General features: G+C 44.9%; 1 protein-coding gene across 1 annotated transcript; it reads left to right on the forward strand.

The window, feature by feature from the left end:
- The first annotated feature begins 12,659 nt into the window (after nt 1-12,659).
- Nucleotides 12,660-44,468, forward strand: ATP1A1 (ATPase Na+/K+ transporting subunit alpha 1). The gene is made up of 23 exons (XM_077822757.1): nt 12,660-12,838; nt 21,485-21,598; nt 22,754-22,813; nt 24,336-24,539; nt 24,935-25,048; nt 25,645-25,779; nt 26,109-26,226; nt 27,433-27,701; nt 28,841-29,039; nt 30,333-30,442; nt 31,584-31,718; nt 32,248-32,440; nt 32,993-33,168; nt 34,031-34,167; nt 36,913-37,063; nt 37,837-38,005; nt 38,960-39,114; nt 40,142-40,265; nt 41,083-41,228; nt 41,365-41,495; nt 41,949-42,050; nt 43,228-43,319; nt 44,149-44,468. Exons 1-23 carry the CDS (start codon nt 12,827-12,829, stop codon nt 44,175-44,177), a joined length of 3,075 nt encoding a protein of 1,024 aa, XP_077678883.1. The 5' UTR covers nt 12,660-12,826; the 3' UTR covers nt 44,178-44,468.
- Nucleotides 44,469-72,089: the final 27,621 nt, after the last annotated feature.

Genomic DNA, 72,089 nt, shown 5'->3' on the forward strand with positions numbered 1-72,089 from the left:
GTGTAACTGAGAACACATTTTTACTCTCAGACTGACTACAGTGAATGAGGCAGGGGCTCATTTACTGAACGAGGATAAAATATAAATATTGAACATTTCCTAGCCTCATTCACTGGGCACCATTCAGACTGAAAGAAGCAGGTGTTTTATGCCAATATTTGTTTGAAATCATGGAAATGAAGACTATATCATAACGCATACCCACAAAGGGGAGAGTTAAGGTTGCATTTTGCCACTTTCTGACTTCTTCACTTTGCAAGTTTAATGTTCTTGTAATGTAGTTTTTATATGGAATACTCTTATAAATGTAAGATTATTTTAGTAAAATGTAGATACCAAGCTGTTCTACAAGCTATACATTACTGGTAGCTAGGAAAAAAAATGCAAAAATTTCAACCAGCTCTAATATAACGAACCACTCTCACAATCAAAATGCTGTCACCATAGTCATGTTAAGAACATGTAGAAGATATATTTTTGGCTGAGGATGATGGGGGTCAATCCCTACACATACAAAGGGTGCCTTGGCAGTTAATGTACATAGAGGACCATGGGCTTAGGGTCTGGTTCAAAAGAAGCATGTACACAGTATAAACTACATAGAATTCAGCTTATCTGCTTTGGAATGTTGATGGGCTCAGACAACCCTGGAGCAATTTGAAGCTGTGGTTCCAGGGAGTCTAGGGATTTCAAAGCTGCTTATCTTTCAGATAACTAATTGGCAAAGAGAGAGGCATCAGAGTTTGTCTGCAGCTAGAGAATGGGATCCTATAGTACAGGTTTTCCAAATGTCTCAAACATAGCTGTGGAAAGTGTGTCTAGTGGTTAGATCAGGGACTGCGAGTCAGGACTTCTGGGTTCCAGTCTTAGCTCTGATTTACTGTGCATCCCTTAAGTCACTCAGGCCACTTTTTAAAAATTTGTATTGGAAGTGTCTGTTTTTGAGAGCTCAGTTTGAGACACCTTGAACTTGATATTTAGAAGTGCTGGGAAATTGCCACTCCCATGTCCTTCAGTTGGAGGTGGTTTGCTTAAGCCCCAAGACTGAGACACCCCAAAACCACTGACCACTTTTGAAGTGTTTGTCTGTCACCTTGTGTGCCTCAGATGCCCCAAATTGAAAGCAAGAATACTTACAAGCACAGCAGGAGGGAGGAGCAGCAAGGAGGGAGTGGCACAAGGCTTCATTGTTAATGTTTTGAAGGGGATTTGAAGGCCTTAGATGAAAGGCACTAGAAAAATGCAAAGTATTATCAACAATGCAAAATGTTTAGATTCCTCGGGGCGGGGGGGGGGGGGGGAAGCATATGAAGAAAATTAGCAAAGAATGGCATCCGATGAAGTGAGCTGTAGCTCACAAGCTTATGCGCTAATAAATGTATTAGTCTCTAAGGTGCCACAAATCCTCCTTTTTCTTTTTACAGTGTTTGTATGTTTGTCTTTGGTATCCTTGATGCTTACCTGTATGAAATGGCCTGGGTTAGTTTTCTGTTAATGGAATCAGGACCTTATCTTCCAAAATGATCTCATTAAAACTAAAAGACAAGCCAGTAGGGGGTGCGAGAGCTGTAATTACAGCCTGGGAGGTCGATGGAAATGTAGTTACACACAATCACCTTGTGTTCTGTGTCCTCGGTAAGTGAATTACCCTTTTAAAAAACACAAATCCCTTTTGCTTGCCTTTTTAACCTCCTTCATAGATGTTTGACCAGTAGCTCTCTCTCATTTTATCTCTGCCGCTGCTGCCTGGTTTGTGGGCTATAAGTAATGCCATTCTTTGAAGACTTCACCTTCAGAGATAAGGGGAGGGGTGGATGAAGAGAGACAGCTTCTTAATGGGAGCTGCAGGTGCGTGGCTGTTGGATCTGAAGGTCATTCTACTGTCTACAGGCCAAAGATTACCCCTACATATGTATGTGCAACAACTCCCAGTGAAGTCAAGAGAAGCTGTGTTTATGTACTTGAGGGCCCCTATTGCAACACCACACACACTGCTTGTAGGTTTATTGGCACCACAATAAAAAAGGATCAGGCAGATAATGGGACACTTGTATACTCTTTAACTCTTTCTCACACACACAACCCCCAGCTTCTGAGTTCAGGCTCTGTCAGATGAGTAAAAAGCTTGGCTTCCCTGTTATGCCAATATATAGTACATTGTAAAAGCAGGTGTATGTATGTGTGGAAGGCTTAGGCAGCATGTCTAGCAGTAAGAACAGGAGACTGGGAGTCAGGGGTCCTGGATTCTTATCCTGACTTTGCTATAGACATGCTGCATGGCCTTGGGCAAGTCTGTCCTCTCTGCCCCTCGATTTAATAAAATTCACCTTTGTTAAGCACTATGATAAAAAGTGATATGTAGTGATATGCATTTATATAATATGCTGAATCTCAATGTGATTTACCTTGTAAACTCCATCCGAGGTTCACTTCATCTGCCATTGAAATGTATCCACTTACAGGGTGGAACTTGGCAGCTAAAATGTGGTTATGACATTGGAGTCCCTGAGAAGTTGCCAGATAGAACTTTCAGCCCAATAAACCTGGGCTAAATGTAATCCACTAATCTAGAGGTGAAAGTCTGTGTGCCATTACTGACCCTCTGAGCCACCCAATTCCCCTACCAAATGTGCTTTTTTTTTTTTTTTTTTAAACTTAGAATATCAGGGTTGGAAGAGACCTCAGGAGGTCATCTAGTCCAACCCCCTGCTCAAAGCAGGACCAATCCCCCATTTTTGCCCCAGATCCCAAATGGCCCCCTCAAGGATTGAACTCACAATCCTGGGTTTAGCAGGCCAATGCTCAAACCACTGAGCTATCCCTTCCCCCCCCACCTGCACAGCTAGATGCTGAAAACACAGACTTGCTGATTTTCTTATACTGCTATACCACTTTCCACACAAAACATAGGCAGAGAGCATGTTTTCTATTTTTGCCCTTAGCAACTAAACACTTGTACACAGAAGTACTCCAGAGCAATCAATGGAGTTAACTCCTAATCTACACCAGCAGAAGTAGAATTAGCCTGTTTTCACCCAAGACTCTGTGGTGGTGAATTTGCAGTGGTGTACCATACTGTTTAGCTGCATATCACATTTGCAATCACAACATGTGAGGCATATGCCCCAGTGGATTAAGGGCATGGCTACACTGGAAACTTCAAAGCGCTGTTGTGGGAGCGCTCCTGCGGCAGCGCTTTGAAGTCGAGTGTGGTCACATGCAAGTGCTGAGAGAGAGCTCTCCCAGTGCTCCTGGTAATCCACCTCCACGAGGGGATTAGCTCTGAACGCTGGGAGCACAGCTCCCAGCACTCGGAGCCTGTCCACACTAGTGCTTTAAAGCCTTCAAACTTGCTGCGCTGAGGGGGGTGATTTTTCACACCCTGAGCCAGCAAGTTAGAGCACTACGAAATGTAAGTGTTGACAAGCCCTAAATGTATAAAGTGGCAGAACTGCTGCATTGCACAGGGCTGAATGGCTCTTGGAGTCTGGAAAAAGGGTCTGGTGTTTTTCACCTCCAAGTCGTAACTGAAAGTTGATATTTTTGACAGCTCTTTAGAGATAAGTGGGGGGAAAAAAGTGTGTCATTTCAGTCCAATTCCTAGGAGGCAAGTCTCCACAACAGGCAATAACTATCCCCTTTGCAGGCAGTTTTTAGCAGAGAGGTCAAGGCTGAGTCAAACTCATGAAGACTTTGTTTTCCCTAGAGGAGACGCTTCTGTCCAGGCCAGGGGTAAAGTATCTGGGCAGCACAACCTGGGGGAACATGCTGCACAGGCAGTATCTGTTTTCTGGATTGATAGAGGGACTGCAGTCTCAGGGACTGTTGATCCAGACCCTTTTATCGGTACTTGAAAAGAATGGACACATTACATGCGGAGGGGGCCCTCAGAACTCAAAGCTAAAGTAAATGCTGGTAACACACCCTTGCCCTGAAAACAATTCAGTTTATCATTCTATAAATCAAATCTTAACCGTGTCCTGCATTGAGAGCCTTTGCGATGACAGGCACAGTGCTTTGTGTGGACTGTGGCAGTACATATAGGAATCACTTACGGCAACACAGCCTCCCCTGCTGTAGAACATGTTAGCTGGTTCAGGAGCTTGTGGCAACACCACACAACGGTTTAGGACAGTACGGGAGGGAAAAAGTCTGTATCCAATTGAATTTTGGTAGGTAGAATGTAATGATGGTGACTGGCATTTGAGGGTTAACACACCAACTGAAAAGTGCCACAGAAGCATCTTTGAAAGTCGGCACCTCCAGCAGCACAGTGATTTCAGGCACTGGTTCACTCTTGAATCAAGGACCTTGTCTAGACCAGTGGCTCTCAACCTTTCCAAATTACTGTACCCCTTTCAAGAGTCTGATTTGTCTTGCGTACCCCCAAGTTACACTTCACTTAAAAAATTACTTGCTTACACAATCAGTCTAAAATTTTAAAAAGTGTCAGAGCACACTATTACTGAAAAATTGCTCACTTTCTCATTTTTACCATATAATTTCAAAAATAAATCGATTGAAATTTAAATACTGTACTTACATTTCAGTGTACAGTGTATATAAAGTAGTATAAACAAGTCATTGGATGAAACTTTAGTTTGTACTGACTTCACTTGTGCTTTTTATGTAGCCTGTTGTAAAACTGGGCAAATATCTAGATGAGGTGACGTATCTCCTGGAAAACCTCTGCGTACCTCAGGGGTACATGTACCCTGGTTGAGAAACACTGGTCTAGACTAGGATTTAAGATATATTAGCATGTGTTTACTAGATATTTTTTTTTTTTTTTTTTTTAATGTTAGCTTAGGCAAGGCACGCAGACTTTAATGCATGCTAAACTGGTTGAGCTGACACCTAGAGGGGAAGATGGGCTTTAACGGGACCAGCGTAGAACATGTTCAGGTATGCACTGCCGTGTCTACACTAAACTTTTGATACATGTTCCTTAGCATGTATTAGCGAACATCACCCCCTTTTAAATCCTAGTCTGGGACAGAGTGCTGCTTAATGAATCATCAACACCTGGGTTTGCCTTGAAGCTCTCCTATCCTAGTTCAGCAGAACCTTTTTCATTCAGATTGAATTGGAACCATGAAATGTATTCTGATCAATAAAATGTTGAATCGTGCTTTTCCTTGTCAAGGCACCTCACAAATTGGGGAGGGAGCAGTCTTTCACGCAAGTGATGCAAAGCGAGTAACATAACTGAAATGGAGAGGGGCCGATAAGAGGAGTTTCACTGTACCGGTTTGACATGACCCGACTTATATAGTTGTTTGGAGTTTTGTAGCTGTGTTGATCCAAGGATGTTAGAGAGACAAGGTGGGTGAGGTAATAGCTTTAGTTGGCCCAACTTCTCATGGTTAGAAAGGACAAGTTTGCAAACTTTGCAGAGAGTTGTAGAAGAGCTCCGTCACTTCCACCAACTGAAGTTGATCCAATAAAACATCGCCTCGCCCACCTTGTCTCTCCCAGTTCTATAGTGAGAGATCAAAATGACAGCTGCAGGTCAGTTTCTTAACAGGGGACTCAAATGGATTTAGGAAGGATAAGAGTGTGATGCAAGGACACTTGTGTTTAAGGTATAGGACTGGGAGTCAGGAGAGCTGGCCTCCATTCCCAGCTCCACCCCATTTTCTGCATGATGTTGGGCAAGTCACTGCCCTTCTCTGGGCTGGCTTCCCCATTTGTAAAATGAGACCATGATGCTTGCCTAGCACATGGGGAGAAAGGGGGTGTTGTGTGGAGCTAAAATAATGTCTGTAAATTGCTTTGAGATCTCTGGCAGTATGATGACTAAGAAATACAAAAGGATTTTTTTTCCTCTCCTGCTGGTAATAGCTCACCTTACCTGATCACTCATTACAGTGTGTATGGTAATACCCATTGTTTCATGTTCTCTGTGTATATAAATCTCCCCACTGTATTTTCCACTGAATGCATCCGATGAAGTGAGCTGTAGTTCACAAAAGCTTATGCTCAAATAAATTTGTTAGTCTCTAAGATGCCACAAGTACTCCTTTTCTTTTTACAAAGTGTTCTGAACATCATAAACAATGCTTGTTTAACAATAGAGTTGGTTCCCTTCCCCCGGATGAAGTGTCTAAAAAGAAATGTTTATCTAATCAATTATTCCATTAAAACCTGGGTTAGCATGGTAACACCCTGTTAAAGAGAGACCCAATGATTCTATTACTGTGTAATGTTTCCCTAAACAAAAACTCACTGCTGTAGTGACTATTGTATTGTCTCTGATATTCATATAGCTATAGTTTGTAAACCTGTTAAAATTTCCTAAATAAGACATAGTTCAAAAAAAAAAAAAAAAACTGGGTTAGCACAGGTAATAAATGTATCTCCCACAACACAGAAACCTTCTTTAAAATTGAAAAATAAATCAGACATACCCATCTGAACAGTAATAATAAAATTAAGAACTTGTATAGTGCTTTCCATCTTCAAAGCACTTTACAAACATAACTAATTTAATCTAGGCCCTACACATAAACAAAGGTGCGTAACCAAATAACCCGGAGCAATACAAAGATTTTAGCTTTGTTTCTGTTAGGAGGTCCAAGGATATGTTTGCACTTAAGGGCACTGCAGCTGTGCCGCTGTAGAGCCTATAGTGCAGGCCCTTCCTACATGAGTGGAAGAGGTTTTTTCCATCAAAGTAGATAATCCACCTTCCCAAGCGATGGTAGTGAAGTTGATGGAAGCATACTTCATTGACCCAGCTGCATCTACACCCAGGGCTTAGGTTGGTTTAACAATGGTACTCAGGATGTGAATTTTTCCTCACACCTTAGCAATGTAGCTAGGTCGAGCTAAATTTTAACTGTAGGCCTGCAACAAGAGACATTTCTTTGACTACCGTGATTTGGCAAAAATCAATTTTGAAAACAGCCTTGTCCAGGCAGATCCCCCTCATAGAGAACATTGACATTTTAAATCATTCTATTTAGAAACTCTTTTTTGCCTCAGACATGACAGGCATTCTCTTACACCTCATCTGCACTAGCATTGTTCAGGAAATCTCCGACCATGGCAGCTACGCTGGAAGTTTTAGTGTAGATTGGCTTCTTTAAAATTTTTTTAAAAAATCAATCGTTATAAAATGAACACACCCATCTAAACAGTAATAATCTTAAGAACTCATATAGTGCTTTCCATCTTCTCACCCTGCTCTGAGGTCAGGATCAGGCCCAGAATTTTTATTTCTTTAAATTTCACATGCTGCTAATTCCCCTATCTAAAGGCAGAGTGCTCTGCCTAAAACATCACCATTTGATGCTGTGGAAATGATTTTAATAAAAATAACAGTGATGCTTCCTACATACACTGCATCTTTCATTCAAGGCTTGCAAAATGGCTTACAATTATTTGAATAGGATTGATCCCCGTTTTACAGAGGGAATGTGAGCTGGAGGCAACTTAAGTGATTCACCACAAAGACTACACTGAGTCAGGGCAGAGCAGAGAATGGAACCCAGGAGGTCTAATGCCTTCTCCGATGCTCTACCAACTAGGTCAGTGGTTTTCAAACTTTTGTACTGGTGACTCCTTTCATGCAGCAAGCCTCTGAGTGTGACACCCGCCCTCCTTATAAATTAAAAACACTTTTAAATATATTTAACACCATTATAAATGCCGGGGGCAAAGCAGGGTTTGGGGTGGAGGCTGACACCTCATGACCCCCATGTAATAACCTCATGATCCCCTGAGGGGTCTTGACCCCCAGTTTGAGAACCCCTGAACCAGATGCACTAATCAGGAGGATGCTGACCATATAGGGCTCTAAACCAGGGCTAACTTAAGAGGATTTGAAACAAGAAACTGCCCAGGATGATGAAGTGACAAAATCTTACATGCTCCCATCGTCCCCTTTTTAATGATCTCTAGTCTATTCTGGTTTGGGGAATTTAAAGTCTCCTCATTAAAGGACTGGATAGCCGTCCTTAATAAAATGAAGGTTCATCCACTTTGACAGCTACGTCAAATCCAGGAGGCACTCTAGTTTTTCCACTCCATTGAAAACAAGGCTTCATTCTCTCTTCGGCTAGCACCATTTCCTGCAATTGAGCTATTTAAGGATCCACATTTCTGTAATACTACCAAGCTTACTACTTGAAGAAAAGCTACCTCTGTACAGGCAGGTCTCCCTTTAAATTTAAATTAAACCTTTCATTAGGGCTCAGCTCTGAAATGCGACTAGAGAGACAGAATAGTGGGTCTTCCTGTGTGTCCCTAACTCTCGCTGCCAGGGCTGAATGGGGTCTACTGGGCTAATGAATTTATTTGATTGGCTAAAATAGGATTTGTAAGCATAGGAAGCAAACCTGCTGACTAAGGAGAATTTGTACATAGTCACTTTTCATAGGTTTTTAAGGCCACAAGGAACCCCTGTGATCTGACTTCCTGCTTAGCACAGGTCATGGAATCTTCCACAGTAATGTTTGTGTCAAGTTCAGTGTTGCCAACTCCTGTGATTGATTTTTTTTTTTTTTTTTGTCATGAGTGTTTTCCTTAAAGCTCCAGCTCCTGGAGCCAAGTGGATATACGATGATTTGAGCCTTAATTCTTAAAGACAAAGTAAGTTTCCAGCCCCCTGGCTGCAGAGACAGCTTCAAAATGTGACCTTAGTGCACCCTAAAGCAGAGGTTCTCACAACAAATTTTTAGGTGGCCTCAGAGTACAACCACCAACTCTTGCTGGTGGCCACTCTCACAATTTTTCCTAAAATACTTAATTAACTTTAGGAAAAACAAACACATGTGCACATCTACATGTCCAAATCATTGTAATTTATTTATGTAGGACTTTTTTTTGCAGACTCAATATTAAAAATGTACAGTTGCCTCTATTCTTTACTGGACCTAAACAGAATAGAAACACAAATAAGGTGCTTTGCACATTCTTGTCTTTTTTACTTGTTGCTTCTTTTGCGGTTTTTTTGGTTGCTTTTTTTAAAGACTTGCTAGAGAGTAAGTCTCTTGTGAAAAGTGCTAACAACGAACACACAAATATCACTTTTCACAGCAGAGATGGTATGGAGGCAGTGGAGCCAGTGACAATGGGGCACTAGGGGAGGCAGTGGGGGCCAGGGTGATATGCGGGGGTGAGCTTGGGGCCAAATCCCATCACCACACAGTCAGGGAACACAGCCTGGAGCCTGCCACCTAAGGGCTGAAGCCCGACCCCACTGCCCCCCGGGGAAGGTGAGGAACTCACTGGCTGCCTGCTCCTCCAGCTTTTGCCTCCAGAGAGGGACATGGCCCAACCACTACTGACAGCTTTGGAGGAGGGGCTGATGCTTTGCCGCACTTGAGAAACACTGCCCTAAAGGCTCAAAAAGCAGAAGGCAAATAAAAACACCAGATCTATTATTTTTTTCATAAACTCATGATTTTAAAGCCAATCTCATGATTTTTGGTGAGCCTGACTCAGGATTTTTGAACAGTTCTGGCTGGCAATACTGCACTAGTCATAACTTTCTGGTCATAACTATGCTTGAAAGCACTGAAGTTGGCATGCTAAAGTCTAGTGCAATCTCTCAGCTGATTGCGATTCAGAAGCTATTTTTTGCCACCAAAAATATCTATATATATTTACTGGCCTTGAGAACAGGCTTTATCAAGGCTTTAATCCTGGACTAAGAGGGCCACTGGAATTTCAAGTACCATGTCACCCACCCCGGCTCAGGGCGGGTCTAATCAACATGGTGCCAGCAGCTATTGGCCCATCTCTAATGGAGTCCAGTATTGCAAACACCAGTGGAGCTGACGTAATGCTAGTGCTGAGAAGACTTGGGTGTAGAATGGTACTAGTTACCATCTTTTTAAAGGTTTCAGAGTAACAGCCGTGTTAGTCTGTATTCACAAAAAGAAAAGGAGTGCTTGTGGCACCTTAGAGACTAACCAATTTATCTGAGCGTAAGCTTTCGTGAGCTACAGCTCACTTCATCGGCTCTTTTTAAAAACTGTCACTGCTTAACGAGGGACTTTTCTTCACTGAGGATGGTGACATTTCCAGTTGTGTTCTCATAGGGAGCTCTTTGGTCTACATTTACTTGGATTCTCTTAATGGCAAGCAAACTAAAGGGTAGGTTTCACTCCTAAATGTAAAAAGAAAAGGAGTACTTGTGGCACCTTAGAGACTAACACATTTGTTTGAGCATAAGCTTTCGTGAGCTACAGCTCATTTCATCGGATGCATGCAGTGGAAAATACAGTGGGGAGATTTTATATACACAGAGAACATGAAACAATGGGTGTTACCATACACACTATAACGAGAGTGATCAGGTAAGGTGAGCTGTTACCAGCAGAGGAGAGAAAAATCTTTTGTAGTGTAATCAAGGTGGTCCATTTCCAGCAGTTGACAAGAATGTGTGGGGAACAGTGGGGGGAAAGGGGGGATAAACCTGGGAAATTTTTTTACTTTGTGTATTGACACATCCACTCCCAGTCTTTATTCAAGCCTAATGTAATGTAATCCAGTTTTCAAATTAATTCCAATTCAGCAGTCTCTCATTGGAGTCTGTTTTTTAAGTTTTTTTGCTGAAGAATTGCAACTTTTGGATCTATAATCGAGTGACCAGAGAGACTGAAGTGTTCTCTGACTGGTTTTTGAATGTTATAATTCTTGATGTCTGATTTGTGTCCATTTAGTCTTTTATGTAGAGACTGTCCAGTTTGGCCAATGTACATGGCAGAGGGGTATTACTGGCACATGATGGCATATATCACATTGGTAGATGTGCAGGTGACTGAGCCTCTGATAGTGTGGCTGATGTAATTAGGCCCTATGATGGTGTCCCCTAAATAGATATGCGGACACAGTTGGCAACGAGCTTTGTTGCAAGGATAGGTTCCTGGGTTAGTGGTTTTTGTTGTGTGGTTGCTGGTATTTGCTTTAGGTTGTGGAGCTGTCTGTAAGCGAGGACTGGTCTGTCTCCCAAGATCTGAGAGTGATGGGTCGTCCTTCAGGAGAGGTTGTAGATCCTTGATGTGTAGGAGAGGTTTTAGTTGTGGTGTAAAGGTGATGGCTAGTGGTGTTCTGTTATTTTCTGGCTTTTTTTCCCTCTCCTGCTGATAACAGCTCACCTTACCTGATCACTCTCGTTATAGTGTATATGGTAACACCCATTGTTTCATGTTCTCTGTGTATATCAAATCTCCCCACTGTATTTTCCACCACATGCATCCGATGAAATGAGCTGTAGCTCATGAAAGTTTATGCTCAAATTTGTTAGTCTGTATCCACAAAAAGAAAAGGAGTACTAACACGGCTGCTACTCTGAACTCCTACATGTGAGGAGTTGATACCTATATCTGCAAAGGTATGGTTTGACTCAATATTTATGCAATGTAGCTGATATGGTACAGGTGGGTCCCATTGTGCACTTGAAGACTGTTCCCACAGACAAGTTTGAATGAATGCAAATAATGATTACTAGTGATAAATTGTGCAAATCTGGCAAAGCTTCAGATCCTAAAGTCTTGAAACAGTGAGCAGGGGTAAGGCGGAAAAGGTATGCTGCTATTTACAAATGGTTACAGCTCCTGGAAATTATTTGATTATAGGACTGGCATATGGTCTGTCACTCTCTCAGGAGAATAATTCTTAAAAAAAACAAAAACAAAAAAACCTAGTCCATAGTCAGCTTAAAGGTAACTTAGTAGGTCAAGCCCCCCAAAAGCTTGAAAAGATACTACATAGATATGATAGCAACAAGAAGGTTTTGTGTGTTAGAGTGAGGAGGTCTTGACATGCATGGAATGTGGATGTATGTCTATTGCATGCATGCATTCGGTGCACATCCATGGTGGCCATGCATGCAAGGCTTGATTCTCCAATCCATTGCACCTGCTGATTTGGTAAAAATTCTACCACATCACAAATTATTCACTTATGCGGTTCATTAAGAGTGTTTTACACTCCCTTTGCACAAGTATAAATGATGGCACAACGTGTGTAAGACGGTTGGTAGAGACTGACCTCCTCAAACTTCTTTCTTGCATGAAACCTTCTTGTTCCTGTGGTATCTGTTGTGCATCTACTTTGAAAGTGTGTGGGTGGATGGGTGTGTGATATCAGACCCTTCTTCCTAACACTATACTCACTGGAAAGGAGCACTGGGTGTCTGTATCACTTCTTCCTAACACTGTACTGAGGGGGGTGGGAGTGTATGTGAGGAAGAAGTCCTACCAGGAAGTGTTCCCTGAGACACGTTTACGTAAGTGTCTGTTAGGTGTGGACCCTGAAAACCTGTGGATATCCGCGGACCACGGTTGCAGATGGACGCGGCTCTAAACTTTATGGAGTTTTTGCCTCTGAAGCACCTGGTAGTGCCCGCTCCCCAGGCCCGGGGCCGAGCGCGAACAGCCTCCAGGTCTGGGACGGCGGGGGCAGGCGGACGACGGATGCAGTGGCGACGCCTCTGCCGATGCCGGCTGGGTTTCCCTCCCCAGAGGGAGCCGCCCCCCCCCCGCGCGCGGGCTGCCTGGGAGCGCGCAGGGCGGAGCCGGGGCCGGCGCTCACACACCAGGCCGCTGGCGCGCGCCCGCTCTCACGAGCGAAGCCGGCGAGGCGGGGGGCGGGGCTTCGCTCCCTTCTTTAGGCGGCGGGAAGCGGCGCCCGCAGTCGCAGCTCTGCGGGGGCGGCAGCAGCAGCAGCGGGCCGGGAGTCGCTCGGGAGGGCGGGGAAGCCGCGGAGTCGCCGGTGCAGCCGCCGCCGCAGCAGCAGCAGCAGGAGGAGTCCCCGCCGCGGCGCAGGACACGTGGCAGCCCCGAGTGAGACCGCGCGCCCCGGCACCGCCACCATGGGCAAGGGGGTGAGTGTGCGGGAAGCCCGGCGGGGCGGGCCCTTTGGCGCGCGGGCCCGGCCCGGCTCCGGGCGGGCGTGGCCCGGGGGCGCCTCGTGGCTTTGCCGAGGCCCGGCGGCGGCGGCGGCCCGGAAGGAGGGAGGCGCCCCCAACGGGCGCCACACGCCGGGGCCGCCGCTGTTCCGCCAGGCGCCCGCCCGCCCTCGGGGCCCGGAGCTACGCGCCGGGGCGCAGTGCCCGTTGTGCGGCCGGGGCGGGGGCGCGACGTCGGAAGGGGCCGGTGGGCTCGGCCCTGGGTGCCGGGGAGGCTGCGGGACCCTAGGCAGGCAATGAACAGCCGGCGTTGGAGGGGCGGTCACGCCAGGGGTCCGGCCGCGTTGATGCCGGGCTCTAACTTTACGCGATGAATAAGCCGCTAGGGGGTGGGGTGTGTGTGACACACACACACACACACACACACGCATCCGATCGCTTTAGGCATACAGGGGAAGGTTTCGGTTTTTGAAACTGATCTTAGTTTAAATCCTAACACTTAAAAGAATGAAATTTGCTCTAACATGAGTAAAAGCTGCATAGGAAAAAAATGGGGGTGGGGGGGAGGGAGTAAAGACCTTAATCTAATGTTTAAGCTATTGTAGAAACCTGGTGAGCAGACCAGTCTGTTAAAATGGAGAGTGCCCCATCTGAAAAAGTTCTGTGTAACATTTCTGATAACTTTACTTTTTTTTTTTCCTCTTTTTCCCCTTCATTGGGTCTGTGGCTAACAAATTGGCCAAGTTTTTCAGGTTGTTATAAAGGGCCTTTGCCTGTGGATGGTGTGGGTGAATGCATGTTCCAGGTTGAAGGTTATACTAGCAGTCCCCAGGTCAACATGGAAAAGAAATCTTAGTTGTATGGTAACCTTATCAGATGCCCTTCTGGAGCTAAACTTGAAAGTATGGTCATTTAAATATCTTCTGGCTATTATAAAAGTACTTTAAGGAGTGTAAAGTACAAGGCCCAGAGGGGAAAGTTTGCATGGTAATAGGTACTGCTTGTTTAGCAATAGTAACCAGAGCCAGTGATAAAAAGGGGAGGGAAGGAAGGTGTTCAGGATTGAGAAACTCATTGCATCGCACCAAACCTGTTAACTGTTGGCATGGTATAACACAATGCTTTATGTAGTTTTCCCCTCTTGGGTAAGGGACTGGATCGGCATTTTTGATTCCTTTCAGATTGCCAGGTTGTAACTGGCAATGAAAAGAGCTTCTTATGGCTGATTAGTCATAATAATAAAAATCCCTTAATAATAAATAATAATAAAAATAGTAAGGTTGAGTGAAGCCAAGAAAGCAAAAGCCAAGACTTTTGGAACAGACAGAGAAGAACTTTGTGTCTTAAAGCTAGCATAAAGGAAAAACCCTCCCTAGTTGATCATTTAGACTCAGTTTTAAAAATAAAAAGCATTGTCTGTTTTTAATCTGAATATTTTAGATGGTGTACAGGTAACTATGTGGAGGGAAACTTTTTTTTTTTCTATTAAGGTTCTTAAAACATTTTCTGAAAGGTTCTAAAATGACTCTGCTTATTTAGTAATAATATTTAGCAGCTACAGTGGTCTGTTTCCAAAGTGCTGTACAAATATTGACTGACCTAACATTGGATTGATCAGTGCCATTTAGCAGTCACGATGTTGACGTAAATACTTGAATGGTAGGAGAGCCATGACAACACAAGACTGTGCAGACGCTAATTAAAAAAGAAAAAAAACAGCAAAGTCCTGTTATTTAGTAGCCCAGAAAAAACACTGGAGCGTATAATGTATCTCAGTCTGTTAGGTTGTTTAATTATTTACAGTTGTCCAAAAGGGTAATTGGCACTACAAACTTCGTGGCCACTGTAACTAGGTACAGTTAATCTACTGTATTATGTAAATTGGTTTTGTAAAGCTCCTGACTCAAACACATTGTCAGAACATCCTGTAGAAACTGTTCACTGCAGTTATAGCCCAAAGGCCAGGGTGGGGGTGGATTAAGGTGTTCTGAGTGGTGGGGGTTGTGTTGGATATTTTAATGTTTTGTATTCTATATAAGAACTTAAAAATGTAAAGTGACACAGGTTATGCATATTAAGACTGTTTTTGACCTAGTATTGAAACTTAAAACGAAGGAGCAAGGAGGGGTACTAATGGAAAATCTGTGACAGAGTAGTTAGTTTGTGTGTATGTGTGTGTGTTCTTAGTCAGAATGTGTGTACTATCTTGTGACTTTGCAACACTGTTCTATTGAATGTGTCAAATCAGAGCCTGTTAAAGCAAGGGATGTGAAATGGAACTGAGTGAGGAAAGACTGTGGTTTAACCACAAATATTGTTCACCCATCTTTGCTTGGTTTATCCAAACAGGAAAAAGGTTTCCCCCCCCCCCCCTTTTTTCTTTTAACCAAGTGTCAGTTCATGGGAAGGGAGAACTGTGCTCCTTATAACTGCTATATATGGGGAAGGTAGGGGGTATGAAAAGAAGCTGATGGAAACAGCCACTCTACTTACATGGTAGTGAGGGAGGAGGAATCTGATGACTGGCTGCTTTGCTGGGTTTTCAGCCAAATAGTACAGCTGTCAGGAGCTCAGCTCTTGTCCCCTCAAGACACACAGGATTGTGAGGAACAGAGGTAGCCAAGAGACTGTCTCATTCTCTGTATTATCCCGAACTGCTTTTTATACCATCTTGCCTGAAAATTGCCTAAGGAGGAGCAGCAGCTTACTCTGTTACTTTTCCCCTCCGCTTCCTTTTTTTAAACTGGTTGTAGGATACACTCACTGAAGCATACAGTTTCACCTCTGGAAGTGAGACTCAAAATTGAAGCCTGCTCAGCCCTGGCTAGGCTTCTTTTCTTGCCAGAAACTAGCAAAATTTGGGGGGAACAGACCAGCTGAGAAAAGGGATCTTTCAAAAGCAGTTACTGATTTGTGGGTGCCCAAATTGACCCCTTAAAAAGGCGCTGACTTTCAGAAGGTGCTCTGTACTTCCAGAAAATCAGGCCCCTGTAAAGTGTTGAGTTGGGCACCTAAAATCACTTCGTACTTTTGAAAAAGTTGGCCACATGATGATCTCCCTTTTGCTGTATCTGTTTGTTTGACTCTACATGGCAAGTAGTGTGCTCTATATTGTCTTGAATATTGGAGCCTATTTGTGCTGTCCTACAGCAAGAACAAATCATGCTTCACATTAGGACAGCCCCACAAATCAGGAAGGACTGCTCAATCATGAGTTTTCTGGGTTTCAGAAGCCAGCTCTACTTATGATTCTGATGAAAATAGTTCCATGGAACACAGAGGGTTATCTAGCATTTGCTGTCTTTTTATTCCATGAATGGCCCAGCTTTTGAACATAGCTAGTTTTAAGTGTGGCTTCCACATACTTCTTTCCATAAAGGGGGAGGGAGAAGTTGAGTATAGAACTGAAAACAGCAAGTCTGCTCATTGTGTCTAAGTGGGGTGTAATGAGGTCTCCCTAGCCATTCCGTAAAACTTCTGTGGCAATGTGCTAGTCATTCATAGCAGTGGCTCTCAATCTTTCCAGACTACTCTACTCCTTTCAGGAGCCTGATTTGTCTTGAGTACCACCAAGTTTCACCTCACTTAAACTACTTGCTTACAAAATCAGACATAAAAATGTCACATCACACTATTATGAAAAATGTGCTTATTTTCTCATTTTTACTATATAATTATAAATAAATCAATTGGAATATAAATTTTGTACTTACATTTCAGTGTATAGTATAGAGAACAGTATAAACAAGTCATTGTATGAAATTGTAGTTTGTACTGACTTCGCTAGTGCTTTTTATGTAGCCTGTTTGTTTGTAAAACTAGACAAATATCTAGATGAGTTGATGTACCCCCTGGAAGACGTTTGAGTACTCCCAGGGGTACTGTACCCGCTGATTCAGAGTAACCATGTTGTACTGTAAAATCAGAAGCCGGAAGCTGAACATTCAAAGTTGGCTTTTTTTGAGAGGGCAGAAGGGGAAAGGCTAGCTATAGCATTTCCTAAATTTGATGAGGGGCAGTTTTGCTGTCTATCACTGGGAAAGTGGTCCTTGCCCATGACTGGAGAATACAATTACTGGAAACTGTCTTTGAGGCAGCAGGACAGTAACTCATTCTGCCTTGTGCCATACTGTTCATAATGTAAATATCAAGAGGAGGTCTCCAATCCTTTTTTTTTTTTTTTTTTTTTTTTTAAAAACTCTGGCTCGCATCATGCATCACTTCAATCAGCATAGATTGAGACCTTATAGAATGGTACATCTGAATGTCTCTTCTGCTGCCCTTCTCCCCCGCCAAGAATCATTGCTTTTGTTGTTTACAGTGTCTACCATAACCTGCTCTGTTAGGCTTCCTGCTCTCCTTTATTTGGGACCCAACATAGTCACAGATCTGGGCTGTGTAAAGCCTGTAAAGCTCTGGCTAAGAAGCTCTGACTGGACCAGTGGAAAACAGGGACATTTCCCAACCTCTTGCAGGGATAGTTTCCTTGTGGATCACTGTCATTTGGCAAAATCAGGGGTAGTCAATTCCTTTTTGTCAAGGTCCAAATTTCTTGATCAAAGTATAGTCAAGGTCCAGACTCCAGAAAAACATTTTTCACACCGCAGTAACAAAAAGTAAATAAGATTTCACGGTCTAGTCAAATGCAACTGGCAGTCTGCATTTGGCCCGCTGTCTGCCTATTGGCTACCCCTGGGCTAAGTGAAACACCTGAAGTGTGGGTGCTTTGCAACCATAAGGGCTTGGAACTTTTCACTTGTGAAAATTGAAAACCTAAGTACCTGCAATTCTCGCTGAATTTTGTAGGTGCTCAAGTACATCTGAAAATTAGGCCAACTTCAGTGCAGTCTTAATTTATGTAGAAACTGCTGATTTAGGCCTCCCCTCCCCACCCTGGCTAGGGGGTAAATCCATTTTCAATCCCTAACCAGATTATCACACTCAAATATAACTGTGTTTAAGACCACTTGCAGAAACTGTGCCTAGCTGCTGTAGCTTTAGGTTCAGGGTGAGAGCAGAATGAGATTTATGATTAATAACAAGAATTTTTGTTAAACTGGGGACGCATTGCTGGGAAGTAACAGAGGAGGAGAAGGACCTTGGAGTATTGGTTGATCACAGGATGACTATTAGCTGCCAATGTTATATGGCCATGAAAAAAGCGAATGTGGTCTTGGGATGCATCAGGCGAGGTATTTTCCAGTAGAGATAAGTAGTTGTTAGTACCATTATACAAGGCACTTGTGAGACCTCATCTGGAATATTGTGTGCAGTTCTGGTCTCCCATGTTTAAGAAAGATGAATTCAAACTGGAACAGGTACAGAGAAGGGCTACTAGGATGATCCAAGGAATGGAAAACCTGCCTTATGAAAGGGGACTCAAAGAGCTTGGCTTCTTTAGCCTAACCAAAAGAAGGCTATGAGGAGATATGATTGCTCTCTGTAAATATATCCGAGGGATAAATACCGGAGAGGGAGAGGAATTATTTAAGCTCAGTACCAATGTGGACACAAGAACAAATGGATATAAACTGGCCATCAGGAAGTTTAGATTTGAAATTAGATGAAGGTTTCTAACCATCAGGAGTGAAGTTCTGGAACAGCCTTCCAATGGAAGCAGTGGGGGCAAAAGACATATCTGGCTTCAAGACTAAGCTTGATAAATTTATGGAAGCGATGAGATGGGGTAGCCTAATTTTGGCAATTAATTGATCTTCAACTATTAGCGGTAGATATGCCCAATGACCTGTGTTGGGATGTTAGATGGTGTGGGGTCTGAGTTACTACAGAGAATTCTTTCCTGGGTGTCTGGCTGGTGAGTCTTGCCAACATGCTCGGGGTTCAGCTGATCACCATATTTGGGGTCGGGAAGGAATTTTCCTCCAGGGCAGATTGGCAGAGGTCCTGGGGGTTTTTCGCCTTCCTCTGCACAGGTCACTTGCTGGAGGATTCTCTGCACCTTGAAGTCTTTAAACCAGGATATGAGGACTTCAGTAGCTCAGACATAGGTTAGAGGTTTGTTACAGGAGTGGGTGGGTGAGATTTTGTGGCCTGCGTTGTGCAGGAGGTCAGACTATATGATCATAATGGTCCCTTCTGATCTTAAAGTCCATGAATGGTGTCCATGTTTAGATTGGAAAATCTCCATACTTAAAAACGAACATTCAATAAATGAGTAGAAATGGGAATTGTGAGTCAGAGCAGTATATGAGATCTGAATTATGCTTTCAGTTTAAACTGCTAGATTGAATTGGCTTTTTGATGTGTAGGCCTTGCAAGGACCACTCAGTATATTTTACTCATTCAAACAGGATTCTGGGCAGCATGGTTGGGTCAGAGTGCCCTCAGGATGTGGCTTGGATTGGGGTGGGGGTGGGGGGTGGAATACAGGGCTGAAATGAGCAAGTTAACCTACAGCTACTTTCTGAATAGGCAGAATTACAAAAGTATTAGGGAAAGTAATGTGAAGCAGACAGATTTTACACAGTACTGTGCACCCCGCCCTGTATGTACATTTGGAAATCACACTTGCCTTTTAAGCTTCAGGAAGATCATGAAATGTACATTGTGTACAGCAGAGGGTAAACGCCTAGTATCAATTCATAATTTAAAGTCAAATTTGTGTCAGACTGGAGGATGTGGATTGAAATTATGGCAACTTTTTCTGTACTCTGAAAATATCTTTCAAGTTGCCTTGTAGCAGATTCTTGTGATCTTGGAATGTCAGTACTTACAAGTTCAGTGCTGTTCTAAGCATGTAACACTGCTTCCACCTTTTTTAAAAAATGTGGTTTTAGTATGATGAAGACAATGTCAAGAATGCTGACAATCTTTAGCTGTACTTCATTCTTTACAGATAAAAGAGGAGGTAAAAGACAAGTTCCACTCTATTCGTTAAAAATAACCTGCAGTGTTCTTTTGACTGTTGCACAGCTCTCCTATGGCTGCATGCAGAAGTATGAACATAAATTCTCACCTCTAGTAAAGAAGGGAATATGGTTCCTTATGGAATCTTTTCTGTCAGTGTCGGCAATGAAAATAGACTGCTTGGTTTCACTTGTTTAGTTTATGGTCAGTTTTACGTTCAGATGTACAGTGTAACTTAATGGTTTTCAACCTTTTTTTTCATTTGCAGACTCCTAAAAAAAAAAAAAAAATTTTCAGATGGAGTTGCAGATCCCTTTGGAAATTTTAGACATAGTCTGCAGACCCCCAAGGCCTGTGGGCCATAGTTTGAAACCACTGGTGTAATTAAATATTTCTCTTTATCCTAGATTTTGTGAAAGGTCATTCCTAATGCTTGAATATTAGACCCTGTTAACAGGTTCTTGGCATGCATTACTCTGACTTGCCAGTAATCCAATTTCTGATCAGAGGTGCATGCACAACATAGTGAGTAGGTTATTGTATTAGTTTTATTATCATCCATTTCTCATAATAGCCATTATAGCTTAAGGTTTAATCAGAGCCTGTCATTTTAACTGTGGTGGAAAAAGTGCCAAAGGAAAATGTTAGTAATTGTTAAATGTTACGCAAAATGGAAGGGGGAAGAGTTGTCACGAGAGGTTTGTGCAAGTATGGAAATCTACCTTGCGATGGGTGGAGCAGAGGGAGATTGTATTTGCATTTCATGGTCCCACTGCAATAGGCAGGGACACAAAGTGCCTAGGGCTACTAGTGCCTCATAGGGAAATTCCATTTGTTTTTCGATTTAGAGAGGTTTCTGCTGCTTAATTGTCCTATACTTCTCCTCTTCCCGTGTCTCTTGATTGCCACAGACATCTGTATGAAAACCATCTCTATTGCTTTGGTGCTTGTCTGCTGCTGCTTATTACCCTCCACAGCCTGAATTAAGCATCAAAGATCACAATTTCATGCAAACACCCTATGTAATTAAGGGGAATAAGTCTATTTTCAGGCATCTCTTATGTAAGCATAGTCAGTTTGTTCCATGAGGCATACACAGCTCTAAGTGGGTGGATTATTTGTTTTTGTGATAACACACATCCTGCTTATATGCCAAAATATTTATAGGAGGATCTGCTCTATAAAATAAAACCAGTCTTCAAAAATAATTTGCACTGTTTGTTTCAGAGACTGTCAGAGCAAGTATGGAAGTATCTTGAAATGAACTCTTGCCAAGTTTTTGGGATGCATGAAATGTCAAATCTGTTTTCAAATTGATTAAACTATTGACGCTCTTCTCTTCCTGCCCCATTATCACCCCACTCACCCCCTTAGATTAACATGAGAAAACAAAGAGTTAATACACATCTGAAGGAATTTTGTATGTAGTCTGGAGCTGGTTTCTTGTGATGTGGATCACTTCTGGTTGGACTGAGGCTCAGACCTCAAAACTTATCTGTGAATAGGGTGCAGCTTGCTATTTGTCTAGTAACTTCAGCCAGCACTTGTGCAATCCCTGGCAGTAATCCGTGCAGTATAGGGATGTTATTGAGCAGACTAGTCTTTTTAGCAGCTTGTTTATAAGAAAGTAGCATAATTTAAATGTAAGTAGTTGTCTGACATAAAATTCTGTGCATGGGGAATATAGAAACCATACACATTACTGAAGTAGTTAAACGTCAGCCATTTCTCAAAACGCCTTTTTTTTTTTCTCAGACTGGACATGACAAGTATGAGCCTACTGCTACATCAGAACATGGTGCTGGGAAGAAAAAGGGGAAGAAAGAGAAAAAGAAGGATATGGATGAACTGAAAAAGGAAGTCTCATTGGTAAGAAAGTGAGGAAGGGGAAGAATTGGTGGCTCTTCAACAACATGCACTGCCTTGAAAACACTGTCTTCAGGTGCCTACCTTTTAAAAATCTGACATTGGTACAGAAACTAAAGGCATCTAGTAAGTTTTCAGTGCAGCCATATTATAAATGTATACCCCCCAGAGTAAGCGCAGCTCCGGCAGTGGAAGTGCAGTCTTCCCCACATTGTCCTACCTGTGTGACTGGCCTGCTGTGGAGCAGCTGCCTTTTTAGCCAGTGAGTTCAATCTCTCTGGCTAGACTTGAACACTGACCCCTGCAGAGACTGTCAGCAGTAGTGTGCATTAGTGCTAATCAGTTTTAATGTTGTGGACATCTGTCGACAATGAGTGAATTGTGCATTACATTTGGCTAGTATCCAGATTTCACCAGGTTCTAGTTTAGATCGTGTTTCCTTGCTGTGATGTATGATGTGGAAACAAAGGTGTATAAGCTCTTAACCAGTTTCAAGTTTGCTGTGCATGTTAGGAAGGGGAGGTTGGCTTGCTTAGCAAGTCTTCTGTATGCCTCTTCCCTTCCATTTAAAAATAAATAAAAAAACCCACCAAAAAAACCTCTTGGGATGCAGACCACTTTCAGGGTAGTCTACGTCATTAGAAATGCAACCACCTCTTGGATGGAGCACAACATCTTTTAACAAAAAGAAAAGGAGTACTAGTGGCACCTTAGAGACTAACCAATTTATTTGAGCATATGCTTTCGTGAGCTACAACTCACTTCATCGGATGCATTCAGTGAAGTGAGCTGTAGCTCACGAAAGCTTATGCTCAAATAAATTGGTTAGTCTCTAAGGTGCCACAAGCACTCCTTTTTGCGAATACAGACTAACACGGCTGTTACTCTGAAACATCTTTTAACAACACTCAGCAATGCTACCTAGAATAAATCCACTCTGAACAGTAGTAAGCAGGGTGAGAGGAATGAAATGGTGAGGTTACAACTTTGGAACCATCTCGGCTTTAACTCTCTTCCTTGCCATGAAAACCTCCATCTTATGAAGCTATTATTGGCAAGGGAATGAAGAGTAGAAAGCCAGTAAGTAGCCTCTGCTCACTGTTATGCATGAACTGTTATTACATATTCCCACTCCAATCTCTTCTCTCTTTCCTTCAGGATGATCATAAACTCAGCCTTGATGAACTTCATCGTAAATATGGAACAGACTTGAGTCGGGTAGGTAGATTTTTTTGCGTGTCCCTTTTGTCAACTTCTAAAAAGGAACAGGTGCACCGATATGATAAGCCTGCTGTGGAAGGAGATCTGGGTGCTGTCAAATTTGTTTACCACCACTCTTTCAGTTAGAGCTCACAAATATTTGTATCCTTCCTCCCTTTATATTGATTGGCTCAAATATTTTAGTGACTGTTCATTAACAAAGTTGGGATTTATTCATTGACTCTTAAGTATTCGAAGGTCAAATTGATTCTTAGGTTTTGCATTGAGTGTTCTTGCTTGTGTTCTCTTGCACGTGTATTTGTGTGGTAATCCTCTGCTGTAAACCAGGACATGGCCACAAACCTAACACTGACCATCAGTAGTTAAAATGTTACTTTTATAACAAAGGGTGCTGGAATCTCAGACAAGAAGCAACCTCCCACTGAGTTATTTTACTTGATAACTAAAGAGCATTTTGAAATAGTCTTTTTTTTAAAGAGGAACTTAATGTCCTGATTGTTTTGTACAAGTATATTTCTACTCTCCTAATAAAGGGACCCTCAGCAAGAGAGAAACTGACTGTACAGGATGCACACAACCTGGAAAATTTTTTCCCCAGTTTTCAGGCAAAAAAATTCTTGTAGGTAGATGGTGTAACTAGTTGGTTTAAAAAAAAAAAAATCTTCAGACAAACTTTAAAAAAAAAAAAATTCTACATCACTTATCTCCCACTTGACTTTTTTCTGAGGATTGTAGAAACATGTAAAATGTGCTAGCTTGCTAAGATTAATATCACATACATGAATTGGTCAGCACTTTGAGCAGGGTACAATGCTGGTTTTACACCTTGTTTGGTACTGTTTAGTTGACTGCTGTTTCCTACAAGGTTTGATGCAGCAAGACATCTTTTATTTTGGGTCTTTTATAGCACAGTAGGGCGAGAAACTTAATTCTTCTCATACAAGTCAAGCTTTTTGAAAACTTGAGAGACTTTTTTGGGAAGACTAAAATCAAAATAGCCACATAAAAGGCCATTTTGATTTTTGCTTGTACCATAACTTCTGAGCCTCTGACAGTCTGTTGTGGACTGTTCGGGGGGGTCATAACTTCCACAATTGTGGTCCCATCACACCTTTGACATAGAAGGCCCATCATCATTGTGAACTCCTGTACTATTCCTTTCACCTGGCCAGCTTGTACTTTCATCTGAGAGCTGGAAATAGAAGTTACTTGTGAGGCTTTTTTTATTATGCGGATTTGTAGTACAAATACTTACCTGGAGACACTAAAAGGCTACACAAGCTCTCATTGTCTTTGCCCTTTTATTGTAAGGAAAGTGTTCTCTCCTTTAGCTTGCAGGAGCAGAAGGGGAAGCAAAGCAGAGGCAGGCCTTCGTTTTCATTCTTGCGTAAGAGCAGGAATGAACTCAGAATGGCTTGCTCAATCCACATTTGACCAGTGCCTCAAACTGAGGAAGAGCATGGTGGTCTGACCTTACTGCAGCGCTATAACTAAACTACCTTCCCAACCTGCATTCTAGGGTTTGACAGCCGCTCGTGCTGCCGAGATTTTGGCTCGGGATGGCCCAAATGCCCTCACACCTCCCCCTACCACTCCTGAATGGGTAAAGTTCTGCCGGCAGCTGTTTGGAGGATTCTCCCTCCTGTTATGGATTGGAGCTGTTCTTTGTTTTCTGGCTTATGGCATCCAGGCTGTAATGGAGGAGGAGCCCAATAATGATAACGTGAGTACTTGTGTACTAGGCTTATTTGCATGGAGCTAGACATGTTGTTTGTCTTGCATCTAAACCTTCAGTCCAGGAACTTTTTTTCCTAAGGTTTTTAGTGAATGGTAGTATTTTCATAACTATAGTCTCAGTCTGGTTTAATTCCTGTGCTTCTACATATATGGTTTTCAATCCATGCCTTCAGCAGCTGAATTCCAGCTCACATCAGATCTCATTAATGGAAGTTTCAGCTGTTTCCTGGAACATAAAATTGACTGTAGCTCTTGATTAACTTGTGCACATGCACTATGCAAAGACTGCAAGTAGCTTTGCAATTTAGTGTAAGCATTAGAAATTGAAAAATAAACCCTTCAGTCAGAATCTGCTCTCAGTTAACTCTTTGTTCATTGCAGTTGTATCTGGGTGTTGTGTTGGCTGCTGTCGTTATCATAACTGGCTGCTTCTCGTACTACCAAGAAGCAAAGAGTTCTAAGATCATGGAATCCTTCAAAAACATGGTGCCTCAGGTATGTAATGTCTGATCACCCAGTGGTCGATCAGGCTTTAGCTAGCTCAGGATTGTTAACCAGATTAGAATCTTTCTGTCACTGCAAAATACGTGACTGGATTTAGGGAGTATTTTATTAGTTTTTAAGCAGATTTTACTTCTTTAATGCCAACCTGTCAGTATGGGTCTCCATCTGTTAAAAGTGGAAGTTTCATATTTCTCTTGGCATTAGCAAAGTTACTTAGTGCACAATAGCAAACGCTAGTTATACTCCCCGCTGGATGAGTATCACCAGTTATTGGTGTCCAGTAAAGCACTTGTCTGCAGCTTCTTAGTATATTGGACTTCTGTTGGCCTGATTATAAAGCACTTAAAGAAATTTAGCTCTGATTTGGATTAAATAGCCCATGTCACACATAACCGCCATAGGGCCTTATTAGCATGGCATAAGGAGCTTTTAATGACGGGAAAACTAAACCCATTAGTTTTCTTCAACCACATTCCTGTCTGTGATAAATAAGTTGACTTACCACCATGAGAGGAAAGACCCTCTGGCCCCTTTAAGCCTTTTCTGAATTATATTTAAAGTAGTGTATTCCTTGACTTTTTTTATAGCAAGCCCTTGTGATCAGAAATGGTGAGAAGTTGAGCATAAATGCTGAAGGTGTTGTAGTTGGAGATCTAGTGGAGGTGAAAGGAGGAGACAGAATTCCGGCTGATCTTCGTATCATAAGTGCTCATGGCTGTAAGGTGGGTGCATTTTCTAATGTCTCTGAAAACCCCATTCCATACTAAGGGAGTCACTTTTCTAACTAGCTAAATTCAATGCTGAATTTATGGGATGTTAGTTTTTTGATGATGATATAGAAGTGCCCTAGAATTCCAATGTTTTCCCCTTAAATTCAGGGCTTTGGAGCAGAGCCTGGAGCTGGAGCAGCTCCGGAGCAGTGGAGCAGCAGGTTTTTGCCTGGAGCTGGAGCGGAGCCGGAGCACAGCTCCAAAGCCCTGCTTAAATTTCTTCTCCTTCCTGGGTATTTATCCGCTTGCGCAAGAAACATTGTGATATATCTTCTATGCAGGTGGATAACTCCTCACTCACTGGTGAGTCAGAGCCTCAGACCAGGTCTCCAGATTTCACGAACGAGAACCCACTGGAGACCAGGAACATTGCTTTCTTTTCCACCAACTGTGTGGAAGGTACATGGCTTTAATACTCCATAAAATGTGCACTAATGTAACACCGGGGGGTTAAAATATTAAATCAAGAAACTATGGCAGTATAAATGTTTAATGTGTAACTTTATGTAGTTGGAAGCACATGGACTCCACTTCCAAATCCCCTGCAAACAACCAGGGTATAGGCTCTTGGAGAGAGGCTGTATCTGATAGGAAATTGACTGTGTGTAATTGGACAGTAAGCTTCTGCAGCAACACTAGCTTTGAGTTTCCTGTTTCCTTCAAGATGTTGCTTTATTCTACTTCTATTAATTTAACTAATTCAAACCTTTAGAAAGGACAAGGAACATGGGTTTTTATAGTTCCCCTGGCATCGTTCTCACCCAAAGACCCAACTGAGGTCAGACAGAGGTGTTTGAAAATAACACAGCTGCTTTAGAGAATTCCAGTGCCCATCAAACAGAACTAGTATTCCACCTTCAGAATTCTTCAGTAGACTCAGTGGCTATTGTATGAATTAGCCCCTCCCTTTGTCATTTGTGACCCAACACTGTGTGACATGATGTGTCCCAGTGTAACCAGATAGAGTACAATGAGGATTTACAAATAAAAAGTAGTGTCTTTTTTGGTAAACATGTGGGGCTCAGTTCTGCCCTCAGATATGCACGTATATATCTTTATGGCAACACACATAATATGCCTAGATCACATTGTCAATCCAGTGTTGGAGGAGAAATGTTGTACTGCATAGCTGGTTGACACTTGTCATGTTGTACCAGAGGGATAGGCCCCAAAATAGGGACTGGCATTTAGAAGGGATTCCCTTCTCCTTCTGCTGTAATAAGCAAGCAAAAGTCTGTGCCTGCTTATGTCATTACGTCATCCATTTAGCAGAAAGCTATCTGCCCTCTTAAAAATCTTGTGGATGCACTGCCATGCAGCAGGTCCTTATTCACTAATTGGAATCCAAGGGAGGAGGTGTGCAGGAACTTTACATGGCAATGGTGATGGTATGTACACAAGAATTCCTGCTCTGGGGCTGGGTTAGAGATTCGTCCTCACATATGCTTGATGTGGATGAGGGTGTAAAGGCTATTGTGTGAACAAACATGGTTGTTTTAAATGAATCTATGGAGATCTGATTAAGCACCTCCAAACTCAAACCAGAGCTTTCTGTGTTTGGCATCAGTGAGTACTCTATTAAAGCCTGTTGGCTCTCACTTCCAGGCACTGCCCGTGGTGTTGTCATTAACATCGGCGATAATACTGTGATGGGCCGTATTGCCACTCTCGCATCTGGACTGGAAGGGGGGAAAACTCCCATTGCAACTGAGATTGAGCATTTTATTCACATCATCACTGGAGTGGCTGTGTTCCTGGGAGTCACCTTCTTCATCCTCTCATTGATCCTTGAGTACACCTGGCTGGAGGCTGTCATCTTCCTCATTGGAATCATTGTCGCCAACGTTCCTGAGGGTCTGCTTGCTACTGTCACGGTGAGCTGGTGGGGAATATCAAGATAGTTTGAAATCAGTTGCACTTAATCTTAGATCGTACTTGAAGGCAAACTATAGTGTAGCAAGGGGTATTCTCATCGCTGAGCAGTCTTCTTGGCCTGTGTGGGTAGGGCCAACCTGTGATAGTGATTAATTTAGTCTGAGAAACAGTCACGTTATTCTGCCTAGTACCAACTCATCCAAACTACATTGGAACCCTTCTGCAAAATTAACCACAGTTTTGACACTCTTCAGCTAGTGTACATGGGCCCCAAATTACTAAATCATAAAAAAGTTTCATATTGCAAGACTGTTAACTCTTTAGTCAGGTTTCAGAGTAGCAGCCGTGTTAGTCTGTATTCGCAAAAAGAAAAGGAGTACTTGTGGCACCTTAGAGACTAACAAATTTATTTGAGCATAAGCTTTCATGAGCTTCAGCTCACTTCATCGGATGCATTCAGTGGACTCACTTCATCGGATGCATTCTGCATCCGATGAAGTGAGCTGTAGCTCATGAAAGCTTATGCTCAAATTAAATTTGTTAGTCTCTGAGGTGCCACAAGTACTCCTTTTCTCCTTAGTCAAAAAGTCAGGACTATATAAATGCAGTTCCCTTTCTGATACAGTGAAAAGAAGGAGACTATCCAGTGTGGTGACATTTAACCTCTTTTTAAAAAAAAAAAAACACACAAACAAAAAAACCCCACTATTTTGAAGTAAAGTAACAAAGGTACCTTCCACCTGCAGAGTCTCATGCCTTTGAGTTCCCAACTGAATGGCTGGGAAAGGCCATTCCCACTTACTTTAGATGGTAAATCAGGGCCATGTCTGGCTAAACTGTTTCAAAAACTTCTCATGTTCTTGAATAGTTTCTGTACTCTTTATTGGCATTTCATTTTAAGGCCTTCTGACCCAAAATGTGATATGATATAGAAGATGTTTAAATTTTAGACCAGACTGTGTTTTCGCCTTCATAAACAAGTCTAAGAATCAGTGCTTTCTGTTCTTGTGGGGGCGTGGTAACGACAGTTTCTAAACGCAAAATTACTGCACTCTAGTGCCAGTTGTGGGCTATGTAGAACTAAATCAGTGTACAAGCACCTGTCTGATTCTTCCATCTTTCTCACTTCCTCTCCCAGGTGTGTCTGACACTAACAGCCAAGCGCATGGCTCGTAAGAACTGTCTGGTGAAGAACTTGGAAGCTGTGGAAACCCTGGGCTCCACATCTACCATCTGCTCTGACAAAACTGGTACCCTGACTCAGAACCGCATGACAGTTGCCCACATGTGGTTTGACAATCAGATTCATGAGGCCGACACCACAGAGAACCAGAGCGGTAAGAAAAGCGCTCTCAATTCGAGTTTCTGATTAGCATGTTGTGCTAGAGGTGTCTTGACTTACAGATAGCGTAAAAAGACTTTGGTGTCTGGAGGGCAGAGTTGGGAGGATTTAGAACTTGTCTGCTACCGTTCCTGGTTAATCAATATAAACCTCATTATGGCCCCGTGCTCTAACTTCCTTTCCTCTTTATCTTGAATGTACAACTCACTGGACTGGTGATTCCTAGACAGTGAGCATTAGAAAGATCACTTTCCCTAGTTCAGATTCACGTTTTGGATTTGATCTCAGACCTTGATGTTACCTACCACTTGGCAAAATATCCAAGTCTTATCACCGCTCAAAGTGCCTGTAAATCATGCGTTTCAATGCTAGCTCTGCCACTCTCTAATTTTTTCTAAACTAGAAAATGTTGTTTTGGTTACCAGGTGCACTTGCACTGGTGAGGAAGACTTGATTTTTTTTTCCATAGGTCTGATCGTGCTTGTCTGATCCAGTTTTGAAAGTGGCTGTGTCTGGTCTACACTAGTACTTCAGCCATGTTTAATACAATGCAAAGTATCAAGCTATATAAATACAAAGCATTATTAGAAGCCGTATAAACACTTGGGCTGGCGACAGTAGGAATAAACCAGTGTTTATTCCGTGAAGAAGAATCTTCAAGGCTTAATAGTTTTGTCCCTCCCAACTAGCAAATGCCTTTTAAAAAGGCTTTTGCCTGGTTTACTGTTTCCAGGGAAACCATGTTCAATTCATGTCATTTGAAGCTCCTCAACAATAAACATGGGGTAAATGGAGTGGAGGAGTCCTTTAATTGTCATCCCTGTGATAAACTTTCACATTTAACCTTTCACATTCATTTTGCAGACTTGTCATAGTGAGGCCAGGACTTCCCTAACAGTGAGTGGGAGAGCTGGAGTGGAACCCAAGAATTTTGATTCCTAGTGTCCCAGTCTATGAAAGGAAGTCAGTCTGACCCTTGCCACTACTGAAAGCATAACTACTAGTATATAGAATCTAAACTAAAAAAGCCTATTCTTAAAATGCTTAGCTACTCTGTTAATCCCCAGGCCTTTCCCTACTCACCACCTGCTCCCCAGAGTAACTTGTGAGTAGATGAGTGGCTAAAATTTAGGGAAGAAGAAGCAGATGCAAAACTCCCAGTAGGACAAATAATCAGCTTTTTTTATAGCCTGAGGTAGAAAAGACCGAGACTTTACACTAAGCTGAATGAAGCCTTTTCCCTGATCTATTTGGCACCTTAACATTTCCCTTCTCCCCCTGCTTCCAGGTGCCTCCTTTGACAAGAGTTCTCTTACCTGGGGTGCTCTGTCCAGAGTTGCAGGTCTCTGCAACCGTGCTGTGTTCCAGGCTAACCAAGAAAATGTACCTATTCTGAAGGTGAGTTCAATAAATGCATCCTAAACTATCCTGACAACAATTTTTGCTCTGATTTGTTGGTGTTACAATCCAGTTGTCTAGACTGGTGAAGGCAGTGCAGTAACAATTTATGTCCAGTCTCTGTGACATGCCCGCCAGGCCCAGGATTGCAGTGGACATGTAGGGCGGGAAGGCCAGCTACTACTACCTACTGCTCCTGGCTTTTCCTGCAAACAGACCCATAGAGGAAAGCTGGGGAAGCAATCTCCCTTTCTGTGCTTCTGGCAGGGGTGGGAGGTGGTTCTGATGGTGATTGATGTATGACTCCTGCAGCATGATCTCTGCCTTCTGCTGACCCCAGATATCTGCAGGTTAAGGGAGTAGAACACAACAGGAACTGAAAATGTTCCAGAGCAAGGTTTCATGCACAGCTTGGTGCATTTTCTCCCCTCTTTTGGTTATTCCCACATAGTATGTGAGGAGTGGGTTCCATGACAGTATATTTTGCTTTAAAGAAACTGGCAGTTGTGGGCATAGGAGCAGAGTGAGCCGCTGTCATAGGATCTTTCATTAACTTCACAGTACACTTGTGCCTAATCTTGTCTGACCTTCTGACATAATTATATGTCACTAAAGCAAATGCCACATGGCAATAATCATGGAGGAGAGATGCTAAGCTAAGATCCAGCCTAGTCTAATGTCTGCAAAAGTGAAGCATTGTTCTTGTGTCCAGCGTTTGACATGTTAATTATGTCACTTAATGCATTACTGGAAGGTGCTTGTATACTATGCTTCATAGCAGCAATGTAGGAGATCCCATGCAGAACACAATAACTGTCTTGATTATTCATCAATACTGGTTCTGTGACTATATTAAAAACAGAGGATTTATAATCTGCTACCATAAAATCTTATACCTATTGTAATCCTGCTTCTTCCATCTCTTCGTTCATAACTTGAAGCTGTTAAAAATAATTTATTACTGTAATACGTGACTGCCACAACTCTTCTTCTTATAATGTCCTGTTGGTTACATAACTTTCTCCACGTTCTAGAGGTCTGCTTGACTTTGGCTTCAGCCTTCTTTGAAATGCTTGGTCCCTTTTCTGAAAGGAGTGAGCGCATGCAAGTTTACAATGTGAAACTTTTTTTATTTTAACAGAGGGCAGTTGCAGGTGATGCATCTGAATCTGCACTTCTAAAATGTATTGAAGTGTGCTGTGGATCTGTCAAAGAGATGAGAGAAAGGAATGCCAAAGTAGTGGAAATACCATTCAACTCTACCAACAAATACCAGGTAAAAGGGAACGAGAACCTCCTGAGGAAGAAGGGTTCCTAGTCCCTGAGGCACTGTATAAATTAACCTATGGGGGCTGGATCAGCCCTGAATAACACACACCAGTGTCTGCAGTGGGATTGCATTGGCTGCAAATAGGTTTTTTTTTGTTTTGTTTTGTTACATATCTGAGTGTTGTGATGGGAGACTAGGAGAGGTTGAATCTGGGGAACTAACTGAAGTGCAAATGTTATCTTTTAAAATAAATGACACGCACACTAGAGCGTTCTCGACACTCGCATATAACCAAGGTTGTGGGAGAGAACTCGCCGGAATTCCTGTGTTTCCAGAGTACCTTAAATGGATCTGCCTTAATTCTCCAATTCACTGCTGTATGCTTGGAGTGAGTGTTAAGCACTTTCTGTCTATACAACTCTTCCAAATCACTGTGGAAACTAACCATTCTGTGTGGCATTTTTAATGGGAACAGTCCCATTAATCTCATGCTATACAACTATAAAGCAGTGAAAGCTCTTCTCTTACAACCCAGCTGTCTATCCATAAGAATGCCAATCCATCAGAGTCTCGCTATCTGCTGGTGATGAAGGGAGCCCCAGAGAGAATCCTGGACCGCTGCAGCTCCATTTTGATCCATGGAAAAGAAAAGCCGCTGGATGAGGAGGCAAAAGATGCTTTTCAAAATGCCTACCTTGAACTGGGAGGCCTTGGGGAGAGAGTACTAGGTAAGGAAATGCAGTCATCATGCAGTGGTTTTGGCTCCACACAGAATGCCACAGAAGCAATGGGTTAAGTACAGGGGGTTGTGTTCTGTTCTGGCAATGCAACTGTCTCTAACCTACCGGGCACGTCGGCATTGATCTGGAAAGACCCTCTCCCTTGGGAGGGATATGCACTTGTTCTAATATTGGGTGCAGCCTACATGGACGTTTTGGGGTCCCATCGTACAGGGTAGCCAGACTGCTTGGATCAAAATGAATCAATGCATGCTGGAACCTATCACTTTCCATGGGCTGCATTATATTAAAAATTGCTCCATTTAAAGTAAATTAAGTAGTTCTTGGTCACTTGGCATTGGCAACTAGCCACTAGTGTAGGAGAAACTTTTAAGCCATCAGGAGCTATGCTTGCTTTGAATAACATTGACTGGGCTCCTGAGCAGAAGACCTGGCACTAACCAGAGCTCATCACCACTGTTGTTCACAATAAGTGAATTCACCACTAAACCTGTCTGCTTAGGGGCACAAACTAATCATAGTTTTTGACTTTCTCTGCAGGCTTTTGCCACTTGGCTCTGCCAGATGATCAGTTCCCGGAAGGCTTCCAGTTTGACACCGATGACATCAACTTTCCTGTGGAAAAACTCTGCTTTGTTGGGTTGATTTCAATGATTGACCCTCCTCGTGCTGCTGTGCCAGATGCTGTTGGCAAGTGCAGAAGTGCTGGAATCAAGGTATCTCTTTTTGAGTGTGCGATGACAGGAGCTAAAATACAAATGAACTGAGTGAGCCCAATATTCAGACCTGGAAGAAACTAGGTTCTCCTTCAAATGCTGATCCTTATGTGTGTTCCACATATGTGTACTGCATGTGCCTGAGACTGGAGATTTGTAGCTAGTAGTGAATACTTCCCTGGGCCCAGTTCACTCTGATGCTGTTCTTAAAGGCTAAGACACTTAATGCTTTGGAAGTTTGCCATTTAACTTAACGGAGTAATGCAGGGTCCACGGTAATCAAATAGCAGACTGAAAAAAAGTTTTTGATGGAGAGTCCAGATTCCTAATATCCAGGGGCTGAACTTGTCTGAGTCAGACAAAGTTGGGCCTAATATTCTGTTGGTTAGCTCCTGTCTCTTAACACAGTGCTGGTCTAAAAGTATTGATGACAGTCCTGTAGATGGAAGTAATCTTCCTGACCAGGAAATGCAAGCTTCCCTGCACTGCTCTCTTTTCCCTTCCTCGGGGAACCACCTGGGCATGGGGAGCTCTATTTCTATGTTCTGTTAATTTCTTCTTGGCCTCCTGAGATCCCCAGCAAATGGGCCTGTTGTAACGCCATGCCTATTAAATATCTGGCTGAGCTCAGATTTGCTTCCCAGATGTCACCTTGCTGACTCTCTCGCAGTCTGAATTGACGTGGCAGGGTTCAACAAGAACAGAGCAACTCTGGAAATAAGACTTAATCCTTACCACAATTTACTTGTGACAACAAAAGGAAGCGTTAACACTCCTTCAGTATGCACTCTGTCTCTGTTCTACAGAGTGCTGCTCAACAGAAGGGGTTAGGCTTTCACAATGTCTGATGTTTGCATTGCAGGTTATCATGGTTACGGGAGACCATCCAATCACAGCCAAAGCTATTGCCAAGGGTGTCGGCATCATCTCTGAGGGCAATGAAACAGTAGAGGATATTGCTGCTCGTCTGAATATCCCTGTCAGCCAGGTCAACCCCAGGTACTGAACAGAAAAAACTTTGCAGATAGAAAGGAAAAGGCTGTCTTAGAATAAAGACTGCCTCTCATGTCTCCCCTGCACAATCCCCTCTTAGCTTTACTTTATCTGAGACTAGAAGTTAACATGTCTAACGCTGCACACTGTATTTCTTTGGCACTTGTCACACATCCAGTGAAATGTTCACTTGACCCCAAAATGTTCTAGTAACTACTAGATTTTTACATAAGGGTAAATAACTTTGAAGCAAAACTCAAAAAGCTTGTTTGCATCATGTTAGTGTGCATAAACCAAAAGCAGGACACACCTTCCTGATTTCATAGCTGCCAGCACTGGTAACTGTGTCCTGAGTGGAGATTGTGGAATTATTAACAGGGAATTTAGCAGATGCACAACTGACTAAATTGCCATTGAAGATGTATTTAATGTTAAGATTAATAAATGTTTCAGTACTTAAGTACTTGAAGTACTTAAAGTAAGGCATGAGTACTTAAAGGTCCAATTTTAGTCCAGTTTTCACCCAAAACTTATTTAAGCTTGTTTATAATAGAACAATATTGTTATGCTTGGAAGGACTAGATTGTTTTATTGGTAAATGTCAGAAAATATTTTCACTGTATACACACAAACTGATGAAAAAATCCATCAGTAATTGAAATTTTGAGATAAGCAAAGTAAGGAAAGCACTGCTTGAGAACGAAGTTTGGCTTAACGGTATTTACTTCATAAATTTTTATACGTGATGTTTGTGTCTTACTATTATAGTTTTAACTTTTTTGAATCTCAATACCTACTGTCATTAAATTGTCGGACCCCCCCATAATTTCCCACAACTGTGAAAATTTAAGTAGATAAATGTTTTAAGTGCATAAAAAAAGTCCGATACAAGTTGAAATTTAAAAAAAAAAAATTGAATTCGGCCAAGCTTAATTAAAGAAAAGCTTAACTATTAATAAACTACATGTCAAAACTGGACTAAAAGCCCCCTTTGAGTGCCGAAGACGCTGAAACATTGATTAAAGGTTTGTGGAAGAACTCAAATGAAAAGTGATAATGGCTAGGCTGTTTTAACTGTCTAATCTGAGTGGCCTGCAAAAATTCAAACAAGATAGTTTATACTGAGTGTAAGATTCCTTACTTGTAATGTAAGGAAATGTAACTGGAACTCTCTTAAAAGTTGACCTCCCATTCAACTCCAAAGAGAAATATTTTAAATTTTAAAATCAAACCAGGTGGTTAAGACTCTCAAAAGTCAAAACAAGGCCCTGTTCCCTCAAGAGTTTCAGATCTGAATTTTTTGGGTGGGCAGAGGAACTGAGGAGCGCTGGGGATAGCATTCAAAACTGATCTTAAGGTCCATAGCGCCAAAGTAGGGTAGATAGGACCTATGGACAAATACTTGAGTTCCCTTCAGGACTTCAGTTCCCCTCACTGGTTAATACAGGGTGCCTTCACTACCTGAGAGCACAGCATTTGAAATAGTTATCTGGGAAATTCACCCTATTCATAAGCTGGCTGCTTATATGGTTACTGGGCTGCCTGCATTGTTTAGCCTGACCAAGCCTTTGTTTTGCTTGGAGGATCTCTGCAGAGCACTTGTGAAGTGTGAATAGACAGCTTGTGGAATGAATTGCTGACGAAGATGAAATATTGTGGTTAGATTTTTTGACAGGGTAACTTCATAACACTCATTATGTGATAATGCAGGCTAAGGAGGATAAATGGACCACATGTTTGAGGGTAGGGTGACCAGATGTCCCTGATTTTTGGGTCTTTATCTTATATAGGCTCCTTTTAACACCCCCCCCGGGTCCCGATTTTTCACATTTGCTGTCTGGTCACCCTATATGAGGGTCTTGGTGTGGCTGGCTGTGAGGTCAGAAAGGAATTTCCCCTTATGTACAATGTTGCATCATTAGCTACATGTATTATCCTTTTGGCCAGTAATGGGTTGGATGCTGGACTAGATAAGAGCTGGTGGTCTGATGTAGTCTGGCATGGATATACACCCTATGTGGGTAAGAAAATAAAAAATACTAGAGCATAACATGAGCTGTGTGTGTTAGAATATTTTGTAACTGTAGACTAAGCTCCCTGTAAGCTGCGCAGCCAACGCCTTAGTGCCATGCAGGCGCTCAGGGAACACGCCTTGGGACCTGCCAGGGTAGAGGTGCCCCTAGCCTGGCCCCCAACTCTGCTGTGGCACCCCTATCCCGGCCTGGACCTGCCAGGGGAAGGGTGCCTTTCCTATGACCCCAGCCCCAGGGCTACTGTGGTGGGGAGAGGTGCCTCTTCCTTCCCCCCACCCCCACAGCCCAGGTGCTGCTGCAGGGGAGAGAGAGCTGGGGGGAGTCCTCTCTCTCCCCGCCATAGCCCCAGAGCACCCTCCTGCACCTCCGAACTCCTCAGCCCACCCTTACCATATTAATTTTTGTTATGTGCACTAATATGAAGATGTGTGACACATCACCTCCATATTGGTGCACATAACAAAATTCATTCCACACATCGGTGGGAAACATTAGAGGGAACACTGACCGTAGAACACAGGAACAGTCTTTCTTCCCTCTCCTACGGTAAGAGTAGGTCACACAAGATATGACATCCCAAACATTATAAAATGTGGAATCTCCTCCTCCTCTGAAGGCAGTACTTTTTAAGTATATTAAAAGCTGAGGCTTCCCTTTTGTAGTGTACATAAGAGTTGTGGGTTAATGGAAGGTGTGTGTGCTTTTTGTTAAATCCCAGGGATGCCAAGGCCTGTGTTGTCCATGGCACAGATCTGAAGGACATGACCAGTGAACAACTAGATGACATTCTGACTCATCATACGGAAATTGTGTTTGCCAGGACATCTCCTCAGCAGAAGCTTATAATTGTGGAAGGTTGCCAGCGACAGGTAAGGAGAAAGTGCTAAGCTATTTGATCATCCATAAAAGTATTCGCTTTAAGCTACCAGCTCAAGTATGCAGCATGTTCAAGAGCAACAGCACGGCCTAGACATCTCTCACCACTCTGCAGTATGTCTGCCTAGTTGTTCAGGGTTTTCTTTATAGTAACAGCAACAGCTGCAGAAGCACTTTGTGATACTGGTCTGAGCCATAGCTAGGTATTCTGTATAGACGTCATATATGAATATGGACACTATGAGGAAAGGTGTATGATACACATTTTCAAATCAGTGCCATGCATCACTGCAGGCCTCATAAGTGACCTGCAAGGGGAAAAGTTGTTGCTGAAGTTAGGTTTAAGGTCTGAACACTTACGGAGAGAGGGGCTTAAACTTTCAACATTATTACCACCCCACCCTAAGACCAGAGACATCCAATGTGTTCTCCAAAGAAAGCAGCAAGTCCAGATATGAAATTCCTGACTGACTGCAGGCTTCAGAGAAGCGTACCAGGTCTCTGTACTTCAAAGAAGACACAGGGTCTCTTTCAAAAATCCTTCACTGATCACCTACAAGACCTTGATCGGGTCCCAAACATAGCACTAAAAGAGCCGTTTCCAGCTACAGGTCCTGTTCAGAAAAATTGCTATTCAGGATTGTGACAGACCCTTGGGGAGGGGTTAATGGTAATACCCTTGGAAGACTCGTACGTTGCCTCGAGGGCATCCAAGTTTGCACATTCCTATTGTGGGAACTGAACTCTTCTCTTTCCCTGTACATAGGGAGCCATTGTAGCTGTTACTGGAGATGGTGTGAATGACTCCCCAGCTCTGAAGAAAGCAGACATTGGTGTTGCCATGGGTATTGCTGGCTCTGACGTCTCTAAACAGGCAGCTGACATGATTCTCCTGGATGACAACTTTGCCTCCATTGTAACTGGTGTAGAGGAAGGTGAATTTCCAAGCCCCTGTTGAACTTCAATTAGCACACTAAGTGTAGGCAATTCTAGTTTATCTCACAGGGTATCACCAAGTATCTCTGAAAGACTTCTCTTAACTTGGGTTTATAATTCACTTTCACAGTAAAGTCTTACCAAACCTACCCAAGCAGGAAATTCTATCCCCAAAAAAGTCATTGGGATCTGTACTTAATCTAGGTTAAGGGTTTCCCCTGGCTACTAAGTGAAGGGATTCCAAGGCTAGGGCTAGGCCTGAAGCCTGTTGTAAGGTAGGGGGCTCCCCGAGCTAGATTAGGGTTACTAAGGGTATGCCTGCTCAGCAAAGAAAAACCTATTGCTGGCCTATGCCAGCTAGCTGGGGATTGCGGGCCTCCAGATCTTTTTACTGCTGTGTAGACTTCCGTGCCTGGGCTGGAGTAAGTTAACTCGTTATCTCCCTTCTGTTCTCTAATATCAGTGTTGGTAGCTGTGGAAGTAAGGATCCTGAATTTTATCTGGCTGTTCACCTCCAGCAGAAGTGAAATGGAAGGCAGTCCAGCCATAGGGCTTTCCTCTCCCATGCCTGCTGTTGAATCCCCAGCCACAGCTACTTGCGATGCCTAAAAGGTGTTGGGTTTTGAGAGGGCAGTTGGAAGTGGGGGCTCACAGGAACAGTTATGTCTGATTCCCCCCAGTGAACTCGAAAATGAGGTGGTTTCCTTTCTCCATATTCAGTGGAACCTGCTGGTGGTGAACTGAGATAGTGATACTGCCTTCATGATGACTTGAATAGAATACCTGAACTTCCACTGCACTGCAGTTCTGCTTGTGATAGAAGCTCTGCCTGGAGGGAAAACTAGTGTGTCTAGGCTTTCAAGCACTAGTGTGTTTAGCTTTAGGAATAAAGCCTTCTGTAAACCACCTGGCTGCCATGTGGTAGTAAAGAATCTGTATTTCTTCCTTCCTAGGTCGTCTGATCTTTGATAACCTGAAGAAATCCATTGCTTACACCTTGACCAGTAACATCCCTGAGATCACACCTTTCCTAATCTTCATCATTGCTAACATCCCCCTGCCCCTAGGAACAGTCACGATTCTCTGCATCGACTTGGGCACTGACATGGTAAATACCTTAGAATACCAGGGGTACATATGGGTTCTACATAGCCCTAAAGAACTTCACATTCAAGAGAATATGGAACCAGCTTGTTTCTTAGCCCTGTAACATAGCTGGTCACTAGATACTCTTTTTCCATAGCCCAGTTTACCTGTCTCCTGAGAATCAAAGCTTGATGGCTTACAGAGTGTTTTTTGATCCTCTCTAAGGACCAATAGAAGGGCAAGGTACTACATATAGGCCCTCAATCTAACTTCATTATTTGGCAACAGGCCTGTATGTTTCTTGGTCACTATAATGCAGAGGTGGGCAAACTACAGCCCGCGGGCCACATCCGGCCCACAGGACCATCCTGCCCTGCCCCTGAGCTCTCAGCTGGGGAGGCTAGTCCCCAGCCCCTCCCTTGCTGTCCCCACTACCCCCACAGCATCAGGTCATCACCACACCGCCAGCACTCTGGTCCACCGCTCCCGCTGGGGAGCGCGGCAGCGTGACTGCGAGATCCTGCCGCTCTGAGCGGCATGGTAAGGGAGCAGGGGTTGGATAAGGGGCAGGGAGTTCTGGGGGGCAGTCAGGACAGGGAGCAGGGGGCGGTTGGATGGGGCAGAGGTTTGGGATGGGGGTCAGTCAGGAGACAGAGCAGGGGGGTTGGATTAGGGAATGGGAGTCCCAGGGGGCCTGTCAGGGGGCGGGAGGATGGATAGGAGTTAGGGGACAGGGAGCCAGGCGTGCAGTTAGGGGTGGGTGGTCAGGGGACAAGGAGCAGGGGGGGTGGGTGGGTTGGGGGGTCTGAGGGGGGCAGTCGGGGGTGGAAAGTGGTAGGGGGCGGGGGCCAGGCTGTTTGGGGAGGCACAGCCTTCCGTACCCAGCCCTCCATACAGTTTCGCTACCTGGATGTGGCCCTCGGGCCAAAAGTTTGCCCACCCCTGCTATAATGGGACAGAGGGGAAGCCGTCCACTCCTTTTTGAAAATAGAAAAGCTTGTTGTTTTCAAAGCTCCCTAGAATGCCAACTCTTATCCTCCACCCCAAAGGTTCCTGCTATCTCCTTGGCATATGAGCAAGCTGAGAGTGATATCATGAAGAGACAGCCCAGAAACCCCAAAACGGACAAGCTAGTGAACGAGAGACTGATCAGTATGGCCTATGGGCAGATTGGTAAGATGCTGCTTCGTTTCATTCATTGGGACTGTGCTCGGCACTGAGGCTGGCTTGGCCTCAAGGAGGATTGTGCAATCAGTCTAGGGCTGTAGCTGCTACCATGTTTTTGTAGCGTACAGGCTTTTGGCCATGTAGGCCATATTGTATTTGGGAAGCTGGAAATTCAAGCTTTTTAAGAGACCTCCAGGCAATTGCACATGGTGGCTTGTGCAGCTTACTTCATCCACTGAATCACTTTCACAGTAATTTTATTTAATTACACAGCACTGCTAAGTAGCTGGCAGCCAACTAGTTCTCCTTGGGTTCAGACTTGTTTGGAGGAACATAGAACCCATTGTTAGTTTAATTAGAAGTAAAAGATTCTCTCCAGTATACCCCTGTACACATATCATTAGAGGCTGGATGAAAGGAAGTACAAAGATGTGCTACAGTTCACAGGGTGGTTAATTGCAGCAGACCTTGAAGCTTCATAAATGTAGCTGTTTGTGGGGAACATGGGATGAGGCTTAAAATGGGTGTTTTTATCCTGTGTCCCTGATCCAGAGTTTCGGGCCTTTACAGTAAAGTATGGAACATGGGTAACAATACAAAATTGGAGACATTTTCCTTGGGGAGGGGGAAGGAACAGATGTTGGATGGTGGTCAAAGGAACAAAATCTTCTAACTACAGAAATGCAAATTTCCCGTAGTGAGGGGTCAGGTAAATGAGGAAATTAATGTCCATGTAAGAGACAACTCATGTCTAGCAAATCACTTCTCATGACCATGTTTCACAGATTGCATAGCTTTATTTGTCACTTTCTAATCCAATCAGGTATGATCCAGGCCCTTGGAGGCTTCTTCACGTACTTTGTAATCCTAGCAGAGAATGGGTTCTTGCCCTCCTCCTTGTTAGGGATCAGAGTGAAATGGGATGACCGGTGGGTGAATGATCTGGAAGACAGCTATGGGCAGCAGTGGGTAAGTTTGAGCACAGCAAGGGGGCTGCAAGCCAAATTACTAATGTTCATATCCTGCATTGGGATACAGGTAGATCTGCACATGGAATGGATAAGGTGAATGTATAAGAACTAACGCTCTTCCTTCTCATTTCCAGACCTACGAACAGAGGAAAATTGTGGAGTTCACTTGCCACACAGCCTTCTTTGTCAGCATTGTGGTAGTGCAGTGGGCAGACTTGGTCATCTGTAAGACCAGAAGGAATTCAGTCTTTCAGCAGGGGATGAAGTAAGTTGTGTGGGATGGAAAGGTTTTAAGGAGGAGTCCGTATGCCGCTATAGCAGAGCGGCCCAGCATTATATGGAAGTGTATCTCAACAAGCACCAGACAATTTAAATTAGGTGCATTAATAGTGGCGTAGTGCTGATTAGGTGCATTAATGGGTCAAGTAGAGAAGCTTATGGCTTGTGAGCAATCCACAGTTCTCTGTGATCAGACAAGATGTGATTAGGTGGACAACTGATTTTCTCTGATCCTTGGCTGTAAGAACATCTGAAAATAACCCAGTCTCAAATATTATCTGCGTTGTGAAGGCCATGTGAAGAGAAGGGTGAAATAAAGAGGGTATAATTCCATAACTGTTTTGTACAAAGAATGTCCTAGCAAATCAGATTTCCCCAGTGAAAATCTGCATGTTTGGTGAGGAAGATGCCTTGGCACTAACTTTTCTGTCTTTCCTAGGAACAAGATCTTAATATTTGGTCTCTTTGAGGAGACTGCCCTGGCTGCCTTCCTCTCTTATTGTCCTGGCATGGATGTCGCCTTAAGGATGTTTCCACTGAAGTAAGTCATGTCTTGATATTTCAGCTCACGGTTACTCCCCAACAGTTGCAAGAGAACAAACTTATTGCTAAGATGTGATTGCATAAATGGACTCTCTCCCAAGAGTTTGAGTAGCTTGTAAAATGTAGCTTTGGAACTCTCCACTGGGTCGAGATTGGAGAATGACCTCTTAAGTCACCCACCAGAAGTCTCTCTGCTTAGCTTGCCTTGCCCATGAGAAATCAATCAATCTCTCTCTTCCTCCCTCCCCACCCCCTTGGCAGGTGACCATGATGAAGGAATCTCTTCAAGGCACAGGGCTTGCCTACACACAAGTTGTACCAATTCACCTATGCCAGCGTAGTTAAGCAGCACAACTCCCTAGGGTGCCTGCAGTTACACTAGTAGAGTTTATTCATGTGCAGGAAGGGGAATAGCTCCTCTATCCAAAATAGTTAGTGCTTTGAGATCCTCAGATGAAAGGTACTATGGGTGACTTGTCAGTCTGTAGAACTCCCTTCCCCAGTTGCTGAAGTGCCGCCCTCTGCTGCGGTGGGTTGTGGCATCAAGGCAGGAAGTGGAAAATATATCCTGTATCTGACTGAAACCAGAATGGGGAATTTAGCAGCAGAATGAAGTTGAATTTCTCCAAAACTAAACCACCACTTACAATTACCCCATGTAGTCTCAATGAGAAAATAACTGGGACTTTTAAATCTACAAAAGCTGGCATTCCCAGCAGTACGGTGTCACCCAGTGTGATGCTGAGGCACTGGTATCACTTCTGCAGCTCCTAGATGTGATAGTCTCCCATGTGATTTGGCTTGTGCAGTGATAGCTTGGATTCAGAAGGTTATAGGTTCAAAGGTTACCTGTGCTTGGAAGGAAATCTTCCTAGATCAGTGTGGTGGGGTGGGAGGAGCTAGTACTAAATGGGACAAAGGTGCAGCAGAATCTTTCGTTGGCATCTTTTATCTGGGATCAGATGAGTTTTTTCTGTGGGAAAACTCAGTGGTGATTCTTGGTTCAGCAGAGCCCCTTGCAGAAGCTGCTGTATTGGCAGGTCTGGACTTGCTTCATTCAGTGATCTACACAATTCGTCGCATAAATGCAAAGATCTGCTGCCAAATGCCAGTTAACGAATCTTTCTGCAATATACTGTCTGTATTCTTACTCATGTCTCCTTTCCCCGAAACAGACCAACCTGGTGGTTCTGTGCCTTCCCATACTCTCTCCTTATCTTCGTGTATGATGAAGTCAGAAAACTAATAATCAGACGCAGCCCTGGAGGTAAGAAGATATGGTTCCAGTGAACTGAGCACTGTTACATATGCAGTACAAATCCCAGCACTGTTGAGCAGTGTGTTCTTAGTCTCTGGGCATCAGGGCACAACGTTGCAATGCTGGAGAGGGAATCCACAGTTGCCATTTCACATATATCCCATTGCATATAGGGGTTGAAATTTCGGAGTTACACTGTCACTTCATGTCTTTAAAATGAGATTACAGTAATTATAAAATGTGATCAGACTCAAATTAGGGACAATACCAATTGAATAGTGATACTTAGTCTTGAAGCCCAGTTCTTCCTGTGTGTGAATGTGCCATAGGCAAAATTCATCTGAATTTGTCCCTTATCACTGTTCTGGTGTCCTCACTAACAAATAAAGTTCTGATTCAGTATTTTGTTCCCCCTCTTGCCAATGCTGCCCCCCCCACCTAAAAAAAAAAAAATCCTTGTTCTAGCTAAACAGCATGAAGGGCAGTGAACTGCAAAGGGTGTAAGAACTACCCTGAAGACTTACTACTGTGACTTTAATCTCTCTAATATCTGAGTTCTTAATATGTTCAGATTATGAAATGCTCCCAGGGAAAGGAAAGAGATGGGGGGGGGTATTTCCACACTACTAGAAAATAATGGTTCATGTTTGTCTAGCTCAGGGAAGTCAGAGCAGTTTGAAAATTGCAAGTCATCACGTATTTTGAAAGACTTTCCATTACAGCAAGGTCACTTAGTCTTGTACTGACATTCATTTGTGCTACTGCGTTCAGAAGTTTAATGGACAAGCTAAGCTGCTTCATGAGATTGACTTAGTTCTTTCTTTCTCTCTTTTTGTAGGTTGGGTGGAAAAGGAAACATACTACTAATTCAACTGCAAAACCACATTCCGTGCACAGCACAGCCCTCAATCTCCCCAGTGTATGTGTACTTTCAGCATTTGAATGCAGAGTTGTGCCCTGAAAGGAACGAAATGAAGAACAAAGTGAACCTGAAGAAACGTGGACTGGCGGAGAAAGGGGGAGGGAGTTTCTTTGACATATCAGTCTACGGCGATGAAAGGCAGGAGTAGTTTTTATGTGCCTTTTTTTTTTAAAAAGGAGAGAAATGTTAAGATTTTATATTTGGATTTTTACAAATAAAGATGGATTATAACAGGATGCTTCTTGTGTGTATTGTACATCTGCTGTCTCAAATAGTGCCTGTATCACAGCAGCGTATGGATAAGAGTGTTCAAAACCCATAGAGCTCCAGACGTTTGCTCCTGATGTGTTCTGATCCGCCATGATCCAAGCAACTCAGCTTCTCTACTGGAGCAATTCTACGCTGGCACCTGTTGCCACCATATTTTAAATTCCGCTCTGTAACCGTTAGCTTCCTGTCAGGAATCTGAATTACAAACCTATGTGGTTCATAAAACTCTTTGGGGATCACCTAAGTCAAAAAGTCACCTTGCATCTTCCTCCTTTTCCCCCTCTCCCAATATAATTGGAGCAGCTTTCATGGCTGCTTTTTTTTTTTATTGAGACTATGAATGAAGCCTCTTGTCAAGCTCTCCTCCCTGGTCAAGCTTAGTGACCGAAGAGACATCACCCTGCCAAGCCACCACATCTTGTCGTGGAAGGACTGCAAAGATTTTCTGCATTTTTATACAATTCTAAAACCATCTTTTACTGCAGCGGGAACATTGGCTTCTTGTTTTGATTCACCAGCTCATGCTGGCTGACCTCGGTAGTGAATTCCTCCCTAGGACTCTTTCTGTAATGATGTGCTAATGCACAAACCTTAGTACTTAAGAGTGGAAGCTGTGGATTTATGGCATGTGAAGGAGGGTCATTAAGAGAAACAGGGAAACCTGCAGTTAATGCACATGAACCTGCATTGCAGCTCTATCACAATGGAATCTAGTTCCTTCCGCTTGACAAGCACCGAGCAATTTGTATGAAACGGTGATGGAGCTAAAGCTGCATGTGCAATGTCTGTATGGGGCAGCTTGCTTCTCTTCTCCCCACCCAACCCCAAAACAAAATCCCTAAGGGGAACTCTACCTCTTGATTTTCTTCATTCATGGTTTGTTTCTGCTAATTGCCCAATGTACTCCCCACTCTCCTCACTAGAATTCAAACAGCCTTTCCCAGTCACTGCAAGCTGCTGCTTCCAGACTCTGCCTCTTGAGATCCTCCCTGTAAGTCCAGAAAAATGCTTCATGGGGCAGGGAGGGTCCGCTGAAGTTCAGGGCTCATGCCTGAGGAGTTCAACATGGACTTCTGTACAGTGCACTAAGAACTGGAAAGAAAACTGCCCATGGGGGAGGGGAGGAGGGATCTGGGTTCTAAGCATGACTTGCTGTGTAACCACTTCACTGTCTACTGCCCATCTACAAAAAGGGACAAATCTCTTTAAACGAAAGGTGGCAGAGAATTGCAAAGTATGTTACCAAGGTAACTCCCTGGAGCCTTATCTCTGCATCTGATGAAATGAGAGAGATCATACCCAGCCACATCCACTTTAAATGACCTAAACAACGGGGCTTTCACCTTCCTTTGTGGAGGGAAGGAACTACCTCAGGATCTTGGATCCCAGAATTTTTCCCGTTCAGCTTTTTAATGGCCCCTGTACTGAAATTTTTTGATATTTATAAACAATGCTGAGCTGCTAGCTACACCCCAGATAGCTGGGAGCTCAAGATTAGAGTCCATATTTAAAGAGAATTCTGAAGTTCAGTCTGAAGTAGAAATAACCAATATTTAACATACTTAATTCAGTTGGAATGAACTGGTAAAGGTAGCCATGGCTTGGCACGTATGGGGGGGGTGGGTTGTTTGGTTGGGGGGAATGGGGCTGGGAGTTGTACAGGGCAGGGGTTAGTTAAAGAATTGGGGGAGGGGGGTGAAGGGGAAGCTAAGCAGAGTACAAAACAAGCCCCACAGGGAAGAGTAGAATCAATGAGTTCTCAGGATGGCTTTGCAAATGCCTCAGAATTCCAACCTGAACAATGCTTTAAACTTTTAATGCTAATCCTAAAATGGAGTGAAGGCTGAGTGTACATGGCACTGAAACTTAAGAATGGTGCAGTTTTTAAAATGAAACTCCTACAACCCCCCCCCAATGTTGGAAAGACTGAAGATTGAAAGTGTGGAACTGCACTGTTAAAACTTAGCTTTAACTCTAATCTCTTCTCTGGGAACAACCAAAGAAGCTTAGAATCAAAGGGGTAGCCGTGTTAGTCTGGAGCTTAGAAAATACTAACAAGCAAATTCACTGTATCAGTGTCCCCTCCCAAAATGAAGAACACATCCCAGTAAACTCACTTCTGCTTAGTAGTTAGAAATACCATGGTATGCACTCACTATTCCTCTTGCATTTACATTGCGAACTCCCATGATACCTGCACGGCCTGTGTACTTAGCCACTTGTGAATCCAAAATATCTACAGTGGAGATGATGGGTAGATTCATTGTTCTGAACGGATATGTATGTGCCTCCAAACATGGATGGTGCAGAGCTGTGCCCAGAATGCTGAAATTACAGGACTCGCAAGGTGAGAGTATAGGGCAATGTGATGGCAAAGTGATGGCAAAAAAAAAAGTATACTCATTGGGAATGTCTGTGTAAAATCTGGTGTGCTATGCTAACACTGGACAGCACCTGCAATCTGTGTAAATCGTGTGTGTGTGTGTGTGTGTGTGTTTAGGTTAGGATATCCAGTGTGTGGATTCTTCAAGCTCATACAGAAATAACAAAATGTGTGTAAGCAAAATCTTTTCTTCAATAATACTGTCTGTTTACAAAGGTGATGAGTGATGGCGCATGAGAAGTTGGCAGTGGTGGGAAGGCAGAGGTCAGGTTATTTTAGATATGTCTTTGCTTTCCAGTGTCTAGATTTTAATTAAAACTTAAACTGGATTTCCTGGCTGCCTGAAGCTTGAGTTTTCGAAACACAATGTTCTCTTTACTTTGGTTCTGTGTCTGCTCCATTGTCATTCAGGCTTTGAAATCCACAGTGTAGGGCCCAATCACCCAGCTCCAGCAAGCTCCATAGCTAGGATGGAGCCACATCTTTCTCCATCTGAACACAGGCTAACAGGCAAAGAATCTGATTTTGACTGTGGATTAAGCCATTTAGAGCTTTGTGCTTAGTAACCCCATTTCTTGACTTTAACCTGGAAGTTAATTGGCAGCCAGTGCATGGTGCCAAGGATTGTTGTACTAGCACCTGTGTGGTCACAGTCTCACAAGCCAACTACTTGAAGCTTGACTCCCGGCAGAGCACATTGCAGTTGTGTAGACAAGGTTGCAAAAGTGTGAGGGAGTGATGAGCGCTGCATCAGTGAGGAAAGGATGCAATCTGTCAGAGTTCAGGGCAACTGCTCCTGTATTTCCCCTCAGTGGTTCAGCAAAGGCACCCACCCTCAGCTTCCAGCTCCCCACCTATTGCCTTTCTCGGTGGAGGCGCACATCTTTCCCTTCTCACCAGGGTATTTCTGGTCTGCACGGTTCCCTGCCTTCCTGGCATATTTCCAGCAGCTGTTCTGCCTAAACAGCCCTGCTGGCTTTCTCTTCAGAGTCTGATACCAGTGATTTACCACACAGCACTTCCTATGTCAGTCTTCTTTAGTCTTAAGGTGGTAAGCATTATGGAGAAAAATGTATTAAAACAATGAGACCCTGCATGAGTGCTAATAAGCTTACCAGAGATCATACTACCCTAGGGGTTTCTGAGTGGTCACAAGTCCATCACAGCTTCTGCCCAGAACAAGCACCCAGTCTTATGAGACCTCAGTAGACCAAGTCCTTCCAATAATCCCTCCAGGATTGGGGTCCCTCTGTGGACCAGGGTGTCTTGTCTGTTTTCTGGATCAGTAAAAAGGCCCTGAGTCACCTAAACTCAGACATTTTATGATCCAAAATTCTTTTCTATTGCTGTTGGTCTCTGGAGAATCTCATTTGGACAGCTAGGCATATACAGCTTCAAAGGCTGATGATGGAGGAAGGTCATTAACATTCCCCTCCACCTCACTGCTGGAGAAGGTACATAGATTGCCACAACACCACATACACAAAGGCATTTTTAATACAATGTACCTGAAGAGTATTAACTCTAATTCAAAAAGGGTTCAGTTAATTCCGTAAACTTTCTTAATTCCACAGGGTTTGTTCAAGGATATTGTCACTCTACAGGGGCAGCTGGGGGCAATGGCCCCATCACTTTTAAAAGTGAGAGGGCTATGCTGTCATACTTTTTACCTGCTGTCAGGGTTCCCTCCCCACTCTGAACTCTGGGGTACAGATGTGGGGACCTGCATGAAAGACCCCCTAATCTTATCTCTACCAGCTTAGGTTAAAAGCTTCCCAAGGCACAAATTCTTCCTTGTCCTTGGAACAGTATCACTGCCACCACCAAGTGAGTTAGACAACGATTTAGGAAAAGGACCACTTGGCGTTCCTGTTTCCCTAAAAATATTCCCTCTGCCCCCAAGCCCCTTCACCCCCTTTCCTGGGGAGGCTTGAGAGTAAACCAGGTGAGCACAGACCAGACCCTTGGGTTTTTAGGACACTAAAAACCCCACTCAGGTTCTTAAAAGCAGAACTTTATAATAAAGAAAAAGTAAAAGAAGCATCTCAGGATGGAAGGTAACTTTACAGGGTAATCAGATTCAAAACACAGAGGATTCCCCTCTAGGCAAAACTTTAGTTACAAAAAAACCAGGAATAAACCTCCCTCTTAGGGTAGGGAAAATTCACAAGCTAAAACAAAAGCTAATCTGATGCATTTCCTTCCTATTAATTAAAATTTGTAATCTTAGATTCTTTGTTCAGGTATGGCTTTAGGAGATGTATTTTTCCCTGCCCCGGTTCCTTGCTGATCCGGAGAGAGAACACACAAACACAAAACAAAAGCCTTCCCCCCACAGATTTGAAAGTATTTTCTCCCCTTATTGGTCCTTTTGGTCAGGTGCCAACCAGGTTATCTGAGCTTCTTAACCCTTACAGGTAAAGGAGGGATTTTATGCTACTCTTAGCTGTGTGTTTGACACCTGCCTTAAGGGTGAGTGACCTGGGGAGGGGGTAGAGAGGAGAAAGTGCAGGTGGGGCCTTAGGGGAAGAGGTGAAGTGGGAGTGGGGCCTTGTGGGGATGGGCCAGGGCCACATTTCAGGTGCTGGTGGCTCCCCCATGTCTAGGGAGCTTCCAGGGGGTCTGTCACACTGAGGAGTTTTTGTCTGAGAAGCCACACAGAGGAGAGCCCAGTACAATCCACTTGGATGGAAAGCCACTTTGACATCATTATCACTTTAATCTTTCTTACCCCCATTGAGCCTCCGTGGGTTTCATCCAGGTCTCTACTCCTGGCAGACACTGGGCCTCAAAGGAAACATCGTCCTCTTGATCCTGCGACAACACAGTGTAGCGCTGAATCAGACACTAGTCCAGAACGTGTCTCAATCTTCCCCAACAGTTTCACATAAATATTGACTAGGACAAGGCCTGAGCCTGAGCCGTGTAGACCTCCACACCAGAGACCATGGGGAGGAGACAGTTGCCCAACACCACTCTGAAATGTCTCCAAAAGCCAAGCAGGGCCCCACTTTAAAGTGAGTCTCCCAACTTCTGACAGTCATGTCACTTCACGCTCAACAATATGGAAGGGCACTGAAAGGTCTAGTCACACAAGCAAAGAGAGCTTGCTGAGCTTTGTCTAATGGCCTGAGGGAACCGCTGACCACCGAGACAGGGATAAACAATGGCACTAGCAGCTGCCCAAATCCAAAGCTACCTGATGCTAAAGCATCTTGAGTTAGGAATCAAAAACAGCTGCTTCAGCTTCCTTACATATAGTCCCCGTTGTCTCTTCCCTGCCAACTACCCCACAGAGCTGCATTTCCAGCTCTGTGATAAGAGCTGGTGGGAATTTTCTGACTCCATGATGTTTTTGAAAAATGCCAAGTCATCAAAACTTGTTGAGGGAATCTATCAGTTTTGATAGAACTTTCTCCGGTCCAGGATAGAATTTCTAGTCACACCCAGAAAGAGAGAGAGCCCAGACTAAAGGCTGCATCTCCCACCTCCCAAGTGAGTGCCCTAACCACCAGAACGGAGGGCTGAGAAATCTGGTCCATGTGACCATTAAATGTACAGGGCTGATCATGTGGCCTTCAGGTTTTTCAGCTTGGCCATGCCGCATCCTGCATAACGAGCAAATGTAAAGATTGCCGCTGCAGGGTGCTTGACTCAGTCAGCCTTGTGTTTGGCAACTGTCCCATTCCACGGACTCATTTTTGGGCTTGGTTTCTTGGATGCCCTTTTGCATTTTGCAAAAGATTATTTCAATGACAAAGGGTGCCTCGGGGGTGTTTGTGTGTGTGTGCTGCTTCCTTTATACAGATGAACCTCATGAATTCCTAGGCGTTGGCCTAATTGATGAATAGACCCATTGTAATCTTCAAACCTTTAAAAACAAGAAACATTATTGGCAATATCCATCTCATAGGAAGTACGGGACTGAATAGTGTGTCCTGTGAGAAAAGCAGCCATGGCGTTGGGCTTCCCTGGCACGTGGTTTTGTGGGAATGGCAGCAAGGCTGTATCTGTAGCAATTAATCAGGCAAGACCTTGAGCATCTGGCTGCCAATCATACCAGAGTGGCTAAACCACAAGGTTTGTTTCTTGAGCACTCCCACCGCTCCCCCGATAATGCTGCAGACAAGTAGCTCAAAAAGACCAATGTGTTTTTGTTCAGTCCCCTTTTATCCAATTTATCCTCACTCAGAAAGGTTTTTTTGTTTCAAGCTGAGGGACTGGAAATGTGCCAAGACATGCCAGGAACTTACTGTTCCCAAAAGGGGGAGTTAGTTTAAAAGAAGTAAGAGCTTTATTAGAAAATATTTTGAAATGCTTTATTACCGAGCCCTCTTTGTCATTACAAAAATGTTAGACCCAGTTAAAACAATCCTAATCCTTGTCTCTACTGGGTGTAAAAGGTGGTGCACCAAATCTTTGCCTGCACGGCCTTGAGTTTGGAATGCCTGTACAACTCCTTGGGGGCCACACAGAATAGCCATTCCAGGCATTTTGCAGAGACTGTTTTTCCCTATTGGTTGCAACCCCTGGGAAGAGGGTCTTTAGTTCAGGTCTAGCTGAACCAGTGGAGTTGATAACAGCTTCTCTTCAGTGAGGCGGAGAAGGCACAGGGGTTGATGACGTACTGGTTCCACCAGTCTTCCTAACCCCACACCCTGCTAGCTTCTTCTTTGAGTGATGGTCCCTATTGTATTCCACTGAGGGTTGTACGCATGCTCCATGTGCCGGAGCTGGAGAATTTGAAAGTAGTAGTGTCCGTTGGTCCTCAAGAGACCGAACAGTGGCATAGCTACACATACTGCATCCCTCCTCTGTACTGTATGGGGACCTAGACTTGGAATAGCAAGAGGGGGAGCAGGGCAGGGATGAGGTGTACTAGCAGAGCTGGGGCAGGACTGGAGTAGCAGGGATGTTGCAAGTCAGGATTTAAGAGATTTGATAGAATTGTATATATGGGAAGCTTGGCCAGTGCCTACTTGCCCTGTGCCTGACTCGAACCAGGGCTTTTAATCTTTCACTTTCATGAGCCCCATATTCACACAAATTAAAGAGAAGAAAGAAAGTAATCAGGCCCAGAGATCTGTTGCCAATGCATAATATTCCTCAAGGGATAAAACATTTTTCGACACTATCTACAACTGTTTTTCTTCTGCTCTACATTATTCCCTTGGTTGGCTATGTTGCCTAAAAAAAACTCCAAACAAACAAAAAAGCCCCTCAACTCTTCTAGGCTTCTAAAACAGCTGATTAGCTAAATCAGGAAGAGGATTACTAGCAATCAGGTGGAAATGTGTAAACGAACATACACTCAGCAAAATGAGGTGATTAGCTGAGTGACAGATTTGATGCAACCTGCTTGATACATGCACCCTGGGAAGTTTGAGGCACAGTAATACAGCCTAGTGCAGATGCTAAGGCCCATCCACACTAAAAACACAACTGTATTTTGTAACCAGGTTGTGACACACTCGCCAGAAAACACACTGTAGTTTGGTTCCCCCAACCCCGCCAGTGCAACCAGGTGTCAACCAAGTCTGAGCATCCATCCCTACCACACTGCCTAAGCATGTATCAGCGCATTCTGGGCAGCACCTCAGCAGGAGATAGAGTGGCCCAAAGTGGCCCAAGCAGCCCATGGACAATGTACTCTGGACTTGTTCTACTGCACAGAGACCTGGAGAAGGACTGGCCAAACTGTAGCAGGCACAAACCCGCACTCATTCAAAGTGGCACTCTGTCCCCCTCTAGAAGTGGCCGGGCCACATATAGTGGTTAATGAGCCTGTTGCAGCCTTGGTTAACAGAGAGGGTACTTCTAGATCAAGAGGGCCTCGGTTCAATCCCTGTTGCCTGCGAGCCCTCCCAGGGTGTTACACAGTCTAGGCCACTTGCCGGGGTGAATCACTGATAATTGCCATGGCTACTAATGAGTATTAACCATGTTATGTGGGGACACAAACCAGCATTTCCAGCACAGCTTTTCTGGCCTGTATAATGAGCCAAACCAAAACCCTAGAGCCAAACACACTCCGGCTTTGGAGGGCTGCAAAACCAATGCCAAACAATATACCAAAGTCACCTCACAAATCTGCAGAATAAAAGTAGCAACTAGGGATTATTTATTCTTTCTCTGTAGCCTCCTAAGAAGGCTGGCCCTAGGTTGTGACCTCCAGTTACTGCCAGACTCTCCACACTAGTTTAAATTCAGCATCTCCCCGTCTGCCCGTCCCCCACAATCCTTGACTCCCACTGCCTTTTATGAGGGTTAGTCAATTTAAGAAGATGTTTCCTTAGCTGAGGGGTGGGGGGAAGCCTGTGCTCTGTATCAGAGATCAATCCCTTACTCCAAAAGCTAGCAAGAACATGGAAGGGGGGGGTCCCCCATATATTCCCTCCCCATCTCTATTTTTTTTCTCACAGTAGCATGCTCTGTTTTCTCACTCTCTCCTACTCTCCACCCCACCAATTTCTCAAACCCAATCGCATCAGAGTTTGGGTGAGCTTTTGAACCCATGACCCTCAAAAGGGTTGGAAGTGAGGTAAAAATAAGTTTGCCCATCCCTAGTAATAATAATATTCATAGCATCCCTCATTTCCATGCTTCTCTCACTTTAAAAAAACATATATTTCCAGCGTCATGTACACACATGGCCACCTCTGGAGGGTCCGCAGCAAACAGGCAAGGAACCAGTACACAAGTTGGAGGAGAGATTTGGCCAGGACACAGACAAACCCTTCATTTTGCATCTGGACAGGACCCTGGATTGTTACATTGCCTCCCAGAGATCTATACCTAGTGCACTGTGAGGCAACGTATTTCAAACCTGATCCATTGAGCAGGCTTAAAAAAAAATCTGAAAAACACCAGGGGTACTCTTGAAAATGTCAACAGCAAGTGATGGAAAATGTCATTACTTGGACGGAACAGGAAAGTTCCTAGACTCAGCCAGCCAAGGAGAGCTGTGTTATTAAGGGGGAACTGGAGGGCAGGCAAAGTGAAGAAAATACACTTTTCTCATGTAAAAAATATTCTTTACCCTGAATCAGAAATACGGACCAGTCCCAAAGCAAACTGAAGTCAATGGAAAAACTTATATGGACTCCAGTGGACTTTGGATCTGGCCTTATACGAATTAGTTCCAATACACTGTGCAAAGTTTTGTTTTCTATTTACGGCTATTTAACCTAGCCAACAGATCATCATGTATTATGAAAGTCATGTCAGCTTTCATAGCTAAATGGGGCCGGGCTTAGAAAGGAGATGGCCAAAGAGAAAGCTTTCAGAAATGTTACTGATTCAGGGGGGTGGCTCTTTTCTTCAAGTGAGTACAGAACCGTGCCCCAGCCTGGTACTACAGGATCTCAAAATGTATTTCTATTTTCCAAATATTCCTTCATCTGGCTTTTCCGTCTGAATTACTTCCTAATTGTCCAAATAGCTTGTTCTTAATTTTGGTTCCTAAAGACAGGGTTTTAACAATTGAGGTTAGTATTTCAGAAAGTTTTCAGTCATCATTAATTTTCCCCTACTTTGCACTTATTTAAGGACCTACTTGATCCTAGTCTTTCTTTCTTTCTTTCTTTCCATCCTGTTCACTGCAGTTCAAGAGGCCCTGGTCCTCAAAAGTATGAAGGCACCTAGCACCCATTGAAATCAGTCCGAGTCAGGTGGCTGAACCCTTGAAGATCTGAGGTTTGAGTACATATGTTTGTGTGTTCTCATTGGATTGCCTCCTCTCTTTTCCAGAGCAGGTTTTATTTTGTTTCGCCCTTAGAGAAATTCAGGAAAACAAGTTTTCCCTTGGAGGCGAAGAGAATCAAAGCAAGCGTTGGGCTTGAAACTTTTGCAACGAGACATTCCACCCCCACACCCCCCCCTCCCCGGAGAAATCAGTTTAAAATGAGGGGATACATTTGCCAAAACAAGAGGGGTATCTGGAAGGCTAAGTAAGTCTAGCTAGCTCGGGTAGGATCAGGTGACCTGCAGCTGCTATTGCAGTCCAGTAGAACAAGATGGAATTAGCATGATCTTCTGGAAATGTGGAGTGATGATATGAAGCAAGACTGTTTTGTCTGTATCTGCTTGTTGATATCAGGATGAGCTCCGGATTTTAGGATGTGATTCAAATAACACCCAAGGGGCTTGAGGACCTAGGGTACTGGGGATGGGATTCATAGCCTGTCCCATCCAGTTCAAACCAGGCCCAGGCAGGTAGTGACTGAACTGTAATAATTTGCTTGGCCTACCACCTTCCCTCCAAGGATTTCAAAGCATTTTACAAACAGTTAACAAAACATTTCTCCACCCTTGGGTCTGCTAACGCTGCTACAACTAACTTCCACTGACATCATACTGAGCCCACTCCGTGATGTAGACTCGTATCATTATTCTCATCTCATCAGTAAGGAAACTGAGGAAGGGCGCTCAAATCCCTGCGTCATTGGCAGCTCAGGGAAGAGGGCTGAAATCCCCCAATTCCTAGGCCTGTGCCTTAGCCATACATTCATCCTTCCCAGGCTGAGTTCCTCATCCCTTGCTGGGAACTGCCTTGCAATGGCTGACGTGGAATGACCTGTTAGCCCTCCTCAGTCCATTTTTCTGACAGACACAGGTGCCCACATCACAAAAGCCCAAGTATAACTACACACTGGGAATTTTATTGGGAGGGACAAACCTGCCATAACGGGGGGGGGCAGGTTAGATGCAGTTTGAACAGGCTATTTCCAACTCTAATTTCTGTTGTTCTTCTTGGTCTTCTTGTAATCAGTTTCAGTGGAGAGGCCAAGGAGCCTGGAACTTGTTATATTCATGGCATACATACAGAGAAATTACATACATAAATACTTTCAGTGGAAGGGTGCAAGGTAACACTATTTTATGTTTTAGAATTCAGAATGCTAACACACGAGAAAACAGAAAGAGACAAAGCAGGCTGCCCCCGAAGGCAAAATTCAGCCCACCTTGCTTTAAGCTGGCTCTGTCCAGGCTGATTCTGATTGCGCTCTTTGCTACAGAGCTTCCTAGCAGGACCAGGAAACCCCCCACTCTTAAAGTGATAACTTGTAATCCCAGCCCAGTCCTTGATACACCACAGAATTCCCCTCTCACTCCTGGAGCTGGTCTCTTTAGTACATGGCTACAGATATACCTGGATACATGGGCCCCATCATCATCGTACTAGGAACACCTCCCAGTCATCAATGTATTTACCTTCACAACATCCCTGTTGCAGTCCTATTACTCCCACGCTCCAGATGTGGAACCATGGTACAGAGAAACTGAGAGACTTCCATTAGGACTTAGATGCCTAAATACCTTTTTGGATCAGGGCCCAAGGGACTTGCCCGAGGTTTGTGGCAGAGCACAGAATTAAAGCCAGGCCTCCTATGCCCCAGGGTAATGCCCTAGCCTCTGGTCCATCCTTCCTCTATACTTACAGATCTAATCTGTATGGGAGCATCCCATCCTCAGAAGGCTTTCAAATGTATTCCCACAAGGGGTTAGGTGTAACACAGAGCAAGCCCAAATCACTGTCCCACTCCTCCCATCAGCAATGGGATCTGAGCAGGAAACCAGAAGAAACAGGTCCTGGTGAGAACACAGCCTGTTTGAGAGCGGACAGCAGATCTAAGGGGCGCAAACAATTGGCAGGCACACCCGCCCTAAACACATCCCGTGGACCCTCCCACTTTGCATTGCCCACAGGTCCCAAGCCAAGTTCTTAGCTGCAGGGAGCTGAACAATTAATCTCTCCATGCCCACGCCCACTTCCCTGGGGGAGGCACCTGGTGGTTGCATTAAGCAGATTAAAAACTCTTCCTCCTAATGTTTTGCGCCCATTTAGCACTGATGGTTTTTGTGAGAGCAAGGCAATTGGCAGTAGAAAGCAGCACCTTCCAAAGCGCTCGGGAGAAGGGGAGTTTGTTGACATCAAGCCTAGGCCTGGGCTACACCCAGAACGTAAATCGACCTAGCCACATTGATCAGGGCTATGAAACTGAGGTGGACCTAACCTCCCCTGTAGATTCAACTTGGTTGATGGAAGAATTCTTCCATCAACCTAACTACTCCTATCAAGGGGGTGGATTTACTATAGCTTCGGAAAAACCCCTTCCCTCGCTGTAGCAAGTGTCTATGCTACAGTGGCATAGCTGAAGTGTTGCAGCCATGCCACTGGAGGGCTTGCAGTGTAGGCGTGCCCCTAGCTTCCCATTTACAGTGACAGTGTGAAGAGGGAGTGAGTATGAGGAGTGCATGCCCTGACTAGTTCCTTAGTACTGGGCCTGAGCAGCAAGGACTGGATCTCCACTTGAACGTTCCTAAATCTACACTGCTCTTCTGGGCAGGGCACCGGAACGGGACGGTGGGAGCAGGGGGCCATGGCCACATCACTTTTTACTGGCCATAAGGGAGAGCAATGGGGGGGAGGGGGCAGCGAGGATGGGGTGGGGGGCGGGGTCTTGGTGGGAAGGGGCGGCACAGGGGCAGGGCCTCAAGGGAAGGGGCAGTTTGAGGCAGGGGCTCGGGGAGACAGGGCAGCGTGGGGGTGGGGACTCAGGGAGCAGCACAGGGCCTCGGGGGTGTAGTGGCACAGGGGCAGGGCCACGGTTCAGGCGCCGGTGGTCCCCCCACTTTTAAGGAACTTCCGTCACTCCTGCTTCTGGGCCCAGCTCTATAATTCATTCCTACTTGTTCAGCACAGTCAGACCCTTATACTATATAAACACAATAGTGTCCGCAAACACAACAACTCATACGCATTGTCTGTGTCCTGATGGGGTTAAGTCCCCTGGGCTTCCCCCTACCATCTACCGGGGGGAGGGATAGCCCAGTGGTTTGAGCATTGGCCTGCTAAACCTAGGGTTGTGAGTTCAATCCTTGAGGGGGGCGATTTAGCGATCTGGGCCAAAAATTGGGGCTTGGTCCTGCTTTGAGCAGGGGGTTGGACTAGATGACCTCCTGAGGTCCCTTCCAACCCTGATGATCTATGAATCTAGTCTCACAACCTTGTAGGTCAGGATTGTTAGCCAACCTCAGAGTCAGGGCTTTTTGCTTCCACTAGTTAAAGAGATGCTCCCTTGAGCACCGAAAAGCACTCACTTTCTAAATGAGACAAAGCCCCAACACGGCAGCTGGGAGAGGCTGGGCTCCTGAGGATAAGGGGGAGACAGGACAGGAGTGCTTGAAGGAGGAGAGAGGGGGCTCTTGGTCCCTTGCCCCTTTCACGGCACGTGCGGGCAGAGGGCGCACAAAGAAGGTGCTTGTTGTGGTCCCTTCTACAACAGGCTCTAATTTAATTCAGGGGGTGCATCCTGCATTAAAGTGTCATGTGAGCCAAGCCATTTGGCCGCCTTGCGATCCAGTCGCTCTGCCTATAAACCTAGCAGTGCTACACTGCAGCGATCTACCCAGGCTCAGTGGTTCCCATGAAGCTTTTGTGCTCACCGTGTATTGCTGAATCCTTCTAATATTTCCCAAGTGTCCGCAGGCCCCTTGGACACTGGCCAGCCTGCAGCAGTTAAAGCAGAGCCCACCTACACAAGCAGACAGATGAAGAAGGAAACTGACAAGGATCGCAGTGGAAAGAGCTTGAGCCAGGACTAGCCGCATGCCTGAAGGCTTTACACTTTCACGTGCATAGCTCTGCCGAGGGCCAAACAGCAGGGATGGCTGGATTAGATCAGATTACTGTCATCTTTACATGGATCCTCTAGTTCTACCTGTCACACTCACTCACCCCTGGTACTACCTGTGGAAAGAGCCACAATATGGTTTTCCTCTGGGACACAGGCACAACTAGCTGTAGATCGCACCCCCTCAATCCCTGACAACTTTTAGCTAGCCAGTTCTGGCCGCCTCCAGCAGCTGCAGGATTCCTGCATTTTTCACTCTTGGCTCCTCCCCCATAACTCTTTGCGAAAATTGGTATCACTTCTGCTACGGACTCCCACTGGCTTCCGGGCCCTCTGCTGTGACTCACCCCATGTTCCCCGCCTGGCACACGGGGTGTGGTTTTGCTTTTTTAACAATTTCTCCCTGGAACATGTTTGCTGTCCTGTATCTTGACCAATGTGAACTTCACGCTGCACCTGAAGAGGCATAAACTGAGTTCGTGTCCCTCTAACCTTTCTCCTCCACACACTGGAGCTCATCTAAACCCTGCCCCCACGAAACTTTCTCAAGCCTTCTTGCAACCTACCCCAACGCTCCACAAAGAACCCCAGTCTGACCCCTTCTCCCTGGGCTGACTCCTTCCCTCTCCTTGCCCACCTTGTACCTGCTTTAGCCAAGCACAAGTTATTGGGTTCCATACAGGAGTAACTGGGTGAAATGTAAGGGCCTGTGACATACAGGAGGTCAGACTAGATGACCCAATGGTCCCTGCTGGCCTAAAACTCTATAAAGCTACGAATAAGCCACCAGCCTGCCTCTTGGTGAACATCTACACTGCTGTTGGAGGTGTGATTGCAGCATGGGTTGGCATAGCTTTAATCTAGCTAGCATGGCTAAAAATAGCAGTGAAGACATGGCAGCATGGGTCTCAGCACAGGCTGGGAAGACGAGTACATACCCAGAGGAACTGGGCAGACTTGTACAGCCCAAATCTCTGCAGCTTCATTTAGCTACTTTTAGTCACGCTGCTAGATTAAAGCTAGCGCAGGTCTGGCTCCCCATGCTACAACCACACCTCCAACTGCAGTGTAGTTGCACTCTTCCTTGACACCCATGGATGTGCGCTCCTGGTTTCCACGCCCCAATGGCAGGAAATAGAAACGTTAAGGCTGAACATATGATCTTAATGCTCCCTGTAGGTATGCATACCTTGTGACAGTTTTTCAGTATGAACAACGAGGAGTCCTTGTGGCACCTTGGAGACTAGCAAATTTATTTGGCATAAACTGGAGCACATGACTTATGAGGAGAGGCTGAGGGAACTGGGATTATTTAGTCTGCAGAAGAGAAGAATGAGGGGGGATTTGACAGCTGCTTTCAGCTACCTGAAAGGGGGTTCCAAAGAGGATGGATCTAGACTGTTCTCAGTGGTAGCAGATGACAGAACAAGGAGAAATGGTCTCAAGTTGCAGTGCGGGAGGTCTAGGTTGGATATTAGGAAAAACTTTTTCACTAGGAGGGTGGTGAAGCACTGGAATGGGTTACCTAGGGAGGTGGTGGAATCTCCTTCCTTGAGGTTTTTAAGGTTCCTTGACAAAGCCCTGGCTGGGATGATTTAGTTGGGGATTGGTCCTGCTTTGAGCGGGGGGTTGGACTAGATGACCTCCTGAGGTCCCTTCTAACCCTGATATTCTATAAGCTTTTGTGGGCTATAACCCACTTCATCAGATGCATGGAGTGAAAAATACAGTAGGTAGGTAAGCTTATGCCCAAATAAATTTGTTAGTCTCTAAGGTGCCACAAGGACTCCTTGTTGTTTTTGCTGCTACAGATTAACATGGCTACCACTCTGAAATCTTTCAGTATGCAATCACACACTTTAAAAAAAAAATTGAATGCATCTAGGTGTCTAAAATAATTGGTGATCTCTTAATTGGAGCCAGCAGGCTACTGCCTGGTCACCCACTGGCAGACACAACAAACATCCCAGGGGAGATTCTGTTTGAGTTCCCTGGGATCAGTGCTCTCAGCTGGCAGCCATTCTAATTCCACAAAGAAAATCTGAATAAAGCTCCCTGGGAAGCACCAGCCACGACCTGCTCCTTTAATCTCAGTGGGGGAGGAAGGGGAGGTAGCCAAGTTTCAACCCCCTGCCAAAACTCCCTCTTTGGATCAGCATCCCCAAGACCCAGCATCCCCCTGCAGGTGCACTGAGCTTTGGAGATGAAAGGACTGCAAAGTGCAGACAGCAGTCCAGGATTTAGGGTGACAGCATATCAGGGTTCCCGCCCCACTCTGAACTCTGGGGTACAGATGTGGGGACCTGCATGAAAGACCCCCTAAGCTTATTTCTACCAGCTTAGGTTAAAAACTTCCCGAAGGCACAAATTTCTTTGCTTGTCCTTGGACGGTATTGCTGCCACCACCAAGTGATTTAGACAAAAATGCAGGAAAGGGCCACTTGGAGTCCCTAGTCCTGCAAAATATCCCCCCAAGCCCCTTCAGCCCCTTTCCTGGGGAGGCTTGAGAATAATATACCAACCAGTTGGTTACAATGTGAGCACAGACCAAACCCTTTCGCTTTTAGGACACTGAAAATCAATCAGGTTCTTAAAAGAAGAACTTTATTATAAAGGAAAAAGTAAAAGAATCACACCTGCAAAATCAGGATGGAAGGTAACTTTACAGGGTAATAAAAAGATGCAAAACACAGAGGATTCCCCTCTGGGCTCTGTTTCACAGTTACAAAGAACAGGAATAAGCACAGGCTGTGTGAGTCAATCCGGGAGCTAAAGAGCTAGAGAGATCTGCAGGGTCTTTCTGTGTCCAGTGGCCTCAGTGAAGGATCTCCTCTGTCTTCATCACACCCAAGTTCTGCCTCTTCTCTACCCCACAGGATGCTACCACACTAAACAACATCAGGGGAAGCTGCTGCCCCCTGAAATTGGGCAGGTCAAGCTCTTGAGGAGTCTGGGGAGATGCTCCCTGGGAGCTGGCTAGCAATTTTTGATCCCCCATCCCTTATTTCATATTTGTGGGATTAGTTTTTTATGGAAGGAAACAGTCCATAAACCAGACAACAAGGACAATGTCTCATGGCTTGTGTATATTCCCAAATACCCACCCTCATTGGTAAGACTACTCGTGACAAAAACAATGCCCTTATTTTTAATAGCGCTCCCCTCTCACCTAAGCACTTGTGTGTTTGTAGTTCCTCCCCCTGCTTTCCATAGCCTGATCCTCTCAGATGAGATTTTTGTGAGCTTTTACTCCAAGCTGACCCAGTAGAGAGGGCTCAGCTGCTCCCCAGGCCTTCCCTGGTGCATGGGAGGTGCACTGTGCTGCTGCAGGTGGTTCTGCAAGCAGTGAATGGTCAGAAGCAAAACAGGACCAGGACCAGGTTGTGGGCTTGCCTCCTGGCCACATGAAAAAACCCAGGGCACAGAGAGCATACAAGGTTAGGGGTCTATTTCAGGAGTGGGTGAGCTTCTGTGGCCTGCGATGTGCAGGAGGCCAGACTAGATGATCATGATGGTCCTTCTGGCCTTAAAGTCTTTGAATCTGAGAAAGAGAAAGCAGGGCAGTGCCACTTTAGAGAGCACCCCTTGCAGTTCAGGCACAGAGACCGTAGCTCCAGGGAATGTCACTATGGAGACACCCAGGGATGCTGTCTGCACAGTGGCCTGTTGCTTCTGGACATCAGTTTATATGTCTGCAGGTGCTAGCTGGGGTGGTTAAGCTTGGCACAGAGAATTACACAACCCCTATGCTATCTGGATAGAGAGGGGTCTTGGCATTGGTGTCTCCCTGCAAAGAAAGTCTTGAAAATGCGACCCAAGTGTGCATAATTCCTGCCTGAGTCTGCCCACGGCCTGAAGTAATGTCTCCAAGAGGTGTGAACTTCCCCATTCATCTTATTCACCAGGAAACCTTCTGCCATCACAAGGCAGGGCAGATAACAGTACAGGGAAGGGTCTTAAGATGAGGGTACAGCCATGGTGCCACCATATGGGGTGTGCCTGGTGCCCCACATCATCTTAATTTAGCCCTGTGAGCAGCACGGTTTTGGGTGGGAATGGAGAACAGGCAGCAGAAACAGGATCTCATGCTGCTTTGCTGCAGCACACTGTGGGGTGCATCTTGTTTCCCGTCCTGTCTTCAGGCCTAATGGGTGGAGAGCCTGGAGATGAACCATGCAGGCAGTTCTCCACCAGCCCCTGAAGTAAACCTTCTGGAAGGGGCTGGTACAGGAGCTGTCTGCCCAAGTCTACAGCTCGACGGCTTGAAACACTAGCACAGAGAGATGCATAAGCTGCCCCATTCATCTCAAAGGGCATCACCTCCGAAGCTTAACAATGACCACGTGAACCACTGAATGTCAACATTGCTGGCTTCTCTGCTGGTGATTTTGGCAGAAACATCCAGCTGCTCCCGGACTGTGGCCAGTTCAGGTTGAATAGAGGCCACCGCTTTCTTCTGTCACTTTGACCCCTGCAAGTAAGGAGCACTGGACAAGAAGGAGAGAGAGAGAGACTGCGGATGAGCCTAAGTGCAAAATGGGGGAAGCAGAAGCAAACGAAACAAAGTGCAGACATCACCGCCGTTGAAAGGGACCCGAATGCAGCATCTTGGCTGCCACTTGTTGAGTGTACGGTGTCATTGAATCCCGTGCTCGGCTGCGGGAAAGCAGCCCTGTAATTGTGCATTGTGATGGTGAAGGAGGATAGAAAGGCAGCTGATTCCGGTTGGGTCAGTATTGCCCAAACGCTCACAGACAGGCCATTGTTCCCGCCGCTGGGACAAAGAGCCCCGTTCTTGCCTTACCGCAGTCAAGTTGTTCATTGACATGCTGTCACGGCACATTGCCAAAGAATAAATCAATTACAGATCAGATGACATGGCCTTTCCCCTCCTGCCCCCACCTCATCTCCTGCCCCCTTTGACGCACACTTGTGCTGTGCTGGAAAGTCATGGATCCCAGGTCTGACCTCCCTGGAGAGTCTCAGGCTAAGGTATATCTTGTTATCGCAGAGTAAGGCTGCTCTGTGCTTGGAGCCCACTGTTACTAAAAGGCAGGTTGCAAACCCTGCACTGACACTATATCCCCTATAGGGGTTTCATGCGCCGAGCCCTGAGCATATAAAATGTTAATCCAGACAAGCTACAATTTCTTGTTTCTCTGCTTTCTCCTCTATGATCTCCTACATCAGCTCCCTAGACAAGTGGATTTACTTGCCCCTACCAGCAGGTGGCTATAAAGAAGGGGAGGGTGGGGGGCAATCACAGACTTCTGCTGATATGACCCCTTCTTCCCGCAGAAGACTTTTACAACGCTAAAGCATTGCTTCTGCCAGCCAGGGAGCCAGGGCTGCCGCTACTTATCAACTCCAGCAAAAAGTGCTCACCTTCCGAGATGGCATCAGAAGAGGCAGCTATGTCAAACCTCAGAAAGACGTGTGTGCGAATGAGTGTAGGGGAGACCCAGGTGGCCGCTCCAGCCCTCTGCTCTCTCTGCCCACAAAACGGCAACAGGCTGAAGTGCACATTCACCACTGCATGGGGGAGTATGGGGACTCGTGGCTAAGCTGGCGTGTGTAATGTAAATGCCTTCTTCCAGCCAGAGAGAGGCCAGGCCCTTCCGTGGCCCCTGAGTCCGTCTTGGAAGTCCTCAAAGAGGACAAATAGGTGGCTCATCCTTCAGATCCTCTCAGCATCAAGCTGCTTCTCCTCATTCTGGGCATCTGGGACTGACCACAGTGGATCTTGCTAAGTGGGCCCAGTTAAGGTGAAACAGAGATCCTGACCTGACCAGTGGGATGAAGGCTGATTCTAAGGGCTAAGCGGCCCTGTATCCCAGCTAGGGGAACTCCTGAAGGCGAATGCCTGAGTTTCCTCCCTACTTCAGGCAGCAGAACAGGCTATTTGGGAGGCAGTATACTCTTGCGGTTAGGGCACATGACTGAAAGTCAGGATTCAAGAGTCCTGGCTTGTTCTTTGGCCTTGGAAAAGTCACCTAACCTCTCATTGCCCCAGTTACCTCATCTGTATCAAGGGACACCTATTTCACGGGCAGTGTGTTGAAACTTATTTCAATAAATGCTCGTAAGAAGTGCTTTGAGATCCCCAGAGGAAAGGTGCCGTGCATTACTGTCATTATTTCAGAGTCTGCCATATCCCCATGGCACAGGTTTGGAGCCTGAAGTGAACGCTGTACTGCAGGCAAGCCAGTCTCTACCTCCCTGGCACCACCTTCAAATCCTCTTTTGGCACATCTGCCAAAGGAGACGATCCAAAAGTGAGAGCGGCTGTTTTGCTGCGGGGGTGCCATAGCAACAGAGCCAGAATCCAGAGCCTGGCATGAGAGATCTTCATTTCCTTGTGGCTCACAGCTGAGGCTTCGCTTCCTGCATTGTGAACCCTGCTGGGACCCACTGTCAACACGCAAGTGTGAACCTGGAATTTTGGTCATTTGCCAACAGCTGAGTGGAATGTTTTTCTCAGGAAGCGGCAAGAAGCAGAAGAGGGGAGTAAATGTTACTGCCGCACTAGGGGGACCTTGTTGGGATCTGGTATTCAGACCACACTTTGGAACCGGGCGATTTTGCTGCCTGATTGAGGTTGGCAGCTAACGAGCTCATCGTTGCACAATACAGTTACATGGAGAACATGGTCAATGTGTCAAAATTTGACTAATTAAAGGAACATTTACAGACCTATTTTATATTATCCCAACTATTTCACAAGTACATTTGCTTTGTGCTTAGGGAAGGAAAGGAAACTGCACAGCTCTGATTCGTCTGAGGACAGACAGGATTGTTCCATCCACATTTGTCATATTCTTTAATTTGGCAGACTGATGGCGTGGAATTAAAGAGGAAGGAGGAATAGAAGAATTAAAACTATTTGTTACACTTAGCTGTATGATACAGATCTGCAAACACATATGCCCCCAAATGCACAGAGGGACCGAAGTATACATGCCCAGAAAGACTGCTCAGCGACGCATCTAGACGCATCTACACATACAAAGATGCATGCTCAGAGATGTATATGCAGCATGTATGCACAGACACATGTGCACACGGGCCCACCCATACAAGTCAGACTGACAGGCACACGTGGCGCTCACTGTGATCTCAAAGAAGTCTTGGGTCTGTGGTTACTCCAGGGTGGAATATTATGAGTGCAGACCAGATTGTTAGGGGCAGCGCATTTCAGGACATTGCCAAGACGTCCTGGAAAGGGACAGCCCTTTTTAAAATATTTGAGAGCAGCGGAGGGACTGTCATGCTGGACTGGTCTGAGTGTGCCATTTCGGGGGTGGCATGTGTTTGGACGGGCCTAGAGCAGACATTGAGCCGAGGCTGCCGTGGCCTTGAGCCCTGACCAGCACGTTGCTAACACCACACCCAAGAGATCTTCAATCAAGACAAATCACCATCAGTGCTGATTTCCCCTCTGAAATTCACCCAGACCCATCCCTGGACCCTGCATCTCCATGCCCCAGTCCAGTCGGAGACGTTACGGCACCAATGCAAGAAGTCTCCTGTCCCGAATAGAGCAGAAAGCTTAAGGGACGGAGGCAGGAAAGACCGCATTCCCCGGCTGCCAGCAGGAAACAGCTGCTGCTGACTTGACCACATCATACAGACCCAGGGCACCGAGCCCCAACTCTCTGTAGAGCTGCATCAGAACCATCACTTTTCTTGGGCTGTGTCTGTGATGCCAGAAGACCCCACCCACTTTAAGTGTTGCAAGCACATGCATGCACATAGCAGGATGGCTCAACTTCTGCTCTGAAGCCTTTGCAGGAAAACCCGGCATCCTTGGCACAATAGCTCCTTCTCTCCTCCCGGCCCCCACTATAACCCTTTGGGGCTTTGATCCCTATCCTTTGAGTCACCAGACTGGGGATGGGCAAGATGTAGGTGTACAGAGCATGTTGTCCAAAAAGCAAGCCTAGGAGAACATTGAGAGAGGGAGGCAGAAAGGAGGGAGAGAAGGTATTTAGTGAAGCAATAGCTCCTGCTCTGGAAATTCCCCAGGCATGTTTTTTTCACCCACCTGTGTTATGCTGGCAGGCTGGGCTGGCCAGCGCCTCATCAGAAGCTGTAATAACATGTCCTTTTGCATCCAGGAATGCACAGATGTGCCAACTGCAACTGGCGGTGCTGAAAGGATATGTTTCCTGGAGCAATCTGCCATAGCCTGCAGAATTTACCGGTTCAGGAAGAGCATGAGAAGCCTCCACCTCTTGTTTACAGCTACTCTCCTTCTAGACATAGGTCTGAACCAAGCCAGAACTCCAGAAATAGTCAGACCAGGGTCTGTATTCTGCAGCACTGTCTGCGCTGGGCCAAACAAAAATCTGCAATCTGCCCCTCCCTGCCATATCATGGGGAGTTTGGATCTGGAGCCTGTCTGGGGTGGAGGATCATCTACAGCATCGTTGGGCTAAGTTAGCTGTCTGCAAGGAGCGCTGTAAACCTGGTTGTAATTTCAGTGTGGACAAGGGGTACAGGTATGGAGGAAAGGTATGTTTCATGGGGTGGTTACTGGGAGATGGGCGGGAGGAGATACAGGTGTGGCCCAGAGAGGGTATTTATAGCAATGGGCTGGGCAGAGTTTACATAGCTCCAGGTCTTCCTCTTACTAGTGAAAAGGTGCAGGAAGGGAGAATTTACTTGCCTGGCTCCGTTCTGCTATATTGTCCCCTCTCAGAGGCTGTGGCAGTGAAGATCTGAGAAGGATCTTGGGCTGCAGATTGCACAGAGACCAAGAATCTGTGGGATTAACGAGGCTAAAGCCTATGGATCTTGCCCCCTCCACCTGCTAGAAGCCTAACTCCATGCATGCACCCTGGCCTGACAGAAATGCCTACCAGCTGCAGCACATACAAACCCACCTAGTCTGCCTAGCTAGGTACTGGCAAGTCTAGCCCATGCTGACCTCCGTGCCACTCCAGCTTCACTGCTATTTTGAGCTGTGCTAACTGGATTAAAGCTAGTGCGGGTGTGCAATCCCCAGGCTGCAATCCCATCGCCAGCTGCAGTGTAGATGTACCCAGAGACAAGGCTGGGAACAGAACCCAGGAGTGTTAGCTCCCAGTCTTCTGTCCTAGCCTACGTGTCCTAGCCCTCCCCCGGCACCCCGAGCCAACCTAGGAATGGAATCCTACCTCCCAGTGCCCTCCTCTAGCCCATACCCACAAAATCAGTCCAAACAGCCATAACCTCTAGCATTAGGTATGACTAAAACCAGCTCTACACCTAAAACGTAGGTTGACCTAGCTGCATGGCTCAGGTTCTCACACCCCGGAGAGACATAGTTAAACTGACCTAAGCCCCACTATAGGCACTGTGAGGTCAGCAGAAGAGCTTTTCCGTTTGTGACCCTGGCAGACCAGGTGCCAGCTCATGCCAAAGCCACTGGGCCTCGCTGGACACTGACAAATGCAGAGCTGGAAACCAGTCTGGCTCACCTGTGCGTTAGTGTTGTTAAAACAGATATTAGCATTACAAGAATGTGTTTAGATTTTATGAAATGTTTGTAGGATGCTGCATGTATTGATCTTACGTCCAATACCTGGATCCCGTGGTATAAGGCAATGTGTAAGGGTTTGCTCTGCAACTATTAAAGTGTTTGCTAAGCCCCCAGCAAGGAGAGAAGCATTACCAAGTGTGAAATACTAGTTTACCACAAGAGGTGTCATCTCCACCCCAACAAAAGAAGGCCGACAGCCACCAGACAAACCACTATGGAACATCAGTGGACAAAAGACTTTGTGGATTGGTCGCCCCACACCTATGAAGCAGGGACCTGCACAAGCCCTCATCCCATCACAGCTTGAATGCTGGGGGAAGGAAATAAAAATCCTTGATAAGGAGAAATTGTATCCCGATGCTGCTTGAACTCTGCGGGGTGAAGATTTCTAAGCATAAGCAAGGGGGCCCTAGAGGTTTAGCTTGGATTAGGCCTAAGGGACATATAAAGCTTGCCTATATACCAGCTACTATCATCTTTTGGAACCTAAGACTGTAACTCATTTGAGTGTGTATGTTTACCTGCTTTAACCTTGTAAATAACTCTCTTATTTCTTCTTCCTAGTTAATAAACCTTTAGTTAGTTTATTACAGGATTGTCTTTGGTGAGAGATCTAGGTTGCACTTGACCTGGGGCAAGTGATATGGAGGAAGATATTACCATATCTGAGGTAGAAGCGAAACACGAACAGCTTAACGGGACTAAATCGGGGGGCCCAGATAATCTTCATCCAAGAATATTAAAGGAATTGGCACATGAAATTGCAAGCCCATTAGCAAGAATTTTTAATGAATCTGTAAACTCAGGGATTGTACCGTATGACTGGAGAATTGCTAACATAGTTCCTATTTTTAAGAAAGGAAAAAAAAGTGATCTGGGTAACTACAGGCCTGTTAGTTTGACACCTGTAGTATGCAAGGTCTTGGGAAAAAATTTTGAAGGAGAAAGTAGTTAAGGACATTGAGGTCAATGGTAATTGGGACAAAATACAACATGGTTTTACAAAAGGTAAATCATGCCAAACCAACATGATCTCCTTCTTTGAGAAAGTAATAGATTTTTTAGACAAAGGAAACGCAGTGGATCTAATTTACCTAGATTTCAGTAAGGCGTTTGATACCGTGCCACATGGGGAATTATTAGTTAAATTGGAAAAGATGGGGATCCATATGAAAATTGAAAGGTAGATAAGGAATTGATTAACAGGGAAACTACAGCGGGTCCTACTGAAAGGTGAACTGTCAGGCTGGAGGGAGGTTACCAATGGAGTTCCTCAGGGATCAGTTTTGGGACCAATCTTATTTATTACTGACCTTGACACAAAAAGTGGGAGTGTGCTAATAAAGTTTGCGGATGATACAAAGTTGGGAGGTATTGCCAATTTAGAGAAGGACAGGGATATCCTACAGGAGGATCTGGATGACCTTGTAAACTGGAGTAATAGTAATAGGATGAAATGTAATAGTGAGAAGTGTAAGGTTATGCATTTAGGGATTAATAACAAGAATTTTAGTTATAAGCTGGGGGCGCATCAATTGGAAGTAACAGAGGAGGAGAAGGACCTTGGAGTATTGGTTGATCATAGGATGACAATGAGCCGCCAATGTGATATGGCCGTGAAAAAAGCTAATGCGGTCTTGGGATGCATCAGGAGAGGTATTTCCAGTAGGGATAAGGAGGTTTTAGTACCGTTATACAAGGCACTGGTGAGACCTCACCTGGAATACTGTGTGCAGTTCTGGTCTCCCATGTTTAAGAAGGATGAATTCAAACTGGAACAGGTACAGAGAAGGGCTACTAGGATGATCCGAGGAATGGAAAACCTGTCTTATGAAAGGAGGCTCAAGGAGCTTGGCTTGTTTAGCCTAACCAAAAGAAGGCTGAGGGGAGATATGATTGCTCTCTATAAATATATCAGAGGGATAAATACCAGAGAGGGAGAGGAATTATTTAAGCTCAGTACCAATGTGGACACAAGAACAAATGGATATAAACTGGTCATTGGGAAGTTTAGACTTGAAATTAGATGAAGGTTTCTAACCATCAGAGGAGTGAAGTTCTGGAACAGCCTTCCAAGGAAAGCAGTGGGGGCAAAAGACCTATCTGGCTTTAAGATTAAACTCGATAAGTTTATGGAGGAGATGGTCTGAGGGGATAACATGATTTTGGTAATTAATTGATCTTTAAATATTCATGGTAAATAGGCCCAATGGCCTGTGATGGGATATTAGATGGGGTGGGATCTGAGTTACTACAGAAAAGAATTTTCTGTAGTATCTGGCTGGTGAATCTTGCCCATATGCTCAGGGTTTAGCTGATCGCCATATTTGGGGTCGGGAAGGAATTTTCCTCCAGGGCAGATTGGAAGAGGCCTTGGAGGTTTTTCACTTTCCTCTGTAGCATGGGGCATGGGTCACTTGCTTGAGGATTCTCTGCTACCTTGAAGTCTTTAAACCACGATTTGCAGACTTCAATAGCTCAGACATAGGTGAGAGGTTTTTCGCAGGAGTGGGAGGGTGAGATTCTGTGGCCTGCGTTGTGCAGGAGGTCAGACTAGATGATCATAATGGTCCCCTCTGACCTTAGTATCTATGAATCTATGACTGGTCCTTTGGGACTGGGAGTAACCCAAATATTAGTGTGCTTTTTGGTATAAGGGACTGTCTATCACAAAGGCAGGCTCGCCTAGGCGTCGAGACAGAGTGAACTGTCTCTGACTCCATGTTAATGCTGTTGTAGCCCTTGAGTTCACAGATGATACTTGGTTGGTGAAATCTAAGTAGAGAACTCACAACCAGTTTGGGGTCATGCCCTGTTTCTTAACAGTCTGCCTGGAGGTTGGCACTCATGGTCATGAGCCTCTCCAGACAGTGTGACACCATTGACCTAGCTACCACCTCTCAAGTGGGTGGATTTACTACAGTGATGGAAAAAAACCCTCCATCACTATCCCGGGTGTCTACACTACAGCCGCATAGCTGCAGCTGTGATGCTGTAGCACCTATAGTCTAGACATAGCCTTAGTCCAAGCACAGGTTAACAGTCACAATAAAACCCACAGCTAAATTTACACTAGACCGCTCAAGGTGCCAACGCTACATATCAAAGCCCTGGGGACAGGCCATGCTGTAAACCTCAGAGTCCCCTTCATGTGCTTTTCTACTCCCTCAGTGTAAAGCTGTCAGTTCCTTTTCATGAATGCAAATCACAGCAGAAAGGACCATGCTGCAGACTGACCGTGTTCCAGCTACAGCAGGAGAACAAAGCCCAGCTAGACAGACAGTGCCCAGATTGGATTATTACCTAACCCATTTATAAACACTGCGACAAGGCCGTCTGGGTGTCTCTCTGCACGTTCTATGTCTCTAGCACGGCTGAAAGTTTTCCTGTATTGACAGCCCTGAAGATTAGCAATCTGCCCTTAGCCACAGAAAGGGGACAGAATGGGCAGTAGCAGGGCAATCTCCCCATACACACCATCCCCGCCGGCGAGCCTCCCCGGAGGGGATCCCCTGTTGGGCGAGGGGAAGCTCACTCTCCACAGCCCTTTTCAGTCCTGGGTTGGAGAGCCAATTCCTGGGGGGCGATTGGTTGTAGGGTATTTTTGTGATGTGGATCCCTGGCCACTGGGTATTGAGCTGAGTTTATTTCGTTCAATCCAGTGAAACAGGCTATAGTCACCATGCCATCGGGTAATGAGAAATGTGCCAGGGCACTGAGTCAGTCCCCAATCTCCTCTACTAACTGGAGTGACAGAAGGTGCGCTTCGTCCCCAGAGAGAGCAAAGACCATTGAGCCTGCCCATCTGGCAGCATTTATTTTTAATCCTTGCTGGTCCAAGGGTGTATCCGTGCCTTATTCGCTGCCCAGGAGCCTCCCTGGCCCCTGGCACTAGTCAGCTTTTTTTCATCTGGAAAGAAGAAAAAAAAAAAGAGGAAAAAGGGCTATTTTATGGAAATGATTTTTTTTTTCGTAGAAAATCATCATTTTGGCCCACATTTTCCAAGTTTTTGACAAAAAATAAACAAATTTTATCAGTTTTTCC

This window comes from Eretmochelys imbricata, chromosome 1 (genome assembly GCF_965152235.1).
Source record: "Eretmochelys imbricata isolate rEreImb1 chromosome 1, rEreImb1.hap1, whole genome shotgun sequence".
In the NCBI taxonomy this organism is placed as follows: Eukaryota; Metazoa; Chordata; order Testudines; family Cheloniidae; genus Eretmochelys; species Eretmochelys imbricata.

Bases quoted from the DNA above. Each gene is read 5' to 3' on its own strand.
- ATP1A1 (XM_077822757.1), top strand. The intron at 25,049-25,644 runs GTATGTAATGTC...CTTTTTTTATAG, and splicing joins TCAAAAACATGGTGCCTCAG to CAAGCCCTTGTGATCAGAAA. The intron at 39,115-40,141 runs GTAAATACCTTA...TCCACCCCAAAG, and splicing joins TCGACTTGGGCACTGACATG to GTTCCTGCTATCTCCTTGGC.